At 39.5% G+C, this 68,600-nt stretch overlaps 5 protein-coding genes across 5 annotated transcripts in view; 1 reads left to right on the top strand and 4 right to left on the bottom strand.

The window, feature by feature from the left end:
- Positions 1 to 15,705: 15,705 nt before the first annotated feature.
- On the bottom strand, positions 15,706 to 20,653 carry pigr (polymeric immunoglobulin receptor). The gene is made up of 8 exons (XM_083928923.1): positions 20,529 to 20,653; positions 19,587 to 19,931; positions 19,388 to 19,469; positions 18,957 to 19,183; positions 17,164 to 17,260; positions 16,900 to 16,988; positions 16,692 to 16,741; positions 15,706 to 16,580 (listed from the first exon to the last, which is right to left on the bottom strand). The coding sequence occupies exons 1-8, from the start codon at positions 20,575 to 20,577 to the stop codon at positions 16,500 to 16,502; spliced, it is 1,020 nt and encodes a 339-aa protein (XP_083785049.1). The 5' UTR covers positions 20,578 to 20,653; the 3' UTR covers positions 15,706 to 16,499.
- A 2,703-nt stretch (positions 20,654 to 23,356) lies between these two features.
- Positions 23,357 to 29,211, bottom strand: dad1 (defender against cell death 1). The gene is made up of 3 exons (XM_083928989.1): positions 28,922 to 29,211; positions 26,626 to 26,797; positions 23,357 to 23,591 (listed from the first exon to the last, which is right to left on the bottom strand). The coding sequence occupies exons 1-2, from the start codon at positions 29,130 to 29,132 to the stop codon at positions 26,667 to 26,669; spliced, it is 342 nt and encodes a 113-aa protein (XP_083785115.1). The 5' UTR covers positions 29,133 to 29,211; the 3' UTR covers positions 23,357 to 23,591; positions 26,626 to 26,666.
- Positions 29,212 to 30,115: 904 nt separating this feature from the next.
- On the top strand, positions 30,116 to 34,038 carry abhd4 (abhydrolase domain containing 4, N-acyl phospholipase B). The gene is made up of 8 exons (XM_083929146.1): positions 30,116 to 30,258; positions 31,591 to 31,676; positions 31,890 to 31,994; positions 32,114 to 32,402; positions 32,916 to 33,103; positions 33,180 to 33,291; positions 33,393 to 33,579; positions 33,734 to 34,038. Exons 1-8 carry the CDS (start codon positions 30,209 to 30,211, stop codon positions 33,821 to 33,823), a joined length of 1,107 nt encoding a protein of 368 aa, XP_083785272.1. The 5' UTR covers positions 30,116 to 30,208; the 3' UTR covers positions 33,824 to 34,038.
- Positions 34,039 to 35,016: 978 nt separating this feature from the next.
- Positions 35,017 to 55,911, bottom strand: tgm1l1 (transglutaminase 1 like 1). The gene is made up of 14 exons (XM_083928429.1): positions 55,734 to 55,911; positions 50,438 to 50,715; positions 50,108 to 50,305; positions 46,735 to 46,986; positions 42,807 to 42,925; positions 42,067 to 42,174; positions 41,001 to 41,178; positions 40,308 to 40,446; positions 39,343 to 39,535; positions 38,815 to 38,968; positions 38,273 to 38,557; positions 37,553 to 37,713; positions 37,299 to 37,435; positions 35,017 to 37,185 (listed from the first exon to the last, which is right to left on the bottom strand). The coding sequence occupies exons 2-14, from the start codon at positions 50,712 to 50,714 to the stop codon at positions 37,041 to 37,043; spliced, it is 2,346 nt and encodes a 781-aa protein (XP_083784555.1). The 5' UTR covers position 50,715; positions 55,734 to 55,911; the 3' UTR covers positions 35,017 to 37,040.
- An 8,655-nt stretch (positions 55,912 to 64,566) lies between these two features.
- Positions 64,567 to 68,600, bottom strand: part of nop9 (NOP9 nucleolar protein) — an 11,836-nt gene continuing 7,802 nt past the window's right edge. Inside the window, exons 6-12 of the mRNA XM_083929096.1 lie at positions 67,574 to 67,715; positions 67,284 to 67,476; positions 67,055 to 67,195; positions 66,743 to 66,862; positions 66,384 to 66,596; positions 65,088 to 65,193; positions 64,567 to 64,978 (exon numbers count right to left, since the gene is read on the bottom strand). Coding sequence (XP_083785222.1) covers positions 64,824 to 64,978; positions 65,088 to 65,193; positions 66,384 to 66,596; positions 66,743 to 66,862; positions 67,055 to 67,195; positions 67,284 to 67,476; positions 67,574 to 67,715 — 1,070 coding nt within the window. The 3' untranslated portion in view covers positions 64,567 to 64,823. The remainder of the gene's footprint in view (positions 64,979 to 65,087; positions 65,194 to 66,383; positions 66,597 to 66,742; positions 66,863 to 67,054; positions 67,196 to 67,283; positions 67,477 to 67,573; positions 67,716 to 68,600) is intronic.

Here is a 68,600-nt window from a genome sequence, read left to right as displayed (position 1 = left end):
ATATATACTTACTTAAACTGTGCTAGGAAAAGCATATTGTTTCTTTTTTCTTATTATTAAACTGATTTCATTGAGCTGGTGAGGGTGAAGGATGTGTTTTTATAGACTTCCAGTCGCTGTGTAGCGAGGTCAGTCTGTGAGATCCAAGGTTAATGAACCAAACTCTCTGCTGCTCAGCACTGTAGTATCAGGTGTGCTTTCAGAGCTATTCATGGCCTAAAAAAGGAGAATGCTATGGAAATGTCTTTTATAATGTCAGATCTCTGTTTCATGCCGAGACCTAGAACCATATTGATTCTCATTCAAAAACATGTCAATATCCAACAATCTGTATTAAATGATTATTACACATAACTCAATAGGAAACAGAACTAAAGGGCATGATCTCCATCAATAAATCATATTTTATAAATAACACCATCTGTCATAGGCACTATAGCATCTCTGCAATGCTAGTATGATAAGTGGACTAAAACCGTTTCTATGGTGACACACTCTCTATTTGCAGTCTGTGTCAACTTGACAGACCTATTTGGTATTTACTAATACAGAAATAAGGTATGGCAATAATGTGCTGTCGTCCTCGTGAGCATATATAAATGTAATTTAAGTGAATAGTACTACATTTTGGGAAATATGCTCATTTTCTTTAAACTGTAATAAGAAGATGCATGTAAGCAGAACTGTAAAGGCTTTCAGAGAAGCATGCACACCTCAGAAATCTCAAAAACCTGCACATTAAGCAGGCTGTTTTGTAGATCTGACTCCTGCTAGGAGACAAGAAAACAAATCTTAATACATGTTATACATGCAACTCTAAAAGAAACAGTCACAGTCGATTGTATCTAGGAAAATGGGCTTATTTGCTTCATTTCTTATTTCAAGAGTTGGATGAGAAGATTGACCAGCCATTAGCATAAAGACTGGAACCAGAGGAAACCCCAAACCTGGCTGTCTCCATAGTTCAAAAATACACCTACTAACACCTGACTGACTTGTTGACACATTGTAGCTAATTAGTTTCATCTGTACACAAACAGTAAGGTAAATATGACAGACTGTGAGCTTAAGGGGAGTTATGGTTATGGTGTATAGCTAGGCTCTATCCTGGTGAACAACACCGTGCAATGTGACTTTTCAGGCTCTTGCCAGGCAACCAGCCATAAAGCTGGAGATGCTCTGTGGCATCCATCTCCTAAAAGTGTTCCCATTAGAGCTTTGGTTTTCTGTGATGACCCGATGCACCAGGCAATTGGGCTGGTCTCTCATAATTCTCCCGGACTTAGCGCAAATTTACTGGATATCTAATCAACTTACATGAATGGATAAGGGGGCTTGAGAATGCAGTTAAGTTGTATGGAATGGTCATTTTAAGGAAGTATCGCTGTCTGTGAAAAAGTGGCGGCTGAATAAAGCATTTGCTATTTTTTTGCTTTTCTGAAAAAACCTCTTATTTAAAATGTTGTATTTTTGAGAGCCAACCTATCTATGTTTTCCTGTTACCAGTATTTATACTAGCTGCTGCTCCAGCTGCTTACGTAACACACAAACATGAAAGTAACAATGATCTTGTCTCGGAGGGAAAATGACTATGCATAATTTTCTAAAATGTTGAACTAATGCTTTAATATTGGTAGGTATTAAAAATAGTGGCACATCAGAACAGAATACTGAATACAATATAACGTACCCACAAAGGTGAAAAATTGTCTTGGCATTTAATTCAATGTTAAAACATACACACCCAGCCCATAACAAGACTGACAGTATAAATACTCTATGGAATTGTCTGCCGGATCAATTAATTATGAGCTTTCCAGAGGCATCCTGTACATCCTACCAGAATTTAGCATGACGAACCAATCACAGAAAGATGTTATTCACTGACGTTTATTTCTTTCTTCTCTATGTACAGATTCAGCAGTTGCACCACAGATGAAGATGCATTATGCAGCCTATCTCACACAGTGACACGTGAAATGCTCCTATTGCAGTTGTCCTATGAAGCCTGTCCTATGAAGCAAATGTATTTCCTTTGTGCCTGCCGAGATACTATTCTTCGGAGGTGTCATTATATGTCCAACAAAGCCTCGCTTACAAGGGTTGTCATAGACACAATGGCAAAAGCTAAAAAAGTGCACCGTGATTGGCATTTTGAGGTGTACCTGTTATTTTGTACAACTCCTCTATCACTGAACACACATTTTAATTTTAAAAAAGAAAAAAGAAAAACATTGTGCACCTCCTCCAATCACTCCACATTATTTTTCAAAAATCCCCACCAGTGTACCTGCAGGCATGTGCTGTTGATTGGAGACCTCTATAATTGACTTAACAGCCAGAAAATTATGCACACATAATACTAATGGTAGCAAAAAATTATTCAGAAATAATGCTAATGATAGCAGTAGTGTGGAAGGATATTAATGCTCTGCTTCTGCAAAAATTGGCCCACTAAGTAGCTTTACCTTTTCCAAAATGCACTAACCCTTTGTTATGATGATTTTCCACCATGTGATGCATCTGCTAAAGATTTAATATTCAATATTATGGGAAGCATGTTTTAGAGCTGCCTCCATAACCTGAGTATGTTTAAATGCTTTTAGAAGATCATACTACTTTAGTTTTGGGTATTTAAACCATTCAAGGACAGAAGTCCATAGTTGAAATTATTTTTTTATATAGGGGAAGCAACAAACAACAAGCAACAATTAAGTCCTATCTGAAATTGTAATGCACTTTCAAACATACAAAGAACAACATAGAAAATGGATGCATGTCTTTCATTATTTTGATTATAATGATCAAATGTTGCATTCCCTTTTCAAAGTGAAGGTTGCCTGTGATCCTGTAAATCAACACGTGGAGTGAGGGTGCAGCAGGGAAGAGTTGTATCTCATGGTCATCATACTGATGCTGTTCTTTTTTTTCTTTACATCCATCCACCTTCTTTCGCGTATCTGTTCTCATCTCTCTTCCAACTTGGTTCAACATAAGGGAATTCATTTTCCGTTGAGGTCAAATATGAGATATGTGGGACTGAATTATTGATGCATTTCTACCTGGCCTCTTCAATGGCTTTTCTAAGAAGAAGAGCTTTTCTGTCTAATGTTCAGTGTGACTAAGATGCTATTCTCCCATTTTGGTTGAATGATTTGGAAATGGCACCGTGAGTTCAGTCAAAATCATATTTAACGGTTTCATTATTTTTAAAATATTGTCTAAAGAGTTCTGTAGCTGTGTGCACCTGCAGAGAAAGTCGAACACAAGTCAGATTGAAAAGCATCAACCCTCTTGTGTATTGATGAAAGTCATTAATAATGCTTGAATGGTCTTTTTTATGCAGGGCAAGAATGAATAGAATGTTGTTCTTTTTTCACCAAGGATTGGATGATTGAAAGCCAGAAAAATCAATTCAGGTCAAAACTTCATTTTTAGACTAACAATTGGCCGGTCAAACAAACAACGGATATGAAAATCTAACAGAAAGCCTACAGGGCTGCCAGAGTCCTGTGGAGAGAAGACACGTCAATGAATCACGCTGCACTTGAGTGTCTTGTTTGATATCTGCAGAGCAATTTCTTCAATTGTGCTGCACAACACCAGCACCAAGGTAAATGACCACCTGTGGAAAATTATGTTTGGCAGGAAGCCTAAATCATCTATTAATGATTTTTTTGCAATGCAATGCGCATACAATCATCATGCAGCTCATTTGCTTTGATAATGACCACAAAACACTTAATGTTCAATGGCTATTTATTGTATATTACACATTATATGAGACATACAATTAAATATATAAGTCATCCAACAGTATGAAACTATAATAAAAAAAATGTGAATTGTCAAAACTGACATTATAAAGTCCTAAAAATTTCTTGAAAACTGTGGCTCAGTTGGTAGAGCGAGTCAGGCCAATGTCTGAAGGGTCGGTGGTTCGACCTCGCCCTGCCCTACTTGTGTGTCATGGTCGTTGTGTCCTTGGGCAAGACACTTCACCCACCTTGCCTCGTGTGAATGTGTGTGATTGCTGTATGTTTAAGGAGGTGGTCGGAGGGGCCGTAGGCGCTGATTGGCTGCCAGGTTTCCACGCTTCTGTCAGTCTGCTCGACTGTAGTTTACCACCATGTATGTCTGTGTGACTGAATGGAACCTGGACTCTGTAAAGCGCCTTGAGCACTGAGAAAGGTGCTATATAAATCAGAGCCATAATAATAATAATAATAATAATAGGATAGTGTGTCTATGCCAGTCATAGCATTATTTGTTGAAAAAAGTCAAGAAAAGTCATTGTATAGAATGACCAAAAAGTTAATGTTGAAAAAGTCAAAAAACTTTATTTCTAAAAAATGCTCAAATCCATCACAAGCTAGTCTGTCTATGCCAGTGTGTCATAATTTGTTGAAAAAAGTCTAGATCTTAGTATAAAGTGTCCAATAAAGACAAATATATGTCATAAAATCAAATGTGCCAAAAAATGCTTAAATTAGTCATAGGATGTCTAAAGCAGTCATAGTATATTTGTTGAAAAAGTCCTAGTACAGAGTGTCAAAAAAATAACTTCCTGGTAAAGTCATTCTACAGTATGTTGGACAAAAGTCAAATTTGGGGCAGATTGGACAATGTAAAGTTGAGATGATGCAGCCTACCAGATTTGTTACCCGGTTTAATTCTCTAGGAGGAGTTCGTTAAAGTATAACACATCAGACTGGCTTCATTTTGCAAAAAAAATGCCACAGTAAATCCAAAACGGCCGACTTCCTGTTGGACTTTTTAAAAGTCCCCATACTTTACATCTGCCTGCCAATTTCGTATGTCTAGATCAAATTTAAAGGTGGGGACCTTGACTTTGAAATAGTCTAGTGTGCGCCCTTGAGCCAATTTAACACACACAAGCCCAAGACACACTAATGATGCATGTGAAACTTTTTGTACACTTAAGAGCAAGATTAGCACCTCAAAAATGCTATAAGTAATTAGGGGGGTGCTATAGAGCTGACGTGCCGTGTTCAAGCCCTATTCTGGCATCAAATTGAAGTAACTGATAGTGTGAACACGGGCGAAACAGTTTCTTAGTTTTTGTGCATCCTAAAGTCCTCAAATGTGTTTATAAAATGAAAATTGACGCACAAAAAAAAATCAGAACATGTGTAAGTGTACATGTGCTCTTTAAGATGAGAGCAGTGATCCCACTAAATTTCATGGACATCAAAATAACTTTATTCCAACTATGGTGTGCTTTTGGGGCAATATGAAGTCTACTGGCCACACCCGACCCCAACAACTTTTGAACTTTGCAATTTTCGCCACTTCTGGCCTGTGTGCCAATTTCTGTGAGCATATGTGGCACTTTATTGCTTGAGCCCTAATAATTTCATCAAAAACAATAGGTTTCCTGGCACTTTCATGCTCAGGCCCTAAATATGGTATGTCATAAAAAGTCATATGTCATAACAAGTCACAAAAACATTTCATAAAAAAATCATAGTATAGTATGTCATAAAAAGTAATCATACAGTATATCATGAAAATGACAAAAAAAGTCGTAAAAAGTCATACTATATAAGGTATAGTATGTTGTAAAAAAGTCATAAAAAATGTCATAGAAATATTTTAAAAAGTCATAATAAAGTGTATTAAAAAAAAACTTCTATGTTGTACTCATACTCATACTTCCTTGCTGCTGGAACACAAGCTCAATAGCCTTGTTTAATTATTGTGTTCAATAACATCTAATACTTATAATGCACACATTTGGAACATGATGAGTGGTGTTGATAAAACAATAAATATCCATCAGTAATGATAAAAGAGTCACTTTAGTTCATCTAACAATTAGGAATAATTGTAATTCAGTATATGTCAAATATCGCATTTGGTGGTAACAAATAAAACCAGCTGCACTTAATGAAATTATTTTATTATCCCACCCCAGACTGTAAATAAAGCACAAGTGACACTGATGTAACTGATATTCTAGCACCAGGGTGCGTCCTTCGTCCGTCACCGTCACGGTGGCTGCTTCCGTCCCATCCGTCCTCAGCAGGCGACTGTCACATAGTGAAATGTGAACGGCCGTGCAGGATTGCAGACCTTGAAGGCACTTCTGGTAGTGAGCTACTGAACACTGAACAGTGATGCTGCCGTCCTCTGCCCGCTCAGTTCAAGGCTGACAACTGATATAAACTGGCCGTAGACATGAACATAAATCCATACATTAAGAGAGGTTAAGAAGAATGTCATTTGCTTTGTCCCTGCAAGGTGGTTGGTGTACCGGGTAGACCTTTAGTGTCTTTCAGTTTTGTTTTGGTTTTATGGCCTTTGACTAAACTGTCTTAGTTCAGTCCCTTATTTTCAGCAGCAAACTGCAGAAAATAAACTCTGGAAAACCCATTGTACAATACCTGCCCACCTCATTGTCGTATTTTGCAGCGTTTAGCAGCTAAAGAGCCTATTATTTCCTCAAGGAGTTGGTGCAGACAAAAAAGGCTAGAAAAGGAGATCAGTGACTCCAAATGAATTCCACTATTGGTCCGTGTCGGCTGGATGTGTAAATAGGAACTGGCTCGCTAACATTTTCACCACATCGACCTTATAAAGTGATATCGTGCTTAAGGTTTGCTCCCAAGTGACTTTTATAATCCACTAATGCAGCTTTAAGGTTTCAGTTTTATTCTCTGTGATTCATTGTACCCGGCTTAATTATACAACAGGGCATTCTGTTTGAAAATGAGCACAATGACTGCAAAACTGCTCCGCACAGATTACATGTAACTTGGCAGCAGCCTGTGACAGTGACACATAGAGCTAGCATCCCTCGGGCAGAGGGAATGGATGATGAATCTACAATGGTTTTAGTGATATGAATGTTCACTCTATTTAAACGTCATATGCAGCGCATTGTTTTGTAATTCATTGTTATATAATCATACAAATAGGGTGCTACGGTGTCGCTGTGCAATGGGGAAATGAAAGTGTATTGTCCCTCAAAACAATTGCTGCACATGATCAAAATGTTATTTATTTATTTCCGTGACTGTAACGTAAAACTCAGCCTCTAAAAGACCAGACTCACCTTCATAACAACTTCTACACACAGAGCAGGTCAAAACTGAGTTGTTACACCAACCATTTGTACAGTGCCAATGGTTCTACAGAAGCATGAAATAGATATTGATCCCATTCTATGTCTCTATTTTCCTCAGCATCTTCTCTCTCTGGGATTGTAGCTCAGCCGGTAGAGCAGGTTGTCCACTGATTACAGGGCCCACGATTAGATTCCCGGTCCACGTGTCGAAGTACCCTTGAGCAAGAACCTCAAATTGCTCCTGTTGGTTGGCGAGCTGACATGTGTATGAGAGGCTAAACTGTAAAAGTGCTATAGGAATGTGGTCCAGAAAAGCATATACTATAATGAAGACTCCGCTTATCTTTTCTCAGACAGAAAAGTACAAGTAAATGTTAAATGATGAATAACCTATTTTTTGTCATGATAACCTCAGAGCGGGGCGCTTTAATCCATTCCCTTTGAGAACAGCAGTATGAGTGATGTCTGCAGGCGGTGGCGAAAGTGACCAGTCCAAAGGATGACTCAGTCAACTTTAGCTAATCAGAAGGCAGACTTGCAAACAGGCCTCCAATATATATTTCCTGTGTAAACAAAAACACTACATTATATCGAAAATTCCAAAAAAATTAAAAGAAAAAAAGCGGGGAAAAGGATGATTACAGGGAAGACAGTCAGCTTGGCAGAGGGTTGCCCAGGCAGTTGGTATTCCTGGTGAGATTTTAAATGTATTTGGTTAGTGGTAGCATTGTAGCAATGACATTTATCTAGTAGCTAGCCGTACATGTCTTTTTATGATCCATGATGCGCAAAGATGAGAGAGAAAACACTATATGCAAGTAAGAGAGCAAAGTGTGTGATTTGAGTTATAAGCCAGATAGAAACTTAAGGCGCACTCACACTGTCCATCCGTCCCGTGCCCCGTGCTTTAGGGTACTTGTCCCCCCCTCCCTCTCCCCCCGCAGCGCAGGGCCTTTTGTACTCACACTACCTGGGCCTCGGAGAATGCTTCTTGCTGCCTATACGTCATCACGCCGTAACACGTCACACGCATTGATTGACGTCATCGCGATGTGTCGCTTTGTTTACAAATCTTTCCACAGACCTCAGAGTTTTTGTGCGTCTTGTCGACTGTTTTTGAATATTTTCATCGACCAAATCTGCAGTAAACACTCCACCTCCACATCACACCAACGTGAACCTTTCGTCGTCATTGTTTTAACTGTCCGCGCATGGTCCCTCCTTCTTTTTTCTATGTCCGAAAATGGGCACATAAAATGACGTCAGAGCCACCGTAGGCCTCGTGCTCGTACATGTGCGCACGGTCGTACATGTACATTTGCAAACGTGCTTTACAAAAGCCCACCTCTCCCAAATGGTTGCAATTACACTGGTCAAATGAACTAGACTTTAGCCGTGAAACGTGCTTGGGCACAGTACGGATGGACAGTGTGAGTGAGCCCTTACACCACCAAAGCCCACAACAAACAGTTAGCAATAAGTTTACAGTGTCGACAGGACAAGATGTGATGACCCCATGTGGGATCCACTGCACATCAGGGAGATAGGGATGTGGCAGTTGAAAAAAGCTGCCTGTGAAAACTCAACATAACATACAAACATCATGCTGCATGTTTTTGTTCGAAATAAGTCATTCATTAAATCTAATAGTTTACGCCACTATAGTCCGATCGAGTCTGACAGCACTTTTTAGAGCAGTGAATGAAGTGAATCTTCTCTCTGGAGCAAAAGGGTTTTTATATGCAAATAACCAATATCAGGGGTTCATATATATTTGATAGGATTCTGAAATCCAACATTATCAGTGAGCGCATTGCTAGGACTCACGTCAGACTTGTCAAAGTCAAAGGCTGACAGGAATAACTTATCTCTCAATATTTTCTAGAGTTGACTAAATCGGTTTGTGTAATTCAAGGGCACTGCTCAGTCAGGCAAATACTTTGTGTCTCGGAATATGGAAGACAATTGTGTACCAGTGTTCACCTTTTAAAGTAGTTCAGCCATTGTCTTCCTGCTTTGAACATTGCAGAACTCATTTGAAAAAGTGAAGAGTTCCATAGTGTGCATTGTATGTCTGCTAAAATGAAAAACAGGCCCAGACACTTCAGAATTTTTGTTTTCAGATTGTCCGATTTGCTGATGTGTAAAGAAACGAGTGCAAAAGGATGGACTACAGATGATGAAAAATTCAGTCTTTTTCTTCAAGTCGAGACACAATATTGACTTTGTTCTGTCTTGTGCCCTTTGTTATCGCTATGCATTTTCTGCACATGATGAGAGCACAATACTTCTTGACCCACGTGAAACACTTTGCAAGAATGTTGCTTCACACTGGCGATGACATTTAAAATCACAATCTTCACTGTTGAAGGAGCTGAACCCTGACGTGGCCCCATCAGTAAACGGTCAAAACATTTTCTCTTCTTCAGGCATTTCCCATGACTGTTTGAACAGGAAGCAGCTATTTTGCAACCGTTAAAGGAATCCAGTTTACCCTCAATTTATATGTCGGGGAAACCTAAAATGAATATCTTTAAGACAAAACAATCATATCAATAACACATTATAATGCAATCAGAAAATTTACTAAAGAATGTGCTAAAATATTTTAGTAGTTAGGGCCCATTTTAGAAAACTTTTGATCTTACCACTAGAAGGGATAACATTAAAAGTTTGTAGCTAAGGGTGGCCTCTTAAAACCTACTCATGAAGCTGCTGAAACCAACGTTTACCAAGGCATTAGGAGAAAAGGTTAGGGTTGTCCCCATCGCTATGGATGATGTCATGTTTCATAAAACTGGGATGGCTGTTTTGGGTCTCTGGCTTTTTTGGTAGCCTTGCATCACCAGACTAATTAGAAATGCGTATTATTCTGGGCCTTCTCAGCTCACTTTCAATTTCTTGAGGGTGTTATCAATGGTGCAGAGCAAAATGCCTGTGGAAAATAATGACGGCCGGGTCACAAACTTTCTTAAATAACAGTAAAACAGTGCACTAAAATCTGGTGGTCGTTTGGTGGTCAGCACTGTTGCCTCATAACAAGAGGGTTCCTGGTTCAAGTCCCGGCTGGGGCCCTTCTTCCCCCACTCTGCTTGGGTTTTCTCCGGGTTCTCCGGTTTCTTCCCACAGTCCAAAGACATGCACGTGTTAGGTTAATTGATGACTCTAAAATTGCCTAGAGGTGTGAATGGTTGTCGGTCTCTGTGAATGCCTAGTTTGATGGTTTGATCTGAGTTTCGAGAGCCTGAAAAACTGCGCTGAACGGACCCGCAGACTTTGGCAGTTTCGTCTTGGGTCTCAAAATCTTAAAATCAACTGTAGGTAAATTGTCTTTGATTTAACATGAAACAAAGAGTAATATAGTCAAGTGTATGTGCAGCTGAGTGCATGACTGGCAGCTCGTTAACAATTAGAAGGTATCCATGTAAGAAGCCTCATAATTATCAGGCTGCCATAACCATAGCTGATAGTGACGAACGCAAACCAAACTGGATGCAAGAAGCTCTTTTAATTCTTGCTCGCCTTTTGCATGAGGCAACATTATTAAAAAAAAAAAATCTGAGATAACTGAAATGCCAAAAATGAAGCAAGGGAAAATAGGACTGTGAATAAATGCAGCTTTCCTGCTCTCATGAAAGGAATCCAAGATGTTTTGTGAATACGGACCAGCTTACTACAGCAGGTGTGCTGTGAGGTCTGGTGTGGAGATGTACCATTAACAGTACTGTGCACAGGGGAAAACACAGGGGAGCAGCCTGTAACCTTGATTTCCAGTCTCGACATGCTTGCTCAACTGGTGATTGGCACTTTGGTAAGTCACAGTAGATTTTGTGTTTGAACAGGACGTGGCAACTATATTTTTGTTGTTTTTAATCTACTGTTCCTATAGAAACACAAGGGGAATCATGCTTCTTCCTCCGTGCAGTTTGTAGTGGACCTGTGATAGTAACTGAACGAAGACACTGTTTTAAATTATGGAATGCTTTATAACATGCTAATGCTAGAGTATTTTAGTCTAATAAAAAAATTTGACACCTGTGAACAATACTGCTGCTATTGCTTAGGTTTTACATTGGAAAGCATCATGGTGCCCAAAACAGAACGTTATTGTAAGTTATTATGAGTTATTTTATCCTAGGTAAAGGTTGAATGTGGAGAATGAGCAGAACACTGCCATCTAGTGTCACAAGATCGTCGTTGCGACAACAAAAAATAATTCCAGCACTCAGGTTGCCAGGTTGGTCAGACCCGGCCCAGTAGCCTACAGGAGATCGGAGTCTGTTTGATTCTGTTAGAACCCGTCCCCTCCGGCAAATGGCACCATAAAAACGTATTAGAGGAGTTTGACTGACAGTTAGCGTTAGCCGTTACAGCTAAGTAAACATGAAAGTTAGCTTACCGATCAAGAAGAAACGTAGCCAGTTGGGCCTGTGTTTTAATGCCGTTGAACTCCTTTCTCTCAGTCCATGGAGTGAATGTTCGGCCTATATTGACTCTAGTTTTTGCCCGTCTCCGGTCACTCAGCTCCTGGGACAAATAAGCACCTGCAGGATTGGCAAACTCCATTTCACCCAGTGCCGGTCTACGAACAACAGACAACCCTGGCAACCCGCAATGCCGGCCGCTATTGGCTGGTACAATCTAAACAGAATTTGACAGAAAGTCATGGTCAAACCCGTAAAAAATATTTTTAAATATTAATTCAGACTAAATATATTATATTTATGGAAAAGCAATACTTTCATTTTGTACCCCTCAAAACGCCCCGTGGGTGTATTATTATTTTTTTTAAATATACCTTTTAATGACGATTCTAAATGTGTTCAACCTTTGAATTTTGAATCGTATTTACTTTGATAAGGATGATTCAATTCAACATAGTTCCAGTACAGTGCATGGAACTGAAGTGCTCACAGAGAGTTCATAGCTACAGAATTACTCATTTCCAACTCTTGTCGCTAAGTGGGCTTTTACATTTATGTGTGAATACAATATCCAGCCTTTACTATCAAAAGACCAGAGTACAATCCTCTAATGCGCTTGGGTTTGGGTGAACAAGAACAGTGCAGCATTTAATGAGGACTCTGCATGCTTGAAGGAGGAATGTGCAATGTTTGGCCTTCATATCGATTGTCACGAAGCATAGAAGAGTCACTTATCCTTCACGCTGGCCCTCCATGTTTCCCACTGATGCCTCATTATCTGCTGCAGCCATGCACAAGGAGAACACAAATATATTGATTGCTAATGCCGTTTGCGCTCAAATGGCAAGACTCGAGGGATTGTAACAGAAATGTTATTTCTAATGCACGAGGAAGAGTAGGAATGTTTTCTTATATTGAGTGGAAAATGCATGATGCAAGATGCTTAAATCCTGTATTTTTCTGTGTAGAGTTCTTGGGTGACAAGCAACAGCCTCTGGCTTTATGTCACTTTTTTTCTACAGAATGGCTGTGGCATTTGGTCAGGAAAAGGGACATTTTTTTGTGCAGGACTACAAATACACACACACACACACACCGACACACACACACACACACACACACACACACACACACACACACACACACACACACACACACACACACACACACACACACACACACACACACACACACACACAACAGCAATATATAACGGAAAGAATATATTTCATACAGGGTTGACCTCCGTCTGGCAGAACTGATTCCACTTGAAACACATTTAGATTAATGACTGAGTCCCTGTAACATCGACACAGTGGTGAAACTCAACTGTGGTGGGCTATAGAGAGTACATAGAATAGAACACAATGAATAGAAAAGAACATAATAGAATAGAGCAGAAAAAAGGAGTTCATACAGAAAATAATAGAGTGAAATAGGACATACTGTAATATAGCATGATTATATTATAGAATATTATAAAATACAACCTAATAGAAGGGAATAGAACAGAATAAATTAGAACAGAGAGTAATAGGTAATAAACCAACAGAACCAAGCAGAATAGAAAGGAATGGAGTAGAATAGAAACTAAAAGAACAGAGAGAGAATAATATAAAATAAAACACAATACATGTAGCATGAAATGGAATAGAATAGGAACTAATACAATAGAGCAGTATAGAAAAAAGAGAACATAACATAATAGTTATAATATAGTGTAATTCATAAAGTACCACTTTCTAAAAAAGTGTTTCTTTTTTCATTTTCCCTTTAATATTCTGCATAATAAAACTGATTTAAGTATTTAATTAGGGCGGAGGATGGTGAGTAAAAAAAAAAATCACAACTGCACATGACATTTTAAATGCAATTACTTCCAAGTGGATAATTTAAATAGCAATAACAGCCATACAAGTTATTACATTCAAAGAAACGTTTGGGATGTAATGAAAGAAGAATCCCTATCACATAGCATGATTATGAAGGTAGCTGTAGCTCTAAATTTAGCCTTTAATTCAACGTTTATTTAACCAGGTAAGTCCAATAAAATGGCCTTTCCTTGGGAAGGGAAGACAAATTAGGAGTTCCAACCTCTAGTTGGTTCCCTGGCAGTTTGGGCCATCTCATTAGCGGGTCCAATTTACAGTTCTAACACGTCGTGTGAGGTCTGAATAAGAACAGAGCATGAAATGTAGAGCTGTTCCCTTTCAGTTCATTTGTGAACTCCTTCTAATGGTTTCTGTCTTCATGTGCTCACGTCTTTCTTAAAATAAGAAGTCTCTTAACAATGTTCACATCATCTGAATTTACCTCCACACGTTTTCTGTCAAACACACCATGTATCCATGCCTGAATGTGTTAATTAGAAATTTCTATCTCTTGTTATGCAATAAACACTGCAGTCTAGTTAAAAAAAATCAGCAACCGCCGAAAGTGAAAATGTCCCATGGGGTTTCTGTGCAAAAAAAGAATTACCATCTCAGCACGTATTATTAATTTACATTGGACTTTTTTTCCCTGTGCAACGGAACCAACAAACAGCAGTTTGGAGCTGACAGCAATTAAAATAAGGGTACTGAGTAGCATGATTGGTGTTATTATCAAAATACATATCATTGCATACTTGATGTAACACACAAATCTGCAATAGAGAAGATCTTGTTACAGCATGCATGTATGGACACAGCTTTATACAGTATAGCCCGTCACGTGCACTGAAAACCCGAAATGATCTACACATTCAACATCTCCTCATCAACAGGTTTGTAGGATATTGTATGAAAAGTTCTGCACAAAATTTTGTATTATACCTTATGAAAAGACAAATGGAAGTGGACCATGACGGCTGCTTTTTGTGTCAGTTAGGTTTAGGCATCGAAATGACTTGGTTAGGATTAGAAAAAGGTTGGAGTTTGGCTTAGAACATCTGGGGCATTAAAGATATCGGGAACAAACCCCACTCACCTCGGTGAAAGTCCTGTTTTTTGGACCCATCCACCACCTCAACCTGCCTCCTTAAGCGGAGATTTGCCATCTAATACTCTACTACATCCACTACTTAAAGTTGTACTCCGTATGATTTCCATCTATTTAATGGCCTTTTAAATGAATATCTATCAAATAGTGAGTTAAAACAATGATGATTGATCATATGATCCACTAATGAAAGCACTGCTACTTGCTGGGTATTCCAATGTCTGTGTCTGTGGCGACATTCGCGGCTTTGATGTAAGTAAGCCACCATGTTAGTGATGCTACTGACAGCGTTTGCTCTGCCGGCCCAGCAAACGTTCACCAACGGTTATGCTGCGTTCACTTGTAATCTGAAACCTGGAACTTTCAACTTCTGAGTCTGGCTTGTAGTAAGGACAGAAGTGTAATAGATTCTTATTGAGTACAACTTTAAATTACTTGAAATAAACACATGATAAAAATGTTGTTATATGCCACTTAAAATTCAAGAGAACAGCCTGAAACATTACCTGGCAGGGATGTATGTGAGAACGCAAATGTTTATCTGAGCAGCTCCAAAGATCATTTAATCTCCTAGAGGGCTCATGTGTAAATGCCACTCATTATCTGGTGTATTCGAAGAGACTGAATGGACGTGTTGATGTTTATATCATGCGTTGGCCAACAGCAGAGGAAAACAGATGGCAACGAAAATGTCTAACTGAGACGAGGAGGTTCGGGAGCTGACCAAAACCAAAATACCAAAACCATCCGACAAATTCTGAATGCAACAGAATACAGCATTTCATATAGGCTACTCATGCCACCAGGGAGGAGGCAAAGCAACGGACTATTTACCCTGGGAGTCAGGAACGTCTACAAGGTCCTCATCTTATCTTTACCTCCCAAAACCCAATTCTTCATTGCATGAAGCATGCCTCGGCTAAAAGACTCTGAGGCCTTTCACGAAACCATGACAGTGCACAAACCATACATTCTTTCTTGTCTAATAAGTTTCTACTACAATACTGTGTAGACTTCTGGACAGGAAATGAGTTAGTTAGTAGAATTTTAGGTATACAGAAGCCATGAGTCCAAAAAGAAATAAGAAATATCTGTATCCAGTGTCTCTTGTTTATTGAATTAGCTGTTGAATTATATTCTCTGCAAGGTTTATTAAAATGGAGCAGTTGTTTCAAGGCAATACCTGCATGAAACAAAAAGTACATATCACATTTTACCTAAGCTCTACGGAGCTACAAAGCATCTTTTTTTTTTTGCTAATTTGCAGAAATTTCCCTCGGGAGTCGGTGGAGACTAAAAACAGAGCTAAAAAGAGAGTTAAAAACATTGAACATACGTTTAACAGGGGTCACAGGCTCCTAATTAATGCTAATGTTGCTCAACCTGCAGGATGTGTGGTAAGCTAACAAGTCCACCATATCGGTCACTTGATTGCTTGTTTCTGCTGCCCCCAAGTGGTCAAAAATGGGTCTTCTTAAAATGAATTATCACCAAGTTACTGTATTTTTAAGAACCAGACTTCATAGACTATGATCAGTTTGTAATGGACCTGTGAGGGTTTTCCAACACAAAATAGAAATCTAGTGGAGAAATAAAAAAATGTGAATAAAAATTATTTATTGTATTTAGGAACATAAAAAGGATCAAATTTAAATGCTCTGGAACCAGCCAAAATAAACTGTGTGAACATTTTTAACTGAGAAGAACGTAAACTCCACCAGTTTGCTAAAATGTCCAAATGATAATATGTAATGTATGACCTTGTTAGTGCTGTTCCTGATACAAAATTAAATAAAATACTACATGATTACTTTTTCATATATTCCTCCAACAAAGCAGGGATACTCTTGTAAGATCGCAGCATGTACCAGCAGAAAACATGTTAATGTCTTTAAATGTGCTGATATGTAATTTACGAAACACAGGGGAAATAAAGCATGTGCTGTGTGCAGTGAATTTACACAAAAATGACATTTAGTTTCAATGAGCAACGAGAAACCCAAAGCTCAGTAAATATGAAGCCCTGTATCCTGGGCTTCCCTGTTAAGAAAGACAACAGAAGCATGTTTCAGGTCATCTGAGTACCCCTGTGGAGAGAGAATGGGAGACAGAAACCGCTCAATCGCATATCCGTGATAATGGTGTTTATCTTTAAACTGTGTAATGGAATAGTGACAGATATTTTAATGGTGGCTTACTTTGTGCCTTGCTTTTTTCTCCTTAACTCGTCTCAGCACTGGATCCTGCTCTAGAAATGGATTTTGAGGATATTAAGCCCAATATAATAATGCATAATGTCTTACTATGGTATATGTAATAGGTGTACAATGTTTCATAGACATAGAGGAGGTTAGTTGAATAATTCTGCCCAGATTTAACATTCAAAGAAATGAGAAGTTGCCTTACTGTGCCGTTTCCACAACTTTCTCGCCAATATGGCCAAGCCAACGAGGAGCATTACAGAAGCACACACCATCAAAGACTCCAAGATGTGACTGAAACACAGACCGAAAGCACACAGTGGTGTGAGCAGATAGTCCAGCTTCAAAAGCGGCTCAGGCCTCTACTGCGTCTGTTCTAACTTCTTACACAGTAACATGACGGATTTAATATACTTTTCGTATAAACAGACGCTTATAGCACAATCATAAAGAAGTGCTTTGATCTTACCTGTGACTCTTCCAGGACTCCTTAGTGCTAGCTTTGGATGGAGGCGGGTATGTAACAGACTGAAACGTTGTAGGTGGGGATGTCACGGACACCGTTGCTGAAGACAAAAATATCAGAACTGAAAAATGATGTACTATTATAAGCGCACGCAGAGTTCATAACATCAATATTCTTGATAAGTGACTCGTGATAATCGATATCTTGTACAGCTGGGTATCTAGGAGCCCCTGCCATCTGTTACAAACACATATTGATCTTCAAAGCAGCTCTTGGCTATACTTCTCATTTCAGCAGCTGCAGAGTGATGTGGGGGAAAAGCCCATGCAGTCACAGAACTGTGCCTTTTTCAAACCTACTATGCCTGTTTTAATTTGTTTTCAACAACATTCGGGAGTTTTAATTGGCAAGTCAGAGCACCATCTAAACAACTCCCCGTAGTACACTGATTTGTCTGGCTTCCACTCGCTAGGTTCAACAGTTTTGTAATAGATGTTTTCCATGCTGAAATCTCAGGGTAAACACTGAGCAAGTGAGATTTAGCCTGGCATTTGCATGACTCATGACTGAGGCTGATTAAAACCAAACATGTATTTTAAAATCGGAACAAATTAATTACCAGCCGCAACAGCGATAAGAGCGCAACTCCAGCAACACGGGTATTGTGTTGGACTTGTGAGTCTGTGTCTGTGTGTATGTGTGTGTGTCATTATGGCGAAAGGCACCTACAGTAGCAGTAAATAACACAGAGGAGGTTTTTAGTATTTTGTTAGGTGTTATGTTTGTCCCTCTGTCTGTGGGCATATGTGGTCACCGTGATAGCATCCCAGTAGTCATGAAACTTTACAGGTTTGGAGAGATCAAAATGAAGGCAGAGGGCCATTTAACAACTTAATGCTTCATCCACACACTCCGTCATATATCCATCTATCCATCTATCTATCTATCTATCTATCTATCTATCTATCTATTGGACATTATATCTGGCTAGCTAGGTAGGTAGCTATCTATCTACGAGCTAGATAGCTAGCCCCACTGACGTGTGTTATCACCATAGCGGCTAACAACAGTCGCCATTTGCATTGTCCTTTTATACATTCCATTCAATTTAATTCTATCTCTATCACTCATCTGTGGTTCCTTTCAATTCTTTTGATCACTTCACTGTCTTTCAGCTCGTGGTTTTGGTTTTCTGGCCAGCAGTTTTACTTTTTTGATTCACTCTCATGTGGTTCTCATGAATTAGCTAGCTAATAATGAGCTAATTAGCAGCAGCTAACGAGCTTGATATTTTGTGGAAAACAAAACAAAGCTAAAATGAGAGTGAATGTTGGATTTATATTCAAAAAGGGGCCAGGAAAACAATTTAGAGGAAGGCTAATGTTGCTTCATGGAATAGGTTCAATACGATCAAACATGTGGGAACATTTTTTGTATTTCAACAGTATAAGATGTTAAGGTCAACCTTGTGTTTGCGTGTTCTTGAATAATACTGCTTTAAATAAGAAAATCTTGCCTTGTAAGCTTCAACAGTTAATCAAATATGAATGTCTCACTATCTTGTCTAGATTCTCATTGAATACAATATTTGGATTTGAAAGGATAATTTGTGATACTTTTTTCACTTTAAGGGTTCTCTGTCATTACATTAAGTAGATTATATTCTTTTATCCAAAGCAACTTACAATAAGTGCATTCAACCATGAAGATACGACAGCCGAAGAATAATGCGAGTACATAAAAATGATCAAAAAAGCAAAAACTGCTTCAAGCGCGACAGTTTCCTGTCAACCTACTAGTAGTGGGTTGGGGTGTGACCAGCACATGCACTGCCATCTGCTGCTGTCCTGCAGAACACCAGTACCAGCCGGTATTTCTCATCTGCAGCTTCTTTAAGGTTACAGTGAAAGTCCTAGTTCTGTCATCGCTGATGGCCACTGAAGTGTCTTCGTAGCTCCCTTCAGAACCTGTCACCAGACAGGAGCTCCAGTCTCCACTCCGACACCACTTCTTCTCAGTTTCTCTATTGGCAAGCAGTCACAGGGGAGTCGGTGAAGGCTGACTGCCCATCACTTTGGTCAGAATTGAAGATTTTGAACAAATAACCATGTTTCTCTGGGTTTTCTGGTGCTTAGAAATGTTGTTTTAAACATGAGGTTTCTACAGGGTCTGATGGTAAATAAAATATACACAAATATAATATGAAGAATGGGACAGTAAACAGTACCTGTATCTCTCACTGTAGTGGCATTCAACTGTGACACTACTTCCTTCTTCCCCACTCAGTCGGCTGTTCACCACTGACATACCTGCAGGAGAGGAAGCAAGTTATAATGCAACCTTCAATTTGTAATCTAAGCATTTGAAATGCATTAAACTGTTTTCAATATGGATCAACAATAGTTCAAAATCACTCCATTACTCACCGTGAATGACCTTGATGTTAGCGTAAGCGACGACATCAGCGCTCCATATACCGCCTATCTCCACACCACACATGTACCACCCAGAGTCCTGCTCCTTCAGGTCTGTCATGGTCACAGTGAATACCAGCTGGACCGGGTCGTCAAATATGCTCACTTTCTTCTCAGCTCGATTGGCCGAAGGGGGCTGATCTGTTCGAGCTAAGCTGGTGCAGAAGTCCCTCATCTTCCCCTGACACCAGTATTTTACATAGCCGGCATACTGAGGCTCGTAATGACACGGGATCCTAAGGGACTGACCCTCCATGGCTGCGAGCTCTCCCTCCGTGGTTACCCTGCAGAGAAAGACTGATGGAAAGTGGAGATGATTGGATTTTGAACGCTGGACTTTTATTCTGCGGTTAAAACAGACTCACTGTGGACATTTCTAATCTATGACTGAGGAACGGGGAAAGTGGCCCTGAGCAATACTTGTACCACATTATGGTTTCAGTTTCCTTTTTAACAAAACACTCTTCCTACTGAAACATCCCTCGCCATACTTCCTATTTCATAATGGGATTATCCCTCTGTAACAGACATTGGGGGGACAGATATAACGGGCCTTTGGAGACTTGACAAAATAAACATCAAACATGCTCTTGCCAAGGGGCAGACAGTACAGACGCTTGGAAGATTAAAATAAAATCACACAAAAGGGATCTCCAGCACCCGCAGAAAATAACATTAACAACCTTTCTAGTCTGTCTCCAACAAATGATTCATACAGAAAAGTATTAAAGAGAAGTGAAGCATAAGCGTAGCACCATCATTTGCCAAACTGTTAAAGGGGGCAGCATCATAATAATCCTCTTTTGTCATTAATTATCTGCAGGAAAAAAGCAGCTACGGAGGCGTATTATACAACTTTTGAAAGCATATGATCTCAATTATCTCAGTTATTACCTGGGATCCATGGTAATAGGCTCAGGACGAGTGTAAAGTGTGTCAGCATGTTTCACCGTCAGCTTGAGGTTTACCAAGTACTGTGAACTGCCTTGTGTAAACAGTCTCCAGGTTCCGCAGTGCCAATATCCCCCTTGGTCATGTGACCACAAGTTGGATCCAGATGTTCCAGATGTTAACTATTAAAGCGCCTGATCTAAAACACCATGATATTGCAAAAATTACAAAAGTATATTAAAATGGCAACACAGAAAATTTATAATCTGACATTTTGACAATGAATGCATAAAGGAATAGGTTGCTTTGAGTCATATTATTATAATTTTATATATTAAATTGTCACCTGTGTTTTCCTTTACACTAATAAAATCATTTCCACCATAAATCGGTGCATAAAGATCCACCTGAATGCAGGAAATTAAGTGTTTGATGCTCAAAATTTTCTAGAGGAGGACCACCAGACCCCCAGTTTAATATTTGTCCCTGACCCCCCAATGCAATCCGCGCCCTTGGGCCCGTTTGTCATATTTTGTCTTATATTTCCTGCGTTATATGATTTTTAGCGTGAGCAATCTTTTAACTTATTCTCCCAAGTAACCGAATGATGTGTATCTTACCTCCATGGGTGAAAATTATTCATTTGGCCCAAACTTATTTGATTTTAAAGCCTGAAAACTTTGGCTTTGGTCCAGTCTTCATTTGTTGGATTAAGCTTTTAGACAACCCCCCCTCAGCCACTGAATTAACAAACAATTATTCCAAGCCCCTCGGTTTGCTCTGCGGTGCCAAGGATGTCCCTAAAGTCCCTTGTTTTTCCTGCAAAGCCTTTTATGGTCATCTATTTCTTGGAAAAATGGAGGCAGAACCCGGAATTAAAAGGGAGATATTCCCATGGCAGTTCAAGCAGATTTGGAGAATCGAAACTTAACTTTCAGGAAACTAATTATTTCCAGCCACTCAAGCTCCATGCCAAATTTCAACATTCTGACTTTCCTTTGAGCTTTGTGAAATACTTACATATCCATTTGTCTCTCTTACAGGAGACTTAGAATAAGTGTAGATTTGGTCAAGATCAACTAGATAGTCACAACTTTCCTTCTGTCTCACAGAGCATGTAAACCTGATTCAAAGGTCTGGGAGTAAAAGGTCTTCTATCAGTCTTTTTTCAAAAGCTCTTACTCTTAAATTACATACAGTACAGACCAAAGGTTTGGACACACCTTCTCATTCAATGAGTTTCCTTTCTTTTCATGACTATTGACATCGTAGATTCACACTGAAGGCATCAAAACTATGAAATAACACATGTGGAAATATGTACTTAGCAAAACAATGTAAAACAACTGAAAATACGCCTTATATTCTAGTTTCTTCACCTTTCGCTCTGATGGCGGCTTCGCACACACTCTGCATTCTCTTGATGAGCTTCAAGAGGTCGTCACCTGAAATGGTCTTCACTTCACAGGTGTGCCCAGTCAGGTCCAATAAGTGGGATTTCTTGCCTTATAAATGGGGTTGGGACCATCAGTTGTGTTGTGCAGAAGTCAGGTGGATACACAGCTGATAGTCCCACTGAATAGACTGTTAGAATTTGTATTATGGCGAGAAAAACGCAGCTAAATAAAGTTAAACAAGTGGCCATCATTAGTTCAGTCAGTCCGAAATATTGGGAAAACTTTGAAAGTGTCCCCAAGTGTATCTACAATTTTCATAGTCATGAAAATAAAGGAAACTCTTTGACTGAGAAGGTGTGTCCAAACGTTAGGTCTGTACTGTATGTATGGCATAAGCAAAATGGTGCCATGATGCCTCCTGATGTTTTTGTTTGGTGTTAATATAAATTATATAGCGTTTCAAATGTTCTTAACTTCAATACTTGTACTTTCATTTTAGAGTAGGCTACTCTACAGTTCTACTCCACTACATATATTTGACAGCTTCAGTTACTTTAAAAATAGATTTAAAAACCTAAAATAAGAATATAATACATTTTACATAGCAAACAGTATATAGAATAGTTAGAATCACCACTAAATTTTTCATCAATAAAATGTTGCTTACATGTAAATGCACTAGTCATATTATACAATACTATGGGTAATTGTGCTTGAATAGTGGTTATGTTTACTTTAAAACTTTAGAGGGGACCTATCAGCCTTCACAGTACCCAAAAAAAACGCCCACACACCGAGACTGATGGTAGATCTGATACTACCTCTACCTGTAGCCCCTTCCGGCAACACACGCTTGATGACTGTATTTGACGAAAAAGACCCTGAGGTGATGATTTTTTACGCAGGAATTTCACTTTGAAAGAGACAGGCGCTAAAACGGAGCCTTTCAGACAGAGGGTGAATACAGGTATTAAGACACAGTATGAGAAAAACAACATGTTTTTTCAAACATCAAAGGACGTAAACATAGTCTAGTGGAAACCCAAAATAAAACGAACATGAAAATGATTTATTTTTTACTCCAAATGTAGCATGTAGCTCCCCCCAAACCCTGATGTAAAAAGTCTTGTACTTGGAGCTGTAATATGGCCACATAGAGGTCACCCTATTAAAATGGGGTCACTGTCTGATGATTAATCTATAATAATTCATTACAAAAACTCATTTTGTATGTTCAAATATGAAAAATAGGACTATATATTTTGTCAACTTATTTTCCACCTATAATGTATTTTTTTTAACTAAAGGTATATCGGGCCACACTCATTTAGAGAACATCATGCATTCAAAAGACTTACATACTCACATTATTTAAAACAAGCCTATTGTTAAAAAAAATTAAAATAAATAAAAAACAGCGTCATCTTTCTCATGTTCACCATTTGAGTTGTTTTTATTTCTTCTTCTCAGTGCAAAAAGGGAATGCTTTACAAATTGTTATATTTAAAAAAAGAATGCCTGAAATCAATCATTATCTGTAAGAAATCTGCATCACGTGGGACAAGATGCAACTAATTCAGCGTTGATGGTGGTATTCGAACCGGTGGCACAAAAGCAGATGTGGCATCATGTCTTGAAGGGGAGTTTTGATCACTTCTCCTGTCGTGATCTAAGAAAAAAAGAAGACGAGCTGATTGAGATGGTGACATCGAGGTTATGGGAGTAGTCATTTGGAAGTAACTGAGAAACAAAGAGAATGCATTATGCTCTTTCCAAGTGTAAAAATGCAATAACATTGTTTACTAGCAACGCAAACGCAAGTTGGTATCGTGTGGATCTCCCCATAGAAGTAAGACTGGAGTCTACATTATCATCACATGTACTATCTGGAGTTTTTGTTCTACTGAGAATCAAGTGATGAACTGGCAAGAATGGTTCATGGGACTAAAAGCACCCAAAAGACAACAATATATTTCTAGTTTTACGAGCGTAAACCCACACAGTAAAGCATACGTCTATATTATAGACCTCAAAAACATAATTGGAGTCAAGCCTGTGAATGTTCTCATTTGTCCAGGTCATCGTTATCCTCAAAGCAATTTCAGTCAAAAGCAACTGGACTTGGTTATTTGTCTAGGAAGACGAAGTTAGTTAGGTGGACCAGTCCCAGCCTGGTCAGATGCATACATGAACTGATGAAGCCTCTTGGATGAGAGGTGAAACGTCTTCCTAGACAAATAATAATAGTATAATAATAATAGTCCAGTTGCTTTGGACTGAAATTTCTTTGAGGAAAATTGGAGTCAATAGAAACTCCCATTTATTGCCCACTGAGAGACTCTACACTGTGAACACTAATGCATCACACACATCACTTGCAGAGACATGTTCACAAGATATATCGGTGGGATAAAAGGCTGAGTTCTATAAACGCTTTGTCGTTCATGACCTTGGTTTGATTAATTTCAGTTTCAGTAAACAGAAACTTGCAAACAAACTCAAGGTCTAGCAAATAAATGTGTTTTTGCAAGTAACCTACCCGGCCTTCGCCTACGCACCTGTCTCGTGAAAGAGAAGTGCAAAGTATTTTTCTGTGCAGAATCAACAGAATATCCCATCGGTACTGAAGAAATATTCAGATCTAATTAATTAGTGGGCTTCATCGAGACTCCAAAAAAGGGAGAGCTTTAACTTAATATGGCAGAAATCACTCACACAAGGAGGTAGTCTTAACCAACAGCTACAGAAATCACATACTTTAAGCAGCGTAACACGCACAGCTGGAAGAAAATTGACTACACAATATATAATGATGACTGGATGTTGAATGTGTTTAAACACGAAGATTGGAGAATAGACCATTTCTTGTGGTGTCCCCCAGGGGTCAGTGTTGGGGCCTAAGCTATTCATGATCTACATTAATGATATACTGTGTTAAGTGTTAGAGTCATTAAAATGTGTCTTATTTGCAGGCGATACAAACCATTTTGGTTCTGTTGAAAATTTACAGCAATTTCTGGACTTGATTGATCCAGAACTTATCGAAATTTTTAAAAATGGTTTGACAAAAGCAAGTTATTACATCTGAGCAAAACATAAATCATGTTATTTGGAAAGTATGAAACTAACACTCAAATACAGGCACAGAATGATGGAACTAATATTGAAAGAGTATTTAAAAACAAATTTCTACCTCACATAAGATACGTTCAGTCCAAACTATCATGAACGTTTCAGTCCTGGCTAAAGCAAAACAGGCACTGGATCATAAATCACTCCATATTATATACTGTTAATTAATATAGCCTTAGCTTAATTACTGTGTAGAGATTTGGGGAAACGCATACAAAAGTACATTAAAACCCCTGTTTATACTTCAGAAAAGAGCCTTGTACAGTATTTGCCACTTCAGAGATTTCTTCTGTTCTTGCTTTTTTGTCAGACTGAAGTTTCAGATCATCAAACTAATTTAATATTGGACAAAGTTAACCTGAGTAAATACAAAATGCCATTTTTAAAAGATGATTTAATTTACTAAGAGGGAAAAAGCTAGCCAAACCAACCTGGTCCTATGTGAATAAATCATGGAGCAGTGGTGAACCTTCCCAGGAGTGGCATTGACGACTCATCCAGGAGGTCACAAAAGAACCCAGAACCACATCTGAAGCACTGCGGGCCTCACTTGCCTCAGTAAAGGTCAGTGTTCATGATTCGAAAATGAGAAAGGGAAGGGGCGAAAACCACTGCTCACTAAGAAGAAGAATGGCCCGTCTCACATTTGACAAAAAAAAACATCTTAATGATCCCAAAGACTTTAGGGAAAATATTCTGTGGACAAACGAGTCAAAAGTGGAACTTTTTTGAAGGTGTGCGTCCCGTTACATCTGGCATAAAATTAACAAAGCATTTCAGAAAAAGAAACATAGCAACAGTCAGACATGGTGGTGGTAGAGTGATGGTCTGGGGCTACTTTGCCTCTTCAGGACCTGGGTGCCTCGCTTTGCTTTCTGCTCTCTACCAGAAAACCCTGAAGAAGAATGTCTGGCCATAGTGCGTCATAAGCTCAAGTGCACTTGGGTTATGCAGCTGGACCATGATCCGAAGCAGACCAGCAAGTCCACTTCTGAATAGCTCAAAAAATAAATAAAAAACTGAAGGTTTGGGAGTGGCTTTGTCAAAGTCTAGACCTAAATCTGATTAAGATGCTGTGACAGGATCGTAAAGAGGTCGTTCGTGCTCGAAAAACCTCCAAAAGTCCTCCACAGCGATGTGAAAAACTCATTGCTAGTTATCGCAAACGTTTGATTAGGGTTGTTTGTGAAGGACGTTGGCACAACCAATTATTAGGTTTAGGGGGAAATTACTTTTTTGTTTGGATGACTTTTTTCCCTCAATAACTGGAATAATCATTTCAAAACTGCATTTTGTATTCACTGTAGATTAAGGAAAATCCCTACTGAAATTATGTTATCTCTTTCTCTTTTATTCTATATTGTTGGATATGTTTTCAACAACCGCTTTTGTCTTTTTTTGTTGAATTGCACATGCTCGAAAATAATTAAATATAAACATCAATAAATAGATAAAAACTAAACATGAATATTTCCACTGTGACAAATTGGGATGGCAAGAAGAAATTGCACTTTTAAGAATCTTAACTTTGAAAACTCTTAAAATGATAAATGCATGCGTAAAATAACCACCTTCTGAGAGGGGGACACTGTGAGGCTGGTAAACATCTGCTTCAACCAATGAAGTTCATCACCACCAGATGGAGGACGGTGTGAGCGAATAGGAAGTCAGCAAAGGCTCTCTCTGGGGAGATGGACAAGAAGTCTCCTTTGTTCTGTGGGTTGATCTGGATACGAAGACACACTGAGAAAAAAAGGAAAAAAGGCAGAAGTTATAAATAAATAACACTTAAAAGCAGTTTGACTGTTAGTAATAAATATCTGGATATTCAATTAAAAAGTTTTTTTTCAATTGTTAGTTTAGCATGTAAAACATCACAAATTGCACAGCTTGTTTGAACAAATGCAGAGGATTTAGCACAACTATACACAAACTGCTCTGCTGGTGTTCCCATGGTTACATTTTTTTTTCCAAACAGGTGGTTCAGGATTTAAGAATCATGGTGCATCTGTTAAATAAACAAAAAACTCAAGAGGAATAAGGCGATGAAACAATTAAATCATTGTAGTTCAATGCAATGCGCATTATATGCACCCAGCTGCTAACTCGCACCTGCTTTTTTATTAATGGAGACATTCATACATCATCTAGTCAATATGAGCTCAGAGTGAAAAAGGGCTTGCTGTCATCCACAATGGGATGGACGTTTACTCTGGAATTAAGTACGGAGGTAACCAATTTGCCTGTTTATTAGTCACACCGAGCTAAAATTGGCACTAGAAATTGGTGCACTCTACTGCAACATTTGGGGCGGCAGTAGCTCAGTCCATAGGTGACTCCGCTGGGAACCGGAGGGTCGCCGGTTCGAGTTTAGTTTAAAAACTATCTGCCCCCTTAACCTGAGTAAATGCAAAATGCAGTTTTTAAATGATGATTCCATTTATTAAGGGAAAAAACTCATCCAAAACAACCTGGCCCTATGTGGAAAAAGTATTTCCCCCTAAACCTGATAATTCTAATCAAGTATTTGCCATAACTGGCAATGAGTTTTTCGCATCGCTGTGGAGGAATTTTGGAGGGTATTTGAGCATGAACGGCCTGTTTCGAGGTCATGTCACAGCATCTTAATCAGATTTAAGTTCGGACTTTGACTAAGCCACTCCCAAACCTTCATTTATTTATTTATTTTTTGGCCCTGTGATGCCCAGTTCACCTCCTGGGCACTGCCGAGGTGTGCTGTTGAGCAAGGCACTGAACCCCCAACTGCACGGAGCCATTGGCAGCCCCCTCGCTCTAACATCTCTCCATTAATTGCATGTATATAAGTCATGTTTGTGCATGTGTGTATTTCAGGCCTGTGTGTTTGTATCCTGTATAATAATAATGACAGGGGATAAATAAAAGGAATTCTTCTTCTTCTTCTTCTTCATTCCTTCAACAAATCCTTCCTTCATGAGGGTTATAATGTGGAGGACTTCTTGAAACTGCTGTGGAAAGACCTTTGAATCAACATTATGGTCATTTTGGTCGCTGTAGTTGTGTGGTGCAGTTGCCTTATATTGCATTGTATGATACTTATAATATTAAAGGAGTTACTCATTAAAAACTGGACGCTCTACATATACATACATATATATATATACATATATACATACATATATATACATATACATATATATACACATATATACATATACATACATACATATACATATACATACATACATATATATATACATACATATATATACATATACATACATACATAAATATACACATATATATATATATATATATATATACACATACATATATATATATATATATATATATATATACATATACATACATACATATATACACATACATATATATATATACACATATACATACATACATATATACATATACATACATACATATATACATATATATATACACATATACATATATATATACACATATACATATATATATACACATATACATATATACATATATATATATATATATATATATATATATATATATATATATATATATATATACATATATATATATATATATATATATATATATATATATATATATATATATATATATATATATATATATACATATATATGGGCCCCAGGCAAATATGCTGCAGTGCATTTGTACAGTTATTAAACTGGATTTATCTTAGCTAGCGAGTGTTTTTATTAGCCTAGTGAGTAGGTTTACATTTCCATACTCAGAGCATTTTAGCATGGTTAGCTTACTTGTGTCTGCCTAGCACAAACGTTTCTGACTGGAACCCTCGAGCAGACGCATTGTATAAGTAATTAGAAAGTCATAACAGTGCATTCAGAGTGAATAAGTGTTTACCTGCGAGAATGAAAGCGCCCACACACGAGATGAAGCCCGACAGAAAGCTGTTGAAGGGGAATGTGCCGACGAGCAGACAGTAGAGGAACTGCAACGCTCCTGTCAACAAGATGTACAGCAGATACGCGTCCACCACTTTGAGCTTGGTGGGCGTCGTGGTGGTGTACTCCTCCAGGAACCGAGAGATAACCGAGATGACTGAGTTCGACATGGTTTTACCGTCTAATTTGTTCAATTTAGAGTCAAAACGAGCAAAGGGTACCCTCTTCCTCAGTCCAATGAGTGACGTGTCCTCGCAAACCGGAAGCGTCCTTGGTGTTACAAAGAATATATTCCGAGTCGTCCGGACAGGAAAGCAAAGGGCCCCGTTGTTGAAGACAGACTATAGGCTCCGCCCACCGGACATCAGAGTGGTCCGAAAAGAAGAAAGATGATCTACTCTGACAGTTTTTTGAGATACGGATGTGTCGACTACATTCGTGGTTATCACCCATTTTCTTTGGTTTAACGTTAAATCACCTAACTTTGCTTATTTTTGAGTCACAGTCACACAAAGGTAAAGCTTCTGCAGTTTTGAATTTCACCCATTATTAACCAACACAAACACAAACGCTGTTAGACTACTGGACGTGTTTTTGTAGGAGGTTTTCATGTTACTTCTTTTTGGTTTGATTTACAGAAGTACCTTTCGAAATGTGTTGTAAAAACTGAAATACTAACAAAGATGGATTTATAAGTAATACTTAACAATCCCAAATATTCAGAAGATAAAACTTAGATGGATAATTAATTCGATCACCAGCTTAATTTAAAAATATATATAAATATAAATTGGCTAAAGATATGAGATTATTTAAGCATTTCAGAGTTTCTCCCTTAATTTAGAGCATAGGTTTAGACTCCATACGTTTTGTTTTTGTTATTCTTCATTCCTTTTTTCTATGTTACACTGTCTTTGTGCGTATTAATTTATGTTATTATAATTATTTCTACATTTAAAAATACATGTTTGGCATTGTGTAGAACTCGCAAAAAACCCAACTCTCGCGAGAATAGCTTCCCCACCACCGATTACTACCTTTAAAAATTCAATTTGGTCGACCGTTGACACATCTTCGCAATAGACCATCTTTGCGCTCGGTCAGCTGATAAAGGAATGAACGAGTTACAAAACATTACAAATTTGCCCACAAAGGTTATTATTTTCCCAGAGCAGACACAGACGCTGGGGCTGTAAACTCGTGTAATTTCAGTTAACTGAATGTAGGCACCGGGATATGTCAACCAATGGACCCTGCTACAACCACAGACCCGACTCACAGCGACTGTGAGACAGAGTAAGTGACAATAGAGTCGGATACAACCTCCTCATTACATCACATGCTAGCTAAACTTTAAAAACACACAGCGTTCATTCGCTCCTATACTCTCTTATACTGGGCTGTGTGTAGGACGAGATGTGCTGTGTCATGGTACCAATATAAATATATAATGAAATATTTGACATAACACTTAAACAATTTATAATTGTAGCCACCTAACTATATTATACTAATATAACACAACGGACGCACTGTAACTTCCAGAACCAGTATTAGATAGATGGATAGATAGATGGATAGATAAGCTTTATTTCAGACTCCAGGTCCATACAAAAAGTAAAAGCAAGACACACAGCACAAAAGGATTAAGAATCACAAAATCAAATAATATTAATAATAAAAACAAAAAACAACAACATAATAATCTAATGACTGTAGCACTTTTAGGGTTATTATAAGGAGACTTATAACTGATTTATTGTCATTGTTTTTGAGAACAATGAAACACAGCTAAGCAGCTTTCAAGAATTGGCAATATAAATAGCGACAATCTAAAATAGTAAAATAAAATATAAAAATCAAGATAAATAAATACATATATACACAATGAGCTGTTATTATTTATAAAACATTTTTTTTAAAAAGGTGAAAGTTGAGGAGGGTGGGGAGTTATTGCATATTCTAGTAACCAGGACCCCACAGGTGAGGTGAGGGGTTGAATGGGATTGTGTTGATCTGCAGTTCCTTATTTGTTTGTTTGTTTTTTCTTTAAATGTCATTCATTGGCGACAATAGCAGCTCTGAGTGCTATTACACAATGAGCCAGGTGTTCAGATGACTCAGCACTTTTTAACAGTGTGTGTTGAGGATGCAACACGTGGGGAAGAACAGGTAGGATGCCTGGCTGCCTGGGGATGGTGGAGTGTGAGGCTGGATTATTTCAGTTTTATATATTTTCTGATTGGATTATTCTCCAATAAGAGGAAGTGGGGATGGACCCAGCCTTTTCAGTTCCTATCCTGAGAATAAAGGTTGGCACTAGACTTTGTTGTGAATGTGTTGTATGCATGGTACAGGAAATGCTGCAAATAATGATACTGATGAGGTAATCATAATACATTTTGACCACTTCATCTCTGCTGTGGGTCTTTGCACTGACAATGATTGACAGTATGGCGACTGTGAAACGTGACACTCCTGGGTGTGTTTGCTCCATGCAAACGATAATAACACTGGCTTGAAGCTTCGACTCACATGCTCACGAGTGTTAGTATTGTACATTCAGCATCCGTGGGCTAATTCTTATACTTTCTACTATCTCTTTTGTTTTTCTTTCTTTCTTGTCAGGTCAAGTTCAGTCTGGAGCTGGTGGCCTTCCTGGCGTCCGACCTCCATGTCCCTTTTGAAGACCACCGAGTCCAAGATTCTTGCCTGTAAGAATGTTTTGTTGTATACTGTATGTATATGTTTCAGATTATTTAACCACCATAGGAACTAATATAAATGTAGCCAATCACTCATGATATATGAAAGCTGATATAAAATATCTATGGACTTCTGTAAGTGTCATATGAAACTGTTATGTCACTAGCTATACGACTAATACAGAGTCTCGCTGAGGGTATTAATTACTTCTCTCACAACAGGTATTCAGAATGACCTATGGGCTCGGTTTGTGACCCTGCCAAACCAGGATCGAATATGGACTCTGACCCTCACCAACAAGGCAGCGCGCAAACCTGCAGAACAGGGTACCACCCCTCTCTCAACCTTTGTTTGTTTATCGGGAGGCAAAAACTATGATCCCACCGTGCTGTATGCATTATGTATGTAAGACCCATGACATAACTCCCATGTCTTTTTCCTCTAGCCCCAAAAACTCCCCTGGTGATGGTCCATGGCTTTGGAGGAGGTGTAGGCCTTTGGATCAGGAATGTAGACGCGCTGAGTCGGTCACGGACTGTTTATGCCTTTGACCTCCTGGGCTTTGGCAGGAGCTCCAGGCCTCCATTCCCCTCAGATGCTTCCAAGGCAGAGGAGCAGTTTGTCAGCTCTATTGAACAGTGGAGACAGTCTGTAGGCCTGGAGAACATGATTCTGCTGGGACACAGTCTGGGGGGGTACCTGGCTACCTCCTACGCCATCCAGTACCCTTCGAGGTAATAATACTAATGGGATAACATTAGCCAAGGGCATAAAGTTTGTGTAAAGTGTGTGCGCTCTTGCTCATACACAGAGCCAAGAGAAGCCGTCATTGGAAACTGATTTGAAAAGGTCAGGCTCTTTCAAAAAAATACCTGGCAGGTGACTGGATAAACCATCTATCTGCCCATCATGCTCTTGCCAAAGTCAGGAAAAGAGCAAAAGCATCGTTTCTACTGCAGCATCTATGCTAACCTCTTTAGAAGCCACCATTGTTGTTTAAAAAAACATCTGCCTCTGTGTTGTCACACAGATGTGTTGTCACACACAGTTAAATCACACCAGTAACTGATTGATATTGATAAAAAGGCATCACTTCAAGCATATCAGGACGGATTTTCCTGCGATATTATGATCCCGTGATTCTCACGTGAGCTTGTGATATTGCAAGAACCGAGCTGCCATGGAAAGGTAAGCAAATACATGCCATTCGATAGGAAATGATCATGTATTCTGCTGTCTTCTTGCAGAGTTTCACACCTTATCCTGGTGGACCCCTGGGGTTTCCCTGAGCGACCCCAGACACAGACGCCGGAGGGTCAAGGTCAGGGGACAGAGGTGGTAAAGAGGCCGTCCCCTCCACGCTGGGTAAAGGCTATTGCATCAGTAATTTCCCTCTTCAACCCACTGGCTGTCATCAGAGCAGCAGGCCCATGGGGTAAGAGATCTTATTCTTTATCTGACACTGTGCCACATACTCTGTCCATCCATCTTACAGCATGTCATTGATTCAGGACCGGGTTTGGTGAACAGATTCCGTCCTGACTTCAAAAGGAAATTCGAAGATCTCTTTGAGGATGACACGATGACGCAGTACATCTACCACTGTAACGCACAAACCCCGAGGTAAGACAACACAAGCGTCACTTCTAATAATGAGACATAATCTTACAAAAGAATGACCAATCACTTATATCCTATTCCATTTCCTCTCCTCCTCTTCCCAGTGGAGAAGTGGGTTTCAGGGCCATGTCAGAGTCTCTGGGTTGGGCCAAGAGGCCCATGCTACAGCGGATCCACCAATTGCCCTCCTCAATGCCCCTCACCATGCTGTACGGAGCACGATCCTGGGTGGACAGTTCGTCTGGAGACAAAGTGGTCCAGATTAGGAACAAGGCCTACACCAGAGTGCTGGTGAGTCGAGATATTATCCAATTAGGAGTCTAAAAATGTGCAGTTCAGCTTTAAATTGTCATTTTAATTAAATTCATATTTCTTCTTCGTGGGGTAGCATTAAATGGCTGACTGCTTTTGCTATCTTTTTTTCCTTATCTATTCCACTGTGCAGCTGATAGATGAAGCTTCTCACCACGTGTATGCTGATCGACCAGAGGAGTTCAACAGAGTGGTGGAAAATATATGCAAATCTGTTAACTGAGTGCCAGTGTGTTTGTGTGTATGTTTCTTACTTAGGCTACATTTGGGGACCGAGGGCCAGTTAACTCGGGACAAAAGCTGTGTCCCCAATTAGGACAAAGATGATTTTTGGGGTCAGCGGGCAGGTTAAGTAGGTTAGGGTAAGTAAGATAAGTGGTGGTTAGGGTTGGTATAGGTCTGAAGTAATGTCAATTCAATGTCCCCAAAAGGTAGGTGTGTGTGTGTGTGTGTGTGTGTGTGTGTGTGTGTGTGTGTGTGTGTGTGTGTGTGTGTGTGTGTGTGTGTGTGTGTGTGTGTGTGTGTGTGTGTGTGTGTGTGTGTGTGTGTGTGTGTGTGTGTGTGTGTGTGTGTGTGTGTGTGTGTGTGTGTGTGTGTGTGTGTGTGTGTGTGTGTGTGTGTGTGTGTGTGTGTGTGTGTGTGTGTGTGTGTGTGTGTGTGTGTGTGTGTGTGTGTGTGTGTGTGTGTGTGTGTGTGTGTGTGTGACATGTCGCACATCACTTTTTTCTATGAATGGAATGCTGTTCTGAATCCTGTTCTCATAGCAACAGGTTATTGATATTATTGTAGAAAGGTGATCTCGTCATTTGTCAGCTGATGTGCTTTTTTTTCAGTAAATCATTTATTTATGACTGTAGTTAATATAACAAATACATGTGAATATACTATATGTTAATTACCTATCATACAGATTCATTATTGAACTACTTAATTCAGTGCTAAATGATGTTGCCTGTTGTGTTTTTAACAGTAAGTGAGACACGCACACCACTCTGATGCACTGGTTTTATGTGTTAAGGAGCAGCCACGTGACAACTGATTCACACTTTTTTATGTGCCTGACGTTAAGTACTGTATGAGATATTTGTTCTTTAATCCCTGCTTTTTTTCTTGTATACTTTCCACTGTATCAAACAGCTGTTTGTAAAGAAAACAATAAAAGCTTATTTTACAGACTGCTATTGCAGCAATCCCTGATTCACTTTTCTTGCCCAACCAGTAGAGGTCAGTGACAAGTGTCAGTGCGCTCTACGCATCTGCCTGCCTGTCAACAGCAGAAAATAAAGAGTGCAAGTCCTGCATTCAAAATGTTGTGTGAGTGAAAGTACACAAATGTTACCAGCCAAATGTACAATGAAAGCGCTAGATATAAAGGCAGAATTGCCCCTCTCAATGTTATATTTATTATAGCCATCAGATAAATGTAGTGGAGCAAATGATACATAGTTTCATCAGTACACAGTTCATAAAAAGTAAATATTTAAAAGCACCAGTAAATGAAAAAAACTCAAGTACAGTAGTTGAGTAAATATACTTCACTGTTTTACGTGATCAATGGTTAAAGAAACATAAATCTGACTGGAGGAAAAGTACAGTATTAGAATGTAAAAACACTCCATAACAAGTAAAACGAACCACAATAAAAAGGTGACGATACAGCTTCAACAAAAATAAAATTAAAGGTATTCCTTAGGCAGCAGAATGGCCCCTGTCATGGTTATAATAACTGATTATTGTTATTGTTGTATTAACGTTTCAATGTTTTAGAGTCATAGGTTCTGTGGGTAAAGTTTGTCAGATTTGATATAAATGTATTGGAGTGAAAAGTCTATATTTCCCTTCTAAGATGCAGTGGAGTAGAAGTTTAAGTAAATACATGCATCACAAAATCATATTACAATATTTGAGTAAATATACTAAGTTAAACTCGATCAAGTTATGCAACAAATAAAAAATTAGGAGGCAAAAAGGGATGAATCAGAACATGGCGCAGACAAGCCAAGCCTTATTCAATATTTACCTCTCTATGTAGGTCAAGGATCGAACACGATATCTTATGCACATATTTAAGTATGCGATTATGTCAGCAATTATTATCTTCAGTGGTTAAAGGCAGCAAAGGTGTGTCACATGCCTCAAGTTACACAGTTGAAATGAGTCACTATAAAATCATTCCTCATGCGGCGCACGCTTTTTTCCCAGGGGAAAATTGATTAATTGCAGAAATGGAAAAGTACAGGTATCTATTTGATTCCTCTCTGAACACAGGATAGTGTTTTTTTCACCTCTATCCAGTGAAGACTTGCCCAATGATGTATAGAAAGAGCCATTTCAGTGCAAGGTTTATTGCCTTCACAACACATACAGTACAGAAAAAACATTCCAGGTAGTTATGGTAGATAAATAGTGTAATGTTATTAAAAGACTTTCCTTCACATTGTACTTTGAGTGCTCAAGTTAAACAGACAGGAACCAGGTCAAACTAAGGTGAATTAAGGCCTCTGTGGTCTGATATGGTTTGCTGGAATTCACAGAAGCGACAAGTCCAATTTTGCAGGTACTAAGTGGCAATATACTGAAAAGCTTACTTCAGTGTCATTATATACACGCATAATGGAGAAACACGCACAAGGCACACAGAACAACATCTGGGAGAGTTCCTCCAAGGGAAACATTTAAGTCTGCATTCTGCAGATGGAGAGTTTCATGAGTGGTAACTTCAAAAAGAAAGGAGGCGTTATGAATTTGCATTCAATCCGGTGATTGAAATAGCTTTTTTAGCCGTGTCCTTGTAGATTTACTTTTTAAAAGATCCACATTGTTAATTGGTACAGAAGGATCACTTCACATCTTTTCAACAATAATTGCATTTTTTAAAGTCAAATGTGACAGAAACAAAATGTATTAAAATGTGCCCTTTGCAAAATGTCAAGGCCCATTTCAACACCATTCCGTTTCCAAATCAGCTCACAGTAGCCGAATGTGAAGTTCATTCTGTCCGTCAACCCTTCTCACATGCTCCTCATCTTATGTCAAGCTACAGGAATAATACGCATACATAATCACAAAATGAACATGACCTGACGTTCTGCACCTTCACATGCTTTAGTCGGAGTCTTGAAATGCACTAGTGTTAGGACGTTCTGACAGTTTTATAACTTCAATATATGAATTTGTGTTAATAATGCATTTAATTAGCTGTGTGTGCATTTAAAGCCTGCTTCACCACAGGTTAGAGATTTCAGAGCAAGTCAGAATTTATATCATTTGAAGTAAAAAATAATAATACTGATAATGCTACACTTGCTAAGTGTCTATTCGTAGTTTTAAAAATATCAAAACATTTGCTGTAGTACAAAAAAAAACAAAAAAAGATTGTTTAAGATACAGGAACTTAGCACAGTTCATATGGTTAGAAGAACAGGAAGTGATGTTGCCTCTCATTGCTCAAGAACCACAATATCAGCCACTCCGTGCACCTGTGAGAGCTGTTTACAGTCAAGAGAAGCCACCAGCTTCCTGGGTCCGGGCTGGGTGGGGATGAAGTGCTCTGTCAGTGTCACTGTAGAGTGGCCGCCTACATCACTGAGAGGGGGAAAAAAAGGAGTGGAATATTAGTCAGCACAAGGAAATGTTGCGTGGGTCAAGAGGATAGGGAGGCAAAAGAGAAGATGATGGTATAAAGGTCATGTTCTTACCCCACAACCACTTCATGGCCCCTCTGCAGACCCAGACCCTCAACTCTAAACACCACGTCCTTTAGTACACGTGGCAGGGGGTTTGTGAAGGTAATCTTGGCTGCCATCTCCTTTCCAACAAAAGCTTCTCCCAGAGGCTGCCAGAAGGTAATTCAAAATGATGAGGGGTGAACATTTTCCTATATGTTTCCTTAGTGAATAATGTTCTCCACTACAAGTTATCCTAAAAAATGTACAGTTTATCAAAAACCTACCGTGATGGTGAGGTCTGGTGTACGAAGCCTGAAGGTGGTCTGGTTGGCTAATACTTGCTGGGTCTCACTGACTCTTCCGGACAGCGTCAGCATCAGTGCTGCCTGATCCACCAGCTGGTTTTGGTACTGTTGGTAGGGCAGCACCCACTCAATGGTCTTTTCTGTGTGGGGTGGAGGTTGAGAAAAGGCTCTGGGCTCAGTATTCAGCATTATTACTATTCAAGTGTTACTACATTATTAGCTTATTAGCTTCACATAAAGACTGGGAACAGGGGGAAACAACAAGTCTGGCTATCTCCAAAGGTAACAAAATCCCTCTCCTGGCACCTTCAAAGCTCACTAATTAATAGAACTCGTTTGTTAAATCCAAAGTCGCTAATAAGAATAGATCCCCTGGCTGTTCCAGTGCATTAAGTTACATTAAAGTGAGACTAGTATACCTACTTCTGAAGCAAGAAACAAATTATTTTCGTTACAAATGAAAAGTCATGAGCAATAAAATTCAATTCAAATTCAATACTCCCAGGGTTTATTAACTGCTGCAGCAGTTTTAAACCACAGTGGTTGCTGTTCAACAAGATAGAGAAGCTTATTTTTTAACTTGAATTAAGTGATTTTACACCACCTGGGGGCACTTTACAATTTTACGTGGGCAATGTAGGATAAAGAGCGACATTATGCCATTGTTGGTATACATTTATCGCTAGATTTAAAGCCTACCTTCATTTGGCAAAAGCTCGATGGGCATCTGCTCCTTCTTGATGGTGCCCTTCAGCACGCCAGTGTAGTACATGACAGCCACCTGGCTGTGCAGAGTGGTCCGACGAAGCTGCGAACTCAGGTTCCTCACCAGGATGCTCAGCTGGGCATCAGTACCCATTCTTGGCCCCTCACCCTCCATCTTCACCTCCATGTACACATCCTCTGCCTTGGACATGGAGTAGGTATCTGGCTTGCTGCCATAGCGACTGGCAGTCTCCACAGCGATGCGTTCCTCTTCAGAATCTTTTACAGAGGGAGTAGAATATGATTTCATCTCACTCTTTCTGATGTTTCAGGATTTATTGACAGATACAAAAGATATGGCACACAATCCTTCAAAAGAAGCAAACAGAGACATATATTTAATATTGTAAGGAGCAGGTAACAGTTGAGGGGTCACATGAAGGAAATCGATGTACAGTGAAATAATCTATGCAGCAATAGAGTATTAAATCATTAAACACTGTTCCAGGTAGTTCTGAAACCATGCCTGCTGGTACCTTCTTGGTGTTTGTACAGGTGAGTGATGTCTGCACGCTCGTCAGAGCCCACTGCTTTAGTGCTGATGCAGTGGCCGACAGCTTTCTTCTCACTGTGGATCTGGCTGAAAGTAGCATCCATGTTCCTCTGCCAGTAGATCTTATCACTGTTGACCTAATAGAAAAGTAACAAGAAGAACATTAAAAGTTTGCCTTTCATACTGATGATGAAGTTGAATCAAAGTGTGCACCACTCTTATTTATTTATTTTTTGGTTTGTACAAGTGGATAAGGAAGAAATCCCATCTTTGTTATTCTGCTGTGAGTGATTAATAGGTTCTGTTTTTTTTTATCTATCAAAGACAGGAGCCCAAGAAAATATTTGAATGCATGCTGCTGGAGAATGTCGATTTGACTCCTTAAACACTACATTTTTATCTATTTTGTATAAAAGTTTCACAATTTAAACCAGCTCATGAGACGACCTTTTTAACCCTCTAAAAAGTTTAAGAGAATTAAAGAACAACACACACAATTTCTATCACTTACCTCAGCAAAGACAAATGGTGTGTCATGTTTGAGGTAGACCTGGCCAGAACGGATAGCGTTGACAGAGGCAGGCCCGCAGCGGAAGGTACCCTGGCTTGTTTCCTGGGGAGTAGAGTCAACAGCCTGCCAGCCTCCATGACCAGGTGGCAGGTCTGGTCTCGCCATCCAGCAGTCATTCCATACGTGGAAGTTCCTAGATGGGATTAAAATGTGTTAATATAAGCTCTCATTTAAAGGAATAGTTTGACATTTTCTGAAATATTTTGCCAAGAGTTAGATGGCCTAGCTTAGCATAAATAGCTGAAAATAACAGGGAAAAGCTAGCTTGTCCGTGTTTTTCACTACAGTTTTTGTTTGAGACATAAAGTGTTAATTAGTGAGCTTTAGAGGTGCTGGTGGCTGGATTTTGTTAGTTTTGGATACAGCCAGGCTAGCTAAGCTAACTATCTCCTAGCTTAGCTTCATATTCAAAAGATACATAAAAGAATGGAATCAATCAAGGAAGTGAACAAGCACATTTCGCAAAAAAATTGTAAAAATTTCTTCAAGATTACATAGCATATTCTTTTTATATAATAATAATCAGATAATCAGGAATTAGCTAGAATGGATCCTAAATATAACAGGAATTATGATACAAATGAATCTAGCTAACACTGCTACATTTAGCTACATTGCAAATAAGTGCCTGGTGCACTTTTTCTAGGGAGGAACAAGAAATGGCATCCATCGTTTTAGAGGGTTTGGACACAGTAGTACCACATAACAGGAAGATACCAGATTAGCTTCTGCATTCTGAGAGGAGTCGCAAATAATTGAACATGCATGACATCTCTGAGGTTTCAGGTTAGAGGGGACTGCTTTCAGAGCAGATCTAAATATACGGTGCATTCCTATGGTATGGATTTACCAGCCAGCAATTTTCCTAGCACAGTATCCTGGCCATGTAAAGTTACACATCTTACCACACAGAGTCACTATTGAGGTAGTCAATCGGCTCCATATCCTCATCGAAATACACATCTGTGGTGAGGGATACATCCGTATCATGAGCAGACTGGAAGTTGGTCACACTGCGAGCAGGTATGCCAAGACACCGCAGCACTGGCAACAAAGAGAGACAGAGGTACATTCATTAAAACTCAAATCACAAGATCATTTCATAATTGAATTCCCAGATGCTAAGACCTGAGCATGACGACTTCAGGCATTTCTACTAAGATGGCATTTGCATGGTTGCATTGGAACTTTATTATCCTGGTTGAGTGAAAGTGACACATGTGGCTCTATCGGTGACAAAAGTAGGAGGTATGGCAGGAATGCCAATGCTAGATATTTAGGGTGTATATGAGCTACAGCTTGCTACCATGTGAGGGACCCTGCATGCACGCACAATGAATGAAGTATTCTGTTACAGAGCAGTGAGAGTTAATGAAAAGGGCCTGATTTCATTGCTAATAAAATTGACATGAATTCTGGGAACTCCGTGGCTTAACATGCACACACAACAAACACAGTCCCAGCGGCATCCTCACATGCCTTAATCATGAAGTATGTATGGCTTTCCACTATCCAGCCTGTCCCCATAAACACACATATTTCTCTCACACGAACACACCACCACATGCTCTCTCTGTTTTAATTGTCCTCGTGCTCACCCGTTGTAGTGACCCCAGAGAAGACCCAACACTGTCCATATGACACAGGCGTTCCATTGGAGGAGAGGTACTTCCTCAGGATCTCCACACTGCTGCTCCACGCTGCAGGTGAGACTCCATCAGAGTAATCGCCAGACCAGTTACCCACCAGGACCCCAAAGTCATCCTGAGCGTTTATCTGAGAAGAGAATGGTGTAAAAGTTGATTATAAATTAAAATGATAATTTTCCATGTGACACCAGAAAAAAAAGTACAATAGCACTATCCCAGAATTAGGCATGGACAGGAGAAAAGGACCTCCTATAAATCTTTGGGGGCCGCTTGCTAAAAGAGTTATATCATTCTCTTGGAAGGAGACCAGTAAACCTAGGCTCATTAACCGGATTAAGGAATTGTCCATAACTCTACTTCTGGAAAAGATGAATTTATTAAAGCTAAGCAATCAGTCTTTGAAAACATTTGGGGTCTTTGTATAGAATATCTACTGAATTCCAATCAATTCATGTGAGGAGGGTGGTCGGCGACGTGTTTGAACTCCTTTTACTACGTATTGTGTTCTACGTGAACTGTCTTTGAGCTTAGACAGTGAACAAATAATGAAAGTATGACATGACATAACAACATGGGAACCCCTTTTTTTTAAAAACAGAGACATTTAATTTTCTATTGATTTTTTTCTCTTGTCTTTCTCTTTATTGCTTTATAACTTTTAGTATGATGTTTTTTTTTGTTGTTCATATTTATATTTTCTTCGTTATTGGAAGTCACATAACTTTAAAAGGGTATTGATGTTATTGGATCATCACTACCGACAATGAGGTCATGTCCTCATTTAGGATTAAAAACACATGGGGATTTCATAAGCTTTTGGCAGAATTTTTATAATCAACATATTTAAATTTGATTACTTATAGGGTCAATTCTAATGCCATTCTTTGCAGTGTGGAGATGAATTGAAAAGTTAACTGAACAAATAAAAAATATGTGCATTGGGGGGGCTTGGAATCCAGATACATCCGGAGAGATATCCGGAGATAGTGGGATGATAATATAAATCTAAACTCACCATGGCGGATATGACTCGAACCACGTTGACAGGATCTCCTCGACCAGATGGAGGCATGTCACTCTTCTCCAGGATAAATAGACACGCGTCCAGGATTCCCTCATGAAACTATAGCCAAAAAAAACCCCACAAAGCATCAAATAAAGGAAATTAGTTTATTCAAATGGAGATTTCAAGCATACTATTGATAAAAATATAAAGACATGTCTAACAATAACTACAGCAATTGGGAAATATTCCCAATCGCCAATAAGAGTCTAGATCTCGACTGTTTGCGTCACAGTATTTCCTATTTGTGGGCTACAATATGGCACAAAATAGGAAGATGTTGCAGTTCATTCAGCACAAATGGAGGAACTTGACAATATGGCAGATGGTGGAAGACTGATAAGAATACCTAACTTATAGCATGAGCCACTGATTAATAAAGTATAATAAAAAAACAAGCTGGACTTTTCTGTGAAAGCGGGAAAAGCTGCTGCTGGATATATTGCATTCAATGTGTATTAATTCGCAGTTGAAAATAGTCCCCAACAAATACATAATTTACTCATGTAAGTAACATTTAAGAAAAAAACTACAGTGCCCCGCCGTTACAGAAAAGTACTTAGCATTTTTAGGAATAAAACAAAATATTTTTGAGCCAGTTTTGATTATTCCGCCACAATAAGTGTTGTTATGATCATTTAAAACCATAAGTTCAGCATATTCGAGTCACATCTTGTCTTGATAGTCCTTACCTGCCCAAAGTTCCAGGTGCGGGCACCTATTTGTTTCTCTGTGCCGTAGTATATCCTCCCGGTGTCGTTCAGAATGTACTCCTTCCTCTCCTCCTCCTCATCCAGGAAAACTATGTCCTCTGGAAAGACATGAAAACGTCATATTAATCTGGTGTAAAAAGTACAGCTTTTAACCCCATATTGTACACTTACATTTTATTAATACATCATACATTCTATTTGACTTTATTTGTTCTTATGATATAGACTCTTAGGTCAAGATTTTGACTTCCTCTCCGTCCGTGGAAGTTACCCAGAAAACATGCTTTAACCAACCCTTAAGTGACCCCCCTTAAGAATGTGATTTATTTTCACTTAATTCTGTGAAAGAATTCCAAGGCCAGGAAATGGTTAGGAAACACAATGGCTCCATGGACCTTGCAGTGGGGCCCACGTTCATCTATGGGAAAACAGTCTGTTGTGAGTGACATCAGCCCTGCAGCCTCGGGCGTGCACCCCTGAGACCAACTTCACAAATTTGTGTCTTTGTTTTTACCAATGCTTTTATATCTTGCCATTGTCACTGTGATGACCAGTGGGTGGGCTAAAGGAACATGATGAAAAGAAAGAAAGGAGCATACAGGATGGACATGAGAGAAACCAAGTGGAAGGAAGAGGTAGTCATGAGGGACGAACGAGAGAAAGAGGGTTGGTTGTGCATGGGAAGGAAAAAGGGAGGAGGGAGGGAAACTGGAGCGTAACAGAGTGTCTTGAGATTTTACAGGGGAAAATAGAGGAGTGGGCTGACAGCATCTGGCAGCTGTGATGCTCATGGGTTCACATTTTCTCACTGAATATCTCTGCAATGTAGGGAGAAACAGAGAGAGAGACACACACACACACACACACATACACACACACACACACACACACACAAGGATATAAAGGAGGAAGACGCCAGAAAATAGAGCAATGGAGTGAGGATCAGGTCAACAGATAGGGGAACAGGACTGGATGGGAGAGGAACATAAAGGCAGGAAATACGCATGGAAGCATTAAAAGTGAGGGAGAGGACAGGTTGTCACCAGCTGCAGGATTACTGTGAGCTCGCCCCATGGCGTTTTTATACAGTAATTGTGGGATTTTGTATTTTATGAGCATGAGGGAGAGATTGGTCTCAGGAAGAAGAGATTGAAAGAGGGAAGAGGAGATTGGGCTTGCTGCCAAAAGCAGTCATGCCATAATGAAAAACAGACCGTCTTTTTAGCAAATCCAGGTCCAGAGTTTTTTTTATTTTTGCTGTGATGCAAATATATTTATCTTTGTCTAATATCCTGTGCGGATAGTCTGCAGTACTCAGCAGAATAAACAATGGACCTCATTTCCCAAGGCTTTATTAACTGAATAAAAGAATAAGAAGTATGCATAACACACATCAAATTAGACCTTACAGTAGAACTAGACCGATTGGGCTGCAGAGGAATTTAGACATTTTTCTGAAGTCTGACTATTAGTTCTAAGCCAAAGTTTATCTTAAACGGGCCCCATTCAACAGGGCAACAGTCTGCTAGCATGTTATCCATATCTAACTAAAATAACATAAATACCATAAGTAACAGTCTGCTAACATGTTATCAATATCCAACTAAAATAACATAAATACCGTAAGTAACAGTCTGCTAACATGTTATCCATGTCTAACTAAAATAACAAATACTGTAAGTAACAGTCTGCTAACATGTTATCAATATCCAACTAAAATAACATTAATACCATAAGTAACAGTCTGCTAACATGTTATCCATGTCTAACTAAAATAACAAAAATACCGTAAGTAACAGTCTGCTAACATGTTATCCATATCTAACTCAAATAACATAAATACTGTAAGTAACAGTCTGCTAACATGTTATCAATATCTAACTAAAATAACATAAATACTGTAAGTAACAGTCTGCTAACATGTTATCAATATCTAACTAAAATAACATAAATACTGTAAGTAACAGTCTGCTAACATGTTATCCATGTCTAACTAAAATAACAAATACTGTAAGTAACAGTCTGCTAACATGTTATCCATGTCTAACTAAAATAACATAAATAGGTAACAGTCTGCTAACATGTTATCAATATCTAACTAAAATAACATAAATACTGTAAGTAACAGTCTGCTAACATGTTATCAATATCTAACTAAAATAACATAAATAGGGAACAGACGGCTAACATGTTATCAATATTTAACTAAAATAACATAAATAGGGAACAGTCGGCTTACAAGTTATCCATATCCAACTAAAATAACATAAATACTGTAAGTAACAGTCTGCTAACATGTTTCAATATCTAACTAAAATATAACATAAATAGGTAACAGTCTGCTAACATGTAAGCCATAACTTACTAAAATAAAAATAAATAGGCAAAAGTCTGCTAACATGATAGCCATAGCCTATCTAACAAAATAAGATTACTAGGCAACAGCTAACATGTTAGCCATATCTAACTAAAATAAGATAGATATGCAACAGCTAACATGTTAGCCATATCTAACTAAAATAAGAAAGATATGCAACAGCTAACATGTAAGCCATATCTAACTAAAATAAGATAGATATGCATCAGCTAACTTGTTAGCCATATATAACTAAAATTAGATAGATATGCAACAGCTAACATGTTAGCCATATCTAACTAAAATTAGATAGATATGCAACAGCTAACATGTTAGCCATATCTAACTAAAATAAGATAGATATCCATCAGCTAACATGTTAGCCATATATAACTAAAATTAGATAAATAGGCAACAGCTAGCATGTTATCCGTGTCTAAAATGCAGACTGTATGTATCTATGACCTTCACTTTTAGTGAACTGTTTATCCAATCAACTTCACATTTGGTGTGTGTATTGAGGTACAGAATGAAATACACTACTGAACAGCATGCTGGGTACAACCTGCTATCTGCTGCTCGCTTAAGTACAGTCAAGAACAGATGAAGAAAGAGACACTGGAGATGTTACATTGAAGTAAACTCAAATATGATAATGAACACTTGTTCCCAGAAATAGCCTGGCCCCAAATAGCTAGCTTTTGGAAAATGATGCGTTAGCTGGATGAGTTTGAGGTTGTGTAGACGAGAAGTTCTCAAGAAAGCTGCAAGCAGCAATACGGGAAGCCAAGCAATCAGCCTGACAGCTGATGAATCAGACGGTGATATGTCAGTTGTGTAGTATAGAGGAGTTGATGCCAACTGACCCAAAAAAAAAGGAGAAAAAAACTAAATGGGGCTATTATGTTCATAAACAATTTTAAAGAAAATACAGATGAACCCCACAAAAGTGTTTGATTTATGCACAAGCAAAGGTTAAACACCGTATGTTTATGTGCAAACATTTCATAAATGAGGCAACTGAAGGTCTGTTTCATCTTACAAACAAACTGTTTTGGTCCCAAACATAGCTCAACAAGGTGCTTAATTGGCATAACCAAGTGTTCCAGCAGTCTTGAATCATATCAAGTGGAGTTACATAATTCTCATAGTTACGCACAGTGTCACGCTGTGGCTTTTTGATGGACAGCAACACGTTCACAGATAGAATTGGCCTTTCTCACCCATGTGTTACATTATATCAGGACTCCTCTCACAGATTAATACAGCAGCTATGTTCTGTCTACACTTTCCCTGATAATTGGACCGTATCAGACATTTCTCCTTCAAGAAAAATATTGACTTTCTGAAAATATTCTGCCTAAAAACTAATAGTAAGACAGATAATAATTCATTCCAGACTTGTTATATAATGCCGTCTTTCTTTTCTTTACACATTTTTCTCCTCTTATCACGAATGACTCGTCTTCTTTCCTTCCTCTCTTCCAAATTCCCGCCCTCGCTGGATCTGTGTGAACCCTCTTACACATTCACACCCACTGCCAATCTTACCTTCACACCAAGGGTTGAAGAGCATGACAATGTTCTTGCTGGAGTTGTGAGTCGTTGCCGCCTCGCCCTTGGAGGAGCTGGTTGTCACCGTGAGCCCGTACAGGCCAATCACAGCGCTGGCTGGTGAGTTGACGGACAGCTTGATCTTGCTGCCGTTCTGCTCCACAATCTTGGCCTCCCAGCGTTCATCCTCCAGGTGTTCCACCAGTGGGATGATGACATGGGTGCCTTTGGACACCATGGGCAGGGGACCTACACCACACAGGTTATATTTGAGTCATGTTGTACCAGAAATAAAATACAAGCTTTCTTCATAAACAAAAGCCTGATATGATACAGTACAATATATGTTGTGTTGTGTGCTTTTAGGTGGCACTGTACATTATGGTCTGTGAATGTGAGCACTGTGTGTATGAAATGACAGCCTTTAGACTGTTGAGTAGCTCATAAAGACTGTAAATGGGGAAACACCTGGCTCAGTTGAAAGTTTAAAAAGAAGATTGCCTGCCAGCACCTGTAAATCTCGTTAATTAATCTGTTATATCTCGTTCTTTAGTTGGTATAAAAATGGAAGTGTCAAGTGTTTCCCCCTGCCTTATGTCTTTGTGCTAAACTAGCCGTAGCTTCGACCAAACTCTTGACAAGAAACCAAATAAGAGCATTTCCCAAAATGTCGAGATTAAAGTTAACTGTGTGCAACTGATTCGCTGTGAGCCAATAGAGCTCTCAAACATATCAAACAAAAACCTAGGATAACCTAAATACCTAGGTTTATATTTTAAATCATTATTATTAATAACAGTAAATAAAGCTTAAGAAAAAAGACTGTAGTGTCAGTGCAGTTCAGAAACATTCCTATCTAAAATGAATGACCTTTTAGGGCAGAACACCCATTAGTCTATCAGTTCATCTGCTAGAATATGGTGTGTGTGTGCATGTGTGTATACGCGCATACACTTGTACATTTTGTGTGCAGTCAAAATTAGGCTATCCTTGTAACATTTTGCTTGCAGAAGTAGCAGTGGAAGGACTTAATTGCAACAAGTAGCTGGGAACAGAGTAAACTTGATTATTCAAGTCACAGTAATTCTTAGTCTGTCCCCAGTGGCTGACACAACCATAGCAAACTGTAAACCATGTGTATCACAACCCTTCACTCGGCTGTGCATAGTTTGTCTGAGTAAACAAAATTTCAGCTCTGGAAAACCTCCCACGCTGCACATATGCACACATGGCTGCAGAAAGCTGAGCACATTCATGAGTGGCTCTTTTTTGTAGCTTGAATGTTCCACTTTTATGTGGCTTGATATTTTGCCAAACTAGACTAAAGAAAAAGCTTTTTGTAGTTCTTTTCTTATTTTTCTAGTAAGTTTTTCTAGTTCATTAGGCCATTCCAGTTCATTATAACCCAGTAGCATCATCAACACTTATCGGATGCTTTCCTCTAAGTTATTTGCGTTGTGGCACCCTGCTGGACCTTAGCTTCCAAGCTCAAGCAAATATGATCTTTATCACACCATTGTTCCCTATCTGACCACTTCCTCTCTTACCTCTGTGGATATGTTCAAAAGGAAATCAATGAAAAACACATTCTTTTCTGCTGGATTGACCTCTCTCTCCGAATCTCTATTCAACTTCCTAAGTGAACAAAATAACATCTTAGAAAGCTGATACAAAGCCCTGCTTTTAGTGCCACAGCACTTAGAACCTTTTCACAGCAAATGTAGTGAATACAAGGGTATGGGAGCCGAATGTGACACATCGAAAGTGGGTGGCTCAGCTAGCTATTTGTGTCAATTCTTTTTTCCTCCTCCACTCTTACCATGTAACTATCTAAGCAGCAGGCGATAGCAAATCTGCTCTCTGTGGTGATGTAATGGCCATTTATTCCCAAGTGTGCAGTGGATCGTAGTATGAGGCCTGTAAATACCAGAGTGAGGGTGTCCGGTGTCTTGCGGCCTGTGAGCTGTAAACACTGTGGGGTGATGGGTGGAATCCAAATGTAGCGGCGTAGATATGGTTGAACTGCTGCTCGATTTAAATGTGCTAGCTATGTGCGGCATTTTGACCACATTTCCCATGGCTTTGTTTTGTGTCACTGCTTCATTCCTCTGCATTTCACACAGGCTTATAGTAGCTACTGATTAAAGGGGCACTCCACCAATTCTGCAAGATCACTTTATTCATCCTCAGCTAAGTATACTGTCTTCTGTGCCTCTAGAACATTGGTTCCCAAACTTTTTTGTTTGATGATACCCCACAACCCTCTCAGATTAATCCTTCATCGACACCACCCGTCATGTTCCAAAAGTGTTCTGCTTCAACCGTTTATCCATAACTTTTAGCTATCTAATTTTACTGTTTATCCATGACTTTTAGGGTTAGACCTTTATGCTAATTTACTTAATCAATATGTGGATATTTTTATATATATCAATATTATATATATATACAGGGTTGTTTGTTATCTTATGAAAAGTTATGCACAATGATTCGTATGATATCTTACGAAATACGACATTCTTTTCAACGCCGTGAAATTGCGACTGGAAGTGGAAGTGAGAACAGCCTGCCCTGGCAAGTGCTGAGGTACTCCCTGGGGTACTCCCTGGGGTACCTCTGGTTGCGAATCACTGGTTTAGATGAGCTTTTTTTTTTTAACCCATTACTCATCATATTAATAATATCCTGAATTGGACTTAGGCCATCAAACTTGAAGGATGGTCTGTGTTACAAATTTGAGGTTAGATTTTGAAAGAACTGGTTATTTCCATGCTGTAAGGATCTAACTAAACAGTTGTGGGATGCATGACCCAGTTTCTGGAGCTTGACCCACATTAGGAAATGAAAGGTTTTTTTTTATCTGTCACTTCTGATCCCTCCAAATTTTCAATGCTATATTGCTGGAGTGACACTTTTACCAATACATTTTGCTTTATTGTTTTGCTTTTGTTATTGTTTCGGGTTTGAATCCTTGTTTTCCTGCCACACACTTTGGGTAATCTAAGGGCATTTTTCTACATTAGGCAATTTGATCACTACGATATGCTATGATATGTTTTTGCACTTTAAACCATGCACTCCCCCTCAGCCTCTACTCACCAGATAGTGTACCCAGGTCGCATAGCACAAAATACTGGACTCATGAACTGAACATATGCATTCTGCCTCCAATGTATCCAGGGCTATTCATTCTAGTATCTTTGTGGGCCCTCATGTATACTCAATCCCCTTTCTCCCCCCAGTCAGATGCCAAACTCTCAAACAATTATGTCATTGCTAATGATCATACGGATATTTCTTTATCATATATAATCATAGATTCTGTTGGAAGGTATGATGACACAGGCAAAAACCAATGCCAATCCATTACCTGTTTTCAGGTCCAGATGCAGCTTGTCATTGTCAGCATTGAAGGGCCTGTTGAGCTCCAGCTCTATCTGGAAGGTCTGTCCTCTGCGGATGATCAGCTCGTCCCCGTGATACAGGTCAGTGTGGTGATCCTGTCTGTTCTCACCCGTCTTGGAGCTCAGCAGGTCCACAGAACGCACTGACAACTTCACTTCAACTTCTGGAAGAAGGAGGTTTAACACGAAAATTAAGTATGTGTCTGTATCACTGCTGCTATGACTTTGTAGGGGGTAACTAAACCTAGTTCTTACAATTTAATACCAGAATTTACACCAAAAATCAGTGAAATTACCTTCCATTTCCTTTGCCTCTCCATTCTCAGGCTTTGGCTTGACAGGCTCTGGGGCTGCAGGTTTGACAAATTCCACCCTATCTGTAACATCATAGGTGCTGGTCTGGCGTTTACAGCAGCACGGACACATCTTCCTGAACCAGCGGCGACAGCCGCCCTCCTCCTGTTTCTTCTCCCCTTCTTTCTGAATGGTCAGCTCGACCCTGGTGGGTGGTGCTGCTCCAGGGAATCGCCCCACTTCTGCCGTGCCTCTTACTGCCAACCTCTCACCTGGCATTCTAGTAGACATATTAAAAAAATGTGATTACAATTTCAGGAATAAAATTTCAGATACCAATAGTCAAATTAAGTCATTATTTTGTTTTATTGGTACACAGATAAGATGACAGAATCATCCTGCTTTTCAGCGGGACGACTCCACTGGTTTCAAAACAAGGTCAGTCTATATAGATCTCAATGGGAAAATGACCCTACTTCTCACTTGATTTATTACCTCGGTAAATATTTTTCCAATGATTTTATGGTCTTAACTGCTGCAGGGTGTTCATTTTGTAAATTATGGCCCCAATTAGGGTAAAATAGACAAGAAAACTGGATGTGCTTTAGGGCGTGGCTACTATGTGATTGATAGTTGCCATGTTAGTGACAGGATTGAGGCTTATCGGTACATATAGGCCTACACAAAGTTGTGTACATTAGAATGACGTTAACCTGTATTTGGATGTTGTGTTATGTGAGTCTGTGTTAAATTCTGAGGACTTTAAGCCTCTCGTTAGCTACAGCTAGAATTAGCTGTTAAGTTAAGGGAAACTGTCCATTTTCAAGCAGCTCTGTCACTGCAAACAGCACCAGCAACCACAGCCAAAATGCCAGACTCCTGGCTTCAAGTCCACAAACCTATCGGTGATATTACGATAGCTACGTCCATCTCTTACAGGTCTTTGTTTGGGACCCATTCGGGGGTCTCAACACCCAGGATGTGAACCACTGCACTAAATGCATTAACTGTGTCAATGCAAATAGATTGGGATTTAAGTATCTGCCTCAAATAATCCCTGGATTTTGCTGTAAACCGTTTTCAATGGAAATACTCTGTACAAAAGAAACAGTCATTATAAGAAAACTGCTGACTGCGCTGTGGTATATCCAGAGCAATGAGTACATTGTTGTGGATGTTTGATTTCCTTAATGCTTTTTGACGTTGTGAGTGCCACAAACCATTTTATTGGGCTTTATTGGGCATATCTACAACAACTAGACAACAGCGAGAAAATGTTGAAGCTCATCAACATTGTGGGTACAGTAGACAGAAAGACAGTGTCCACCCTGAAGAGGTCATTTCCACCGTGCTACATTATTTTTTTCCACCAATATGTTGTATTCATAACAATCTGATTGAAAGTTTTTCTCCAGTTTTTCTTCTCCCCTTCTCTCATCTCCCCATCATGAAACATCAAATGCACTTTTTCTTTTCCCACAATTACCACATTCCACCCTTGCACTTTTCTCAGACATCATGCTTTCTCAAAGTATTCTGGGGCATTCAGCCTTTCGTCCTTGTCGGCTACACTCCATCAGCAATGTATACCTCCTATAAACAGCTGGATTCCATGTGCCTCACCCCAGCTGTTGTGGAATAATGTTTGTGTGTGTGTGTGTGTGTGTGTGTGTGTGTGTGTGTGTGTGTGTGTGTGTGTGTGTGTGTGTGTGCAGTTTGGATGTAGGTCCAGTACTGAGATTATGAGAACATTTAGCACGCTGTCACATCCCCACCCTCACACAGTGCACAATGGAATTTGCCACACTGAAGATAAGCCTGTCCTTCCTGCCCATCTGCAGATTATAAAATCAGGTCCACAGACACCAAGTGTTAAGAAAGTGAAAACAAAAAGTGTTTACTAGAAGGGAAGAGGGAAGGGGACTTCCCCTCTCAGCTCTTTTTGTACCCTCCCTTGACTTTTCCATCTGCAATTTCTCCATCTTAACATAAGAGCCACACAGGGCGGTGGTGGTGCTGCATGCAAGAATTTATTTATAATACCCTTAACAGTAAAGCATCATTGGAGTTGTGTAAGCTCTTGTAAAACACCAAGAAACTCTAATGAGCTGCAGTAATGCCTCATAGTTAAGTAAACATGTACTGTAGCCTTAATGAGATGTTGGGTTTATAGACCCATAGTTGATGCTTTGGACAGACTGACACCTTTTATTTTACAACAATAATGGTGGCAGGTTTACCCCTCAAAATTTTAAGCATTTATTTTTAACGGTCTGCGATTTTACACAAAGGCACACAGACGCAGGATTTGTTCTTTTAACCATGGACTGTCAACAATTGCTAGCAGATTTTAACAGCTGCAGCTAGCTAGTTAATAACGCAAACCTAGGAGTTAAAAGTTAAAAACTGCATGTCCAGTTTACTGTTTTTTAATATTTCTTTTAGTTAACTAATTTTAAACCTACTTGATGGTTACTTCCATGACCGAGGCTAAAGCTATATGTTCCCCACAAAACGATGACTCTTGAGCAAATGTAATGCTACTGCGGGTAGTAAGTTGTGGCTAGGGCAACTGGAGGTTAGAACAGAGCCGCTAATGTTAGCTTACCTCTGGATATAGGAACATACGTAAACACAGGTAAACTATGAACCTATAAGTAGCTAGTATATGCTTACATTGGGTGTAACGATTGGTTCCTAGCCTACTGTACAGTAGACAGGCGGGAAAAATGCCGAGTGCGGCGAAGGCATGGCCCGTGACTCTGATTTGCTAGCTCTCAGTGCCTTTGTTGGTTGGATTAGTTAGCTTTAGGTATTAGAAGTAAGATTGGTTGTTTGCTGCTGATGTTGGAGCAGATAAACACACTGCTAGTCCAAGCTATGGGGATCGAGCTATGACTGGATAATCAACTTAGCCCTGTGCATATCTCAATGTGTCTCCATTGTGCTGTTTTTGTAATACTTTGGCATTCTGCTTGCAAAATAAAGCTAAAAGTTGAGGCTGGGCAGGTGATGCAAGATGCCATTTAAGGGACATTTATAACATTAATTTATACAGATTCACACCAGTGAGAGTTTTTGATTAATGCTGCTACTTTTCTATTGATTTCATGGATAACTCTTTGCATGGGATAGGCCTATCAAACAGACTGAGCATGAAAACAGGCAGTGATAGTGAAGTTATGTGGTGCAGTTCAAAGGGCAAACAGCTGAGGATGAGGTAATAGGGAGGAGCGCCTCACAGTATCAAACCCTCAAAATCAGTGTGCAAGAAATAAAATGTGAGTGTGTGGGATTTTATGGTCACTTCTGATTTTTCAACTCTTGGACTTCCTGAGTTCATCTGCTGGTCAGATGACATTCCCCTCCCTTCAACTCTTTCCAGATCCTCTAAATATTTGGCAAAAACATTCATAATCATTGTGACAGGCACAATGGATAGAGTCAGCTGTGTGTATTGCAACACGATCTCCACCCAAAACTAGGTGGAGTAGTAACAAGTAACACTCACCGACCAATTCTGCGCTGCCTTAGTTTCATCTCTAATTTTAGTTTTATAAAACAGGAACCAACATGCTAACTGAAGTAAAGTTAAAAGCATGACAGGATCTAACACATTTAGTTTAGAGAGAAATTAAAGCTGAAGTGGGTAAATTTGCTGAAACTGTCATTATATCCCGACAGCACAATGAGACAGACGTAATGTTACTGTACCTCTCTCTGTCTGCTACTAATGGCTTCAGCTAGATTCCACTGTGCCTGACCGACAACCAATCAGAGCCGGGTTGTGTCTGACAAGTGTCAATGACAACACATGAACTCCGACTGTGAAACTAGGCAGCAAGGATGAAATATAAAATTTTTGTTTTACAGTTTGATCAGAGTTTAAAGCAGTCATTGACACTGCATCAGATTGGTTGTTGTAGGTCAGCGTGGTGGAATCTTGCAGAATCGATTAGGAGCATGTAGAGATACATTACTTTTTCACAGACTGTCTCATTGTACTGTCAGGATATAGTGACAGTTTTAAATATGAAAATAAAACAGAAAGTTACAAACTTCAGCTGTATTTTAAGTTGATTATGTAAAAGCTTCCATGCCTTTTTCTACTCACTCAGACAATTAATTGGTGATTCATATTTGGGGTGATACAATACAAGATAAAATTGTAACTGGACAAATAATGCAGGTTTACATGGATTTGTTTCAAATGTAACAAAACATTTCAGGGTGTTTTTTTATTTTTGTCTACACTGGATTTAATAAGGTATAGTTATCCCACTACTGCACCATAGGTGTCCTGAAATTGCCCAATTAGAGTCATACACTCAACCCCCTAAAACCATAAACAGCCATTCCATAAGGTGACTTTTTGGCAGCCTCGCTCTTCCCTCCCACTGTACAGAACTTAAAGGGATTCATAAAACATCGACCTACCAAGCTTTAAAACAAATGTTGCTTCTTCATATCACTACCATGTGTATTGATTCGGCCATCATGCTGTGCCCTCTCCCTCTGCAGTTCTGTTCAGTCGGCTTGTGTTGGCATGCCAACAGCTCTGGTATGCCCACTGGACCCTGAGATAAGGCTTCATATTCAAGTCACAGTTTCCAAACAACAACAGCTTTAAATGGGCAAGCTTGTTTGTCTGGCAAAATTGGTCCCATGATGTAAAATTGTTGAAATTAAATGAATTAATCGATTAAATAAATGTCATGGCACAACATAAGCCTGGAGTGCCATCACATGCACAACAAAAATAAATGGTTTAAATCCTTCAGACTGCACATGCTTAAAGGTCTCTGAGAGAAAAAAAATCAGCTGCAGCTGGTTGGCCACCAACCAACAAGACATGAGGGCATGGAAATACCTCTGGCTGTTCTTTACTGAAGGTGCTTTTTTGTTTTTAAAGTGACTATAACATTGTTATGATATTATTGGATCTCAGGGGAACTGAGGATTTGTATTGCAACAAATGTTCAGCAAGTTCAGGACAGTTCTTTACTCAGAGCTGAAAGACCATGAGAAAAATGAAGGATATTCAAGTTCAATAAAGGTCAAATAAAATACCTTAGGGGTGCAGTAAGACCAACTTTTATAAAGCTCTATATTTTCAGATGGTCCGTCCTTGTGTAAATGTGCTTGATTTCTCTTTCTGATGTGAGCTTCCTTCCATGGAGGTGGAGGTTAGATACTTTCTCTGGTTTAAAACCCGTTATGTCACGCGCGTTTACACTTCACTGAACTATTCTCTTATAACAAAATAAAAGCTGAAGTAGGAATGAGTGAAAAGCTTACTTTATCTGTGTGGATTCGCCTCTGGATCAGCGATGAATCCTCTTCTTCGGCCAGAGAAATGATCTCTGAGCGTCAAACTTTTTTGGAAAGTTTTCTTTTCCTTCACTTGCTCAGTTCTTGAATCCGAATAATATGCCTGTCCTGGAATGCACCGCACGGTACTTTAAGCGGACACACACCCCTCTTCTTCGCAGCTCAGCCCCCCCCCCCCCCCTGCCCCACCCTGTATCTAAGTTTCCCCACTCCCACCAGGAGGTCCCGTTGCTTTGAGCGCGACATGGGCGCGCTGCGTAAATGCGCGCAAGCAGTGTGTAAGTTGCATGCTGAGGAGCGCGCGTACACATACGTACACACGCGCGCGAGGCGAGGGAGACCGAGGAGCGAATTTTTGTTGTTACGCAATATTAGGTCCTTTTCCAATTCAGGAAGGGAGTGGAAGCAGACAGCCAGCGCAGGGCGGGGGGATATTTAACCTTTTTGTATGTGCATGGTGAGTCTTAATGTGATCGCCCAATAAAACCAGTACCGGTAAATCAGAGGAACTCCAGTCATTTATACAATGATCTGGTACACACAACCTGAAATATAAAGCCAAAAGTCGTTACAGCGTAACTGAAAAGAAGGGAAAAAAGGGTAATAATGTTCCACCTATAAATATATGTAAATTATCACATCATATACATTTAGGCTACACAGTTGTAACCATCAAAATAAACCAAAACCACAGTTTGAATGACACGGACCATTCATGGCTGAACCTATATAAAATACCATTGTGTCAACATTATTTGAGTCACTAAAATATTACAGGGTATTTAACTTCCCCTGCACACTTTCAGTTCTCCTCTGCCCCTCTGCTAACAGAGAAACCTCAGAGGACGAACCCATTGTGACCTCTCCTCCAATAAAGTCACATCTGAAATTGAAACCATCTGATCACAAGTCTCAGAGGCAAACTTCAAATGGCAGGAACAGAATCAATCATTTAGAAGATGGCCAGAGCATGCATTTCCCATTGCATATTGTTGATTTCATTCCAAAGCATTTACTCAGCAAGAGCACATTGTAATAAAATGTTTGCTCTGGGTAGTTTGTCTCAGATTTCAAGTCTTCCAAAGTAGCAGCAGCCAATGAGAGCAGACTGTGTGGGTGACTTAAGTGCACCATAACTTCGGGGTTTGGCAGGAGATTGTAATGAAGCCATATCTGATGCGTGATGATAATGACTACTAGGGAAAATATACAGATCCAAACTTGTCTTGCTCTGTCAGTTAGTGTTAAGTGGTTACATCATAGCAGCTGAGAATTACAGCAATTCTAGCTGCTCTTTAAGGCTGTACTAAGACACAAAAGTGCTTTGAACTAAATGTGACAATGCTAACATGCAGAAGTTTATTATGTTTCTTTACCATTTTCACCATCTTAGTATGTAAGCATGCTAACATTTGATAATTGGCACTAATCGCAAGGGGCAGCTGAAGCTCATGTCATTTGGCTGGTTTTTACAGGTATTTGTTCATAAACACAGGGATTGGATTTTGACCTGATGGTGGCGCTAGATTAAAAGTCGGAATATCCCCTGAATCAGAGGGATTTAACCTCCAGGGACTTCAGGAATAGCTGTAGAAGTTTTCACAGAAATCCATCCAGTTGCTCTACAGATGTGTTAGAGCAGGAAGAAACCTAAAACATGCAGCTCCAGGAGCAGGATTGGGCACCCCTGCTCTAGGAAAAGTCAGGAAATCACAAAATCACAAGTAGGATGCATCATGCGGGGACCATGAACATCACCAAATGTCACGGCACCCAGTAGTGGTCAAGACATTTCACTGAATAAGTAAAATCTTGCCTCTAAAAAAAGTCAGTGGATCACCCAACACTGACACTTGGCCTCATCCTCTGGGGACTATGAATGTCTGCACAACATTTTACAGCAATCAACCCAACGATTTTTGAGATATTTCAGTCAGGACTAAAGTGGTGGACTGACCGACATTGCCATCTATGGAGTCATTCCATGAGCATGACTAAAAACTTTGTAGTATATAACAGACTAATTTGTACCACATAAGAAAACAATGATTAGGGCGCACTCACACTGTCCCTCCGTACCGTGCCCAAGTACGTTTCACGGCTAAAGTCTAGTTCGTTTGACCAGTGTGAGTGCAACTGTACCGTTTGCACTTGCCGGCCACGGCCCGTTTGGGAGAGGTGGGCTTTTGTAAACCACGTTTGCACATGTACGAGTACGACCGTGCGCACGTGTACGAGCACGAGGCCTACGGCGGTTCTGACGTCATTTTATGTGCCCATGTTCAGACATAGAAAAAAGAAGGAGGGACCATGCGCGGACATTTAAAACAATGGTGGCGAAAGGTTCACGTTGGTGTGATGCGGAGGTGGAGTGTTTACTGCAGATTTGGTCGATGAAAATATTCAAAAACAGTCGACAAGACGCACAAAAACTCTGAGGTCTATGGAAAGATTTGTAAACAAGGTGACGCATCGCGATGACGTCAATGCGTGTGACGTGTTACGGCGTGATGACGTATAGGCAGGCAAGAAGCATTCGCGCCGCGGCCCTGGCAGTGTGAGTACAAACGGGACTGGGCCACGGGGGGAGAGGGAGGGGGGGACAAGTACCCTAAAGCACGGGGCACGGTACGGATGAACAGTGTGAGTGCGCCCTTATTGTTGATTTGCTTTGTAGACTACTGCTCAGTCATGTTTTCAGCGCTGGGTGGCAGTTTATTCAGATAAGATAGGGCCACATTAACAAAAAATGCAACAGGGAACACAGTGAACAGTATAGCAACAATAAGGGTACTATTAAAAGTGATTCAAATATGTGGCACATGCAGAATATAATAAATAGTATTTTTATAGCACGCATCTGTCAGTCATTCTGACATGCTAGGAAAGGCACAATATAATGATGGCTAAATTCAGGAATGTCAGTCCCAGGCTTTGTGCACTATATTTAGCTCACTAGAATAGCATATTGGGGCTCTAAATGGAGCACAAGCCATCATTAACGTTATTAGCTACACCTGTGCTTTTCCTGCTATACCAAGTCCAAATGTCTGCATTAAAAAGCCATTCAGTAGAAAAAATAATAAGGTAACCTTAAGGAAGTTATTTATAAGTGTGATACAGTATTATTATTAAAAAAAAAAAAGATGTATCTAACAACCGTTCGTCATTCCGTTTTTGTCAGGACTATATGTTTTTTGAAAAATGCAGACCATTTAGCAGTCCTATCGTTCATCTCGCTGGCTTGACACCAGTGTGATAAATGACATGGACAACACGTGCAGCTTCTGCAGAGCAGTGGGCGTGAGAGGAAACATAAAGGTGACTTGGGTTCGCTGAATATCTGAGCATAACAGATGGGACTGCGTCCTGGCTCCCACACTGTACTTGGGAAACCAAACAGTTAGCAGCAGGCCAAAGGAAACTTCCTGACTGTGGGAAGACATATTAGGATTGGGGAGAAACGTGCCCTCTTGTGTTGTATACATTTTTACTGACAATGAGCGAAAAACACAATAAAGGAGTCAATTTCTGTAATTCATTGTAAGAGAAAATTATGAGGAGCACCTAACTGCGACCATACAGTACAGTAGGCCTAGTTGTCTTGTGTCAAGGAGTGTCAGTGAGAATATTTTTGGTATGTGCTGTATTGACACATCTCTGTTAAATAATAACCAGATTCCTCTGACCTTTTCTGAACCCATGAGGACCAAAAAGGCACACAGGCTAAGACACACACAGACTAAGACACACTAAATGGTCTGTTTTACGAAAATAGTTAGATAAAAAGCATATATTGGATAAAAGGGCAGCATACCTATGTTCCCCGCCTATGTTCCTCGGCTCCTATGTTCCTCGGCTCCTATGTTCCTCGGGTCCTATGTTCCCCGCTTTTTATGTTACAGGGGAACAGCGGCCCTTCTTTTTAAAAAAGGGTCCCATGTTCCCCTGCTTTTCATAGAAAGGGTCCTATTTTCCCAGGTCTGTTATTTTTTCCACAATCAGTGCCGAATTCCATGGCAAATAGGCCGATGTAGACCCTGACCCTAACCGCAACCTCTAGCCCTAACAAAATGCTGAATTAAATCCGCAAAGGCAGAAAATTATGTGACCGGGGAACATAGAACCCGAGGAACAACCCAGACTGAATGTCCATATATTGTTAAAGGAATAGTTTTTGAGAAATGCTAATTTTTTCTGATACACATCTGTACACTAATAAAGCTACAGCCAGCAGCTGATTAGCTTTGCTTAACATAATGAATGGCAGACAGAATAAAACCAGCTAGCTCTGTCTGAAGATAAACACATCTGCTTATCAGCACTTCTTAAGCCCACTAATTAACACGTTTTATCCAAATACAAAAGTAAAGTAAAGATGAAAAGCTATGGTTTTACTGGATGATAAGCAGTTTCCCCCTGATTTCGGTCTTTAAAATAGCTTCATAGTGAGGATATCTTACCTAAAATAGCTTAGCATAGAAGCACAGGGAAGACACAGCCCCCCCCCCTCCAAAAAAAAAAATGGTCCAACACATACCGAACTTGGGTTTTAACATTTTGTCTTTTGTACAAATTGAACAAACAAGATATGACATGCTAATGAGCGAAAGGTGCGGGTTGGCGGGTTTTTGGAGGCTAGCTGTTATTTTTTTAGCTAGCTCCTGGCGGTAGCTTATCATATTTAATGGACAAACGTGAGAGAGGTTCCAATCTTCTCATCCAACTCTATATAAAAAATAAATAAATAAAAGCAAATAAGCAAAGTTTCTTCTTTGACACCAGATATGCAGTCTGTTCTCTGCTTGTTATAGAGGGCAGCTTTAGAAATATCAGAGGTCAATACTGTTGTCATTACCGTTATGATTAATGTTTCACACAAAAAAGCATTATATCTTGACAGGCAGTGGCCAATGGAGATAAAAGAAAATTGGTATGTGTGCCTGCTAACTTATTATTATTTCTAAAGAATTGTTCTCTCCTATAATAAGCAGGGGGGAGTAGCCTGTCATTAAGAATCACTGCTGTTACTCTGATTTGAATGATTCATGACGAGGTTGTGACATCAAGAGCTGCGTGTGTTTTACATCGGTGTGATGAAATGCGTCTGCGTACGTCTGTGACTCTTAATCAATTGCAGTATTCATTCACAGTTTGCTGTGCAGGGGCTGATTCATGTGTTGCTGTTGCTCTGGAGATGAACACAAACAGACAGAGCCAACAGAAGCTCTGCTGTAGGCATCGCTGCTCTAAACCCCTGCTCTCACTATTAAAACAAACAAGGTTCGCTTTCTCCTCTGTGTATTAAAAGGCAAAGCAAGGTGTTTTTGGACACATTTGCGCCTGAAATATGTTCTTTCCTGAAAAGTATTGAATAATATAATAAAAGCAGACCAAACTTTAATATTTAACTGTTACTTTCCATATTTTTCTAATCTCAAGAGCTCTATGCTCTCGCCACATTGTCTATTCAAAGCATTATTATATTCTTACATATGGTGTGTTGGAGCTTGGTCTGAGAAATTCTCATTTCAACTGTCCAACAGACTGAGTCTACACACTAGCAGCTCTACGAGGCTGTATTCAGACACAGCAGAGCTTCCAGCTTAATGACGTCAGCAGCATACATGCTCACAGTGACCATGCTAATTTGCTGATGTTAAGCAGATAAAACGCTCACTATGTTCACCGTCTTAGTTTATCATTTTAGCATGCTAACATTTGCCAGTCGTCGCTAAACACAAAAAACAGCTGAGGCTGATGAACAAATTAAGAATATCATTGAAAATTTGATTTAAGGCCACTAGAAGAAAGTTAAAGGTTGATTATGGAAAATCTTTATTTAAAGTTTTTTTTTTTTTAAATACACCCACAGGGTGTTTTGAGGGGTACAGAATGAAAGTATTGCTTTTCTATAAAAATAAAAATAAATACAGTATATTTAGTCTGAATTAATATGTAAACATTCTTTTGACGGGTTGGACAATGACTTTCTGTCACGTTCTGTTTACATTGTACCAGCCAATAGCTGCCGGCGGTGGGTTGCCAGGGTTGTCTGTTGTTTGGCGCAGCTACTGTAGGCTGGCACTGGGTGAGTTTGCCAATCCTGCAGCTGCTTCGGAGCCTCAGCGAAGGGGGCTTGTTGTCCCAGCAGCTTAGTGACCGACGATGGGCAAATATAATTTACTTCTCTTCCATCTCCTTCTTTGTAATTAGTGAAAATCTAATAAATAACCTTTGCCTAGACACACCTCATTATGAGACATTAGAAAGCAGCTTTAAAAAAAGCTGAAGGTCTACATTCCTCTAACGCAGGGGTCAGCAACCTTAGGCACAGGTGCCACCATTGGCATGTGGTAGCTTAACCAATGGGACACTAACAATGCGTGTGCAAGAGATTTATTTGGTAATGTGGAATTAGCCTCTCATCCAATCACTGGAAGTTGTGCAGCCCGTTATTTATGGTAGTTTTCCCATCTACATTCCGTAAAGTCCCGCCCTACTCTGCCTCTGATTGGTTAGTCCGACTCCTTACAGAATATGGTTTCACACCGAATAACAAGAACATTTTAACATTCAAATTAAAACATTAACAATTTTACATCATATCAAAATGGTTGCTGATCCCTGCTCGGACCCGTTGACATTTGTTGCTTATCTGTTGCTCATTCTGATTGATCTCTGCAGATTAACGCAAACTTCTCACTTTTTTAATCATTCTGTGATCATTTGTGTCTGAGTTACATCTCCTATCCCTTAGGAGCAGTAAAGAGATGAAAAGCTAACGCTGCATTACGAACACGAGAACCCTTTTCTACTTGAACACTACTGAAAAGGTTGGCGCAAAGAGCTTTTTTTGTACCCTTTTGTTAAGAAAAAACGGAAGAAACTTCAGTAGAATCAGTAGTCAAAATAAGTTGAATTGAGAGAATCGTTTTAGCAGTGTTTGAGAAGCAAGATAAACATTTCATCATTGTATACGCCTGATCCTGTTCCCATTCCGATCAGAAATGACAACATCTCAGTTCTCCTCAACTCTGATTCATTTAACTAAACGCCCTGAGGGAAGAGGTATGACACCTTTTAGAGGAAGTCTGATGCTGTCATCACTGTCACAGAGACAGATATAGTGGTGCCATTATGTCACAGTTAGGATAGGAGGGCAAGCATGTTTAAGAAAGTATACAAGTATGTGCCACTGACCTCAACAATAAAAGCATCATATTTTGAGAGGGAATACAAAGAGAAAAAGCAGCGATGGACTGCATGTAACTATTTTTAATGAAAGAATATACTTAAAAGACTCTTCATGTACTCAGGCTACTGTCATGTGTATCTATCAACCATGAAATGAATTACATGATTTCATACAGTAAGGGTACAAACACCAACTCTCATCCTATAACTGCTCTTTTTCTCTCTACATTCTTCTCTGGCACTTAAATTAAATCCTGCCAGAATTGAACAATTATTCATTAAAAGGCTCAAGAACAAATGCTAATGACCTCCACATGGACTTTTTTTCAACTGAATATACAGGAGTCACCCAAAGGCTGTTCTGCTTTGTGCTTGGGAATAGTATTTGGATAGTATTTTGGTGGCTGGATCGCAGCTCTTTTTTTTAAGGTCACATGCCTTGGTCAACACCTCTGATCATTATCATATCATGAATTTCCTTAATTGTACTTTTTGCACGGCTCAACCTGAAACAGTGCCTTGTCTTTTCTGAGTCAGTAAAGAAATATGGAAATATGTTTCTGAATGCGTTACTGATACCTTGAACATAGATTTCGAAAAGATGTGTGTAACGTTGCACTATATTTTAAAACTGAAATGTCAAGACTTCAATTCAAATCCAGCGTCAAATGATTTGATCAGGCTCCTCTCAGTTGTTCATCCATGTCTCTATGTTGCCCTCTGCTGTGTCAGAGTGGTAATACACCTCATAGGTGATCAGGGGAATGGAGAGAGGGAGGCAGTGAAGTTATAGTCAACAGAAAATGCTTATTCTGCCAAATTCTGTAGATGTAAATAAACATTTTCCTTTTTGTTGTTTTTTTTAACAAAGATTTTGAACATATTAAATCGTGTACCAATACAGCCCTAAAAACTGTAAAGGCATGTTAGCTGTAAGGCATGTATGTATGTAAATAAGCTGTTACAAATTGGTCCTTTCTTTTTATTATTAAACTTTTATTTATTTATTTTTATCTATTTTTTTCTTACCTTCTCACTTGCAGTTGTTTGAATGTATGGCTTTTACATTTTTGTGTTTATTTTCAAAAATGTAAATGTGTCACACAATTTAATCCATAAATAGTCATTTCAACTATTTGTTACCACCTACAGTGAGGTTTTTAGATGAGCATGGGCATTGAAAGTAACCATGCTGCCCTCTGGTGGTTAAACCTACAACCAAAGCTCAGGGCGCTTTATGACTTTACTATAACCGTTGATTCCATTTTCACATGTGAACATCAAATCATTTGTGAACGTTTCTTTGTAATATTCTGTTAATCACCTAATTACATGCATGTTTAATGTTTAAACACAAGATAGTTTACAGTAGCAAGTAACAAAGGTTCATTATGTGAGTTCTCTCAACATAAGAAGTCAACAGCGGCAGAGATGGAAATATTGAGTGTTCAAGTGCTCAGGATGTGATCTGACAAGTGATTGACACTAGTATCAATACTCAAAACTAGACTTTGTATGGGTACCATCGATATTTAGGGGATGTATTCACCGCCTTACTCACTCACATTATATTTTATGTAACTATTATATAATGGCACAAAAATATAAGGTATTAGGTATTTAAAATTGGGAAACAATGGTCACAAGGAAAGCAATGCAGCCACTCAAACAAAAAAAGACATTACAGCTGAATAGGCTGTTTTTAGTAGAGTTTAAGACTTTTTTTAAAGGGTAAAAATGGTAAAATGATGCCAATGTTAATGAGGATCCATGCTCCTTTTGGAGAGTTAAAATATTTTTTTTTTTATCCAATTGCAAAGCAAAAAAAAACACAAACAGATTATAAAGATATGTATTTTCTCAGTCAAGGATGTCACTGAAGAGCTTCCGCTTCTTGGACTCGCCGGTCTGTATTTCCTGCCAGTGGGCTCTCCTGTGGATGAAGTGGGCGAGGGCGAATTTGGCCCACACATGACGAGCGAACTGATCTGACCTCAGCTGGCTTTCGCTCAGTACTGGGAGGAAAAGGGAGATAGGCAGAGGAAGTCATTGACGGGAACGTGAACTACATACAAAACTACATTTAAAAAAGAAGGTCATGCTGCATGCAACGGTTTGTATTACCTAGTTCCTGTGCAATGCTTTGCCTGTGACTGACTGAAGCACTGTTCCACACGGCTTCCAGCAGCCGACTACCCAACCTGGAGCAGGCCATCTGAACATACTGGCCCTGGGAGAACAAATGGTAAAAACAGAGTGATGTCCATAACGTCCCTGTGTAGTTGATAATGTTCCACTTCAAACAGAAAGGTCAACTTTGACACCAAGATGCCACAAACAAGGATATGAAATAAATACTTAAAATGCATTTATAAAGTTCTGGTATAGTTTCTTGTTGATTGATGTCCGTAGTCTTGACGATAACAAAAATATATGTCGGTGTAGGCAGGCTTTTTGTTTTGTGCACTAATGCAGTTTTTCCCATCATATGACTTACAGCTCACAACAATTTTATCTTTGATATATACATGTAATGCGCTGTCTCTCTACTTCCACTGGGATTTGTGTTCCAGCGTTCATCGTTTACTTCTCAGTCTCAGATGTTAATCGCCCTGGACAACATGAATGGATAGATAACCACATCTGTCTGTATAAGTATGTCTAACTATTAGGAACGTCACATATTTTCTTGTTTATAGTGCTTACTAGAGGATAAAAACAGCATAAATCACATAGGCAGTACTCAAAATGTCTTGAGTTCAGTCTCAACAGCAGCTATGTGTTATGTCAGAATGACAGTCAAAAACAACCACAAGGATGTACAGTGCTACAACAGTGGCTACTGGTAGCTGTGTGCCACCATGATTACAAATGCATTACTATCTTTTCAAGACGTCCAATTATTATATAGAGCTGCAGTCATGATGTCAAGCATACTGTAACTCAATTACTGCAATTACTCATTCACTCTTTCTCCAGATTTTCTGAAAAACGATGCGTCATCCCGGGCTATACTTTCCATATTCTAAGATAAATCCTGCTTCACTTTGTCTCCCTCTTAGCTTCAATATAATTTTACTGTCTCCTCCAGAGGGTGGAGTCTACGTAGAGGCTGAAGGCCTTTTTTTAAACAGTCATATGAAGCAGCAGCATTTGTAATAGAGATGCAATCTGTCTCTTGACGGTGGACAAAAGCAGTTACTGTGAAATTAAATCCCTCAAAAAACAGCAACAGCATGGCCTACAACACCTAAATGGATACGGCTGAGTCTTTATTTTTGTTATTGTCAACAGATCCCATTAAAAAGACCCAAACAAAGTATATCGGGCTAAATGTCAGCAGATAGCTAAAAGTAAAAACTGTCATGTTGTGACAGCTTACTATTCTATAATCTTCCTATAATGCCCCTGCAGCAGTACCTCCAGTCTCTTGAGGATCTTGCCTCTTCCCTTGTCGCTGGATGTGGTGATGAGGGCCTGGAGAACGTGGCTGCCTGCGGGGTCAGAAGCCAGCGTCAGGAGGTCGGCTGGGGTCAGAGTGCGCAGGCTGCTGAGGAGGAGAGAGCGCTCCTTGAACTTGGCCAGCGCCTGGACCAACCGGGATCCATGGTAACAGATGGAGGACAGTGGGACCTGGGAATGATCAAGGACACCAGATTTGCACCTCAACATACTACATCCAGTTTTAAAAAAGGGCTGTCATGTGTGGTGCAGCTTTGAGCTCATTATTAAACTGAAATGTCAAGACTTTTGATTAGACTCCTCTGAGTTTTTTTTACCTGTGTCTCTATGTTGCCCTCTGCTGTGTCGGAGTGGTAATACACCTCATAGGTGATCAGGGACATGAAGAGAGGGAGGCAGCTGACTTGTCGAGAGCCGGGCTCAGCACAGTGAAACGCCTGAGAAGCGAAACATCCACAAAGTTTTTATTACCCACAAATCAAAGTAAGTATTGTTATTGGGTTGTCACACACTTTTGATTTTTGTCCTAAAGAGGGAGAAATAAATAAAAACAAGGGCATCATTTTATTGATTTATTAAGACCTATGTGGACAACTACATCCCAATTAAAAACACTCTTGGGCGCTTACTTGGAGGAGGCACTTGATCAACTCGTCCTGTCTCTCTCCACTTTCTGCACAGCTCTCTGCCATTTGGACAATCACACCCATGTTACCCGTGGCCAAGATGGCCTCCACACCTTGGATCAGCTCATCAAACAACGTCATGAACTACAGGGAGAGGGAGAGAAAATTACTGCAATTACCAACACCCTGACTTTAATCCTCCACCGTGTGTCAAGCAGACATTAAGACCAACCAGTTTGTATTTGGCAGAGGCTGCGATTAGCCTCTGAATGGGGAAGTTGGCGATGGAATGTAGGGCTAACTCAACCAGCTGACCCTTAAGGTGGTTATTGTAGAGGTCCCGGAGAAGGGGCTTGTGGGATAGCTGTATGACCGTCTCAATGAGATGACTGGAGGCTTGGTCCTTGAGGAAGACCAGAAGGGGACTAAAGAGGAGTGCAAAGACAAAACCAGCAGTTACATATATAAACAAAGCGACTCATACCTGGACATAGGGGTAAAAGAACAAGAGTTGTCTCTGACCTCACTCCTGGAGCAGCGTTACGACTGGTCAGGTACTCCATGATGCGTTTGAGGAGCTGTTTGCAGAGTTTAGGCCGTTTTCTGTGACACACAGTGACCATGGTCTGGAACACTGCGCTGGCAACTGCATCTGTCACACTTACTAGAAAGGAAAGAGAAAAATTTATCTTTTTCTGACAATTAAAAAAATCATGTTTACATTCAGTTTCTCACCAAAAGCTCTCACCTGGAGGTTTAATAAACATTAATGGTATCCTTCTAGAGCTAGACTGATAAATCTAAAAAGGACAGTGATGTCAAACTAGGTTTAAGGTTATTTAAAAAACAGTATCATCAATACATAAATGTTGACTTTTAAACTGTAAAATGTCCCGCTCAGTATGCATCTTGGTCTCAATTCTTAAAAAGAAAAAAAAAAAAAAAGTTGATGGGCGTTGAGATCGTTTATGCATTCAAGTTAAAAATTGTTAGGACTATTGACAGATGCATTAGATTTCTTAAACTCTGATTTGTCGTTCTGGACCTTAAAAATCCACCATCAGTCTGGCTGAATGTTCAAAATAAATGTTTGCAAGCTCGTTCTCTTAATACTCCACTGTCTTTAGGTGCAGAATGCTACACGTTTTCGTGTGTTACCGCCACCAACTGTAGATTACGATGCAAACAAAATGGGGATCCGCAAACAAAAACTTAAAAAATTAAAAGCGCTACTAGCGGCCAAAACTGTCCCAGGTTGCCTTGACAACGTAACACCGCCTACTCTTCTGCGGTACTTCCAAACTGTGATCCTTTTGGCTGTAAACAGAAAGCAGAAAACACTTGTACCTTATTTACTCCCATACTCAGTGTACTTAGTGTCTGATTCTAACAGAAGTGACTTATATTCATTAGCTCCAGCTGTGCTAGCCTCCATCCCTTCCAAGACAGAGTGGACCCTTATGCTGTTTCTCTCCATTTATCCGAACACTTTGTTTTCTGTTTTCTGCGTTAAGACTGTGGCGTTTCCTTTTGTCCTTGTGATGGAGAG

Source organism: Echiichthys vipera (assembly GCF_963691815.1).
Source record: "Echiichthys vipera genome assembly, chromosome: 15".
NCBI classification, from domain to species: domain Eukaryota; kingdom Metazoa; phylum Chordata; class Actinopteri; order Perciformes; family Trachinidae; genus Echiichthys; species Echiichthys vipera.
Note: the sequence above shows the minus strand (reverse complement) of the source record. Positions and strands in the feature narration are given on the sequence as shown.

Excerpts from the sequence above, each read along its gene's own strand:
- pigr (XM_083928923.1), bottom strand. The coding sequence starts at position 20,577 with ATGCTGACACACTTTACACTCGTCCTGAGCCTATTACCATGGATCCCA. Across the intron at positions 17,261-18,956 it reads CACACCCCAACCCACTACTA|CAACGGTGTCCGTGACATCC; the intron begins GTAGGTTGACAG and ends TTTTGTCTTCAG. Across the intron at positions 16,581-16,691 it reads AGAAAAAAGCAAGGCACAAA|GGGTACTCAGATGACCTGAA; the intron begins GTAAGCCACCAT and ends CTCTCTCCACAG.
- dad1 (XM_083928989.1), bottom strand. The coding sequence starts at position 29,132 with ATGTCGAACTCAGTCATCTCGGTTATCTCTCGGTTCCTGGAGGAGTAC. Across the intron at positions 26,798-28,921 it reads GGGCGCTTTCATTCTCGCAG|TGTGTCTTCGTATCCAGATC; the intron begins GTAAACACTTAT and ends TTTTTTTCTCAG.
- abhd4 (XM_083929146.1), top strand. The coding sequence starts at position 30,209 with ATGGACCCTGCTACAACCACAGACCCGACTCACAGCGACTGTGAGACA. Across the intron at positions 31,677-31,889 it reads CGAGTCCAAGATTCTTGCCT|GTATTCAGAATGACCTATGG; the intron begins GTAAGAATGTTT and ends CTCTCACAACAG. Across the intron at positions 32,403-32,915 it reads GCCATCCAGTACCCTTCGAG|AGTTTCACACCTTATCCTGG; the intron begins GTAATAATACTA and ends GTCTTCTTGCAG.
- tgm1l1 (XM_083928429.1), bottom strand. The coding sequence starts at position 50,714 with ATGCCAGGTGAGAGGTTGGCAGTAAGAGGCACGGCAGAAGTGGGGCGA. Across the intron at positions 38,969-39,342 it reads CACCATTTGTCTTTGCTGAG|GTCAACAGTGATAAGATCTA; the intron begins GTAAGTGATAGA and ends CTTTTCTATTAG. Across the intron at positions 37,436-37,552 it reads CACCAGACCTCACCATCACG|CCTCTGGGAGAAGCTTTTGT; the intron begins GTAGGTTTTTGA and ends ACCTTCTGGCAG.